Source organism: Phyllobates terribilis, unplaced genomic scaffold (genome assembly GCF_046119375.1).
Source record: "Phyllobates terribilis strain yellow unplaced genomic scaffold, ASM4611937v1 Scaffold_2__4_contigs__length_985480577, whole genome shotgun sequence".
Taxonomy (NCBI): Eukaryota; Metazoa; Chordata; class Amphibia; order Anura; family Dendrobatidae; genus Phyllobates; species Phyllobates terribilis.
In genome coordinates, this window is record NW_027362762.1 from 236,381,594 (window position 1) to 236,453,682 (window position 72,089).

Consider the following 72,089-nt stretch of genomic DNA (forward strand, 5'->3'; position numbering starts at 1 on the left):
ATGTTTGTAATATGCTGTACTGCATGGCTCTAGTAAGGGGCATTGCAAGTTGCTCCATCCTAATTTTTGGCAGCTTTTGCTGGGAAAGCATAAGCAAATACTATGGGAGACCCACTCCCCAATAATGGGACTTATGTTTGTAATATGCTGTACTGCATGGCTCTTGTAAGGGGCATTGCACGTTGCTCCGTCCTAATTTTTGGCAGCTTTTGCTGGGAAAGCATAAGCAAATAGCATGGGACACCCTCTCCCCAATAATGGGACTTATGTTTGTAATAGGCCGTACTGCATGGCTCTTGTAAGGGGCATTGCAAGTTGCTCCGTCCTAATTTTTGGCAGCTTTTGCTGGGAAAGCATAAGCAAATACCATGGGACACCCACTCCCCAATAATGGGACTTATGTTTTTAATATGCTGTACTGCATGGCTCTAGTAAGGGGCATTGCTAGTTGCTCCGTCCTAATTTTTGGCAGCTTTTGCTTGCAAGCCATAAGCAAATACTATGGGACACCCACTCCCCAATAATGGGACTTATGTTTGTAATATGCTGTACTGCATGGCTCTTGTAAGGGGCATTGTAAGTTGCTCCGTCCTAATTTTTGGCAGCTTTTGCTGGCAAGGCATAAGCAAATACGATGGGACACCCACTCCCCAATAATGGGACTTATGTTTGTAATATGCTGTACTGGATGGTTCTTGTATGGGGCATTGCAAGTTGCTCCATCCTAATTTTTGGCAGCTTTTGCTGGGAAAGCATAAGCAAATACTATGGGACACCCACTCCCCAATAATCGAACTTATGTTTGTAATATGCTGTACTGCATGGCTCTTGTAAGGTGCATTGCAAGTTGCTCCGTCCTTATTTTTGGCAGCTTTGCTGGGAAAGCATAAGCAAATACCATGGGACACCCACTCCCCAATAATGGGACTTATGTTTGTAATATGCTGTACTGCATGGCTCTTGTAAGGGGCATAGCAAGTTGCTCCGTCCTAATTTTTGGCAGCTTTTGCTGGGAAAGCATAAGCAAATACTATGGGAGACCCACTCTCCAATAATGGGTCTTATGTTTGTAATATGCTGTACTGCATGGCTCTAGTAAGGGGCATTGCAAGTTGCTCCATCCTAATTTTTGGCAGCTTTTGCTGGGAAAGCATAAGCAAATACTATGGGAGACCCACTCCGCAATAATGGGACTTATGTTTGTAATATGCTGTACTGCATGGCTCTTGTAAGGGGCGTTGCAAGTTGCTCCGTCCTAATTTTTGGCAGCTTTTGCTAGGAAAGCATAAGAAAATACTATGGGAGACCCACTCCCCAATAATAGGACTTATGTTTGTAATATGCTGTACTGCATGGCTCTTGTAAGGTGCATTGCAAGTTGCTCCGTCCTTATTTTTGGCAGCTTTTGCTGGGAAAGCATAAGCAAATACCATGGGACACCCACTCCCCAATAATGGGACTTATGTTTGTAATATGCTGTACTGCATGGCTCTTGTAAGGGGCATTGCAAGTTGCTCCGTCCTAATTTTTGGCAGCTTTTGCTGGCAAGGCATAAGCAAATACGATGGGACACCCACTTCCCAATAATGGGACTTATGTTTGTAATATGCTGTACTGCATGGCTCTTGTAAGGGGCATTGCAAGATGCTCCATCCTAATTTTTGGCAGCTTTTGCTGGAAAAGCATAAGCAAATACTATGGGACACCCACTCCCCAATAATGGGACTTATGTTTGTAATATGCTGTACTGCATGGCTCTTGTAAGGGGCATAGCAAGTTGCTCCGTCCTAATTTTTGGCAGCTTTTGCTGGGAAAGCATAACCAAATACTATGGGAGACCCACACTCCAATAATGGGTCTTATGCTTGTAATATGCTGTACTGCATGGCTCTAGTAAGGGGCATTGCAAGTTGCTCCGTCCTAATTTTTGGCAGCTTTTGCTGGGAAAGCAAAAGCAAATACTATGGGAGACCCACTCCCCAATAATGGGACTTATGTTTGTAATATGCTGTACTGCATGGCTCTTGTAAGGGGCATTGCAAGTTGCTGCGTCCTAATTTTTGGCAGCTTTTGCTTGCAAGGCATAAGCAAATACTATGGGACACCCACTCCCCAATAATGGGACTTATGTTTGTAATATGCTGTACTGCATGGCTCTTGTAAGGGGCATTGCAAGTTGCTCCGTCCTAATTTTTGGCAGCTTTTGCTAGGAAAGCATAAGCAAATACCATGGGACACCCACTCCCCAATAATAGGACTTATGTTTGTAATATGCTGTCCTGCATGGCTCTTGTAAGGGGCATTGCAAGTTGCTCCGTCCTAATTTTTGGCAGCTTTGGCTGGGAAAGCATAAGCAAATACCATGGGACACCCACTCCCCAATAATGGGACTTATGTTTGTAATATGCTGTACTGCATGGCTCTTGTAAGGGGCATTGCAAGTTGCTCCGTCCTAATTTTTGGCAGCTTTTGCTTGCAAGGCATAAGCAAATACTATGGGACACCCACTCCCCAATAATGGGACTTATGTTTGTAATATGCTGTACTGCATGGCTCTTGTAAGGGGCATTGCAAGTTTCTCCGTCCTAATTTTTGGCAGCTTTTGCTAGGAAAGCATAAGCAAATACTATGGGAGACCCACTCCCCAATAATAGGACTTATGTTTGTAATATGCTGTACTGCATGGCTCTTGTAAGGGGCATTGCAAGTTGCTCCGACCTAATTTTTGACAGCTTTTGCTGGGAAAGCATAAGCAAATACCATGGGACACCCACTCCGCAATACTGGGACTTATGTTTGTAATATGCTGTACTGCATGGCTCTTGTAAGGGGCATTGCAAGTTGCTCCATCCTAATTTTTGGCAGCTTTTGCTTGCAAGGCATAAGCAAATACTATGGGACACCCACTCCCCAATAATGGGACTTATGTTTGTAAAATGCTGTACTGCATGGCTCTTGTAAGGGGCATTGCAAGTTTCTCCGTCCTAATTTTTGGCAGCTTTTGCTAGGAAAGCATAAGCAAATACTATGGGAGACCCACTCTCCAATAATGGGACTTATGTTTGTAATATGCTGTACTGCATGGCTCTAGTAAGGGGCATTGCAAGTTGCTCCGTCCTAATTTTTGGCAGCTTTTGCTGGGAAAGCATAAGCAAATACTATGGGAGACCCACTCCCCAATAATGGGACTTATGTTTGTAATATGCTGTACTGCATGGCTCTTGTAAGGGGCATTGCACGTTGCTCCGTCCTAATTTTTGGCAGCTTTTGCTGAGAAAGCATAAGCAAATAGCATGGGACACCCTCTCCCCAATAATGGGACTTATGTTTGTAATAGGCCGTACTGCTTGGCTCTTGTAAGGGGCATTGCAAGTTGCTCCGTCCTAATTTTTGGCAGCTTTTGCTGGGAAAGCATAAGCAAATACCATGGGACACCCACTCCCCAATAATGGGACTTATGTTTTTAATATGCTGTACTGCATGGCTCTAGTAAGGGGCATTGCTAGTTGCTCCGTCCTAATTTTTGGCAGCTTTTGCTTGCAAGCCATAAGCAAATACTATGGGACACCCACTCCCCAATAATGGGACTTATGTTTGTAATATGCTGTACTGCATGGCTCTTGTAAGGGGCATTGTAAGTTGCTCCGTCCTAATTTTTGGCAGCTTTTGCTGTCAAGGCATAAGCAAATACGATGGGACACCCACTCCCCAATAATGGGACTTATGTTTGTAATATGCTGTACTGGATGGTTCTTGTATGGGGCATTGCAAGTTGCTCCATCCTAATTTTTGGCAGCTTTTGCTGGGAAAGCATAAGCAAATACTATGGGACACCCACTCCCCAATAATCGGACTTATGTTTGTAATATGCTGTACTGCATGGCTCTTGTAAGGTGCATTGCAAGTTGCTCCGTCCTTATTTTTGGCAGCTTTTGCTGGGAAAGCATAAGCAAATACCATGGGACACCCACTCCCCAATAATGGGACTTATGTTTGGAATATGCTGTACTGCATGGCTCTTGTAAGGGGCATAGCAAGTTGCTCCGTACTAATTTTTGGCAGCTTTTGCTGGGAAAGCATAAGCAAATACTATGGGAGACCCACTCTCCAATAATGGGTCTTATGTTTGTAATATGCTGTACTGCATGGCTCTAGTAAGGGGCATTGCAAGTTGCTCCGTCCTAATTTTTGGCAGCTTTTGCTGGGAAAGCATAAGCAAATACTATGGGAGACCCACTCCCCAATAATGGGACTTATGTTTGTAATATGCTGTACTGCATGGCTCTTGTAAGGGGCATTGCAAGTTGCTCCGTCCTAATTTTTGGCAGCTTTTGCTAGGAAAGCATAAGAAAATAATATGGGAGACCCACTCCCCAATAATAGGACTTATGTTTGTAATATGCTGTACTGCATGGCTCTTGTAAGGGGCATTGCAAGTTGCTCCGTCCTAATTTTTGGCAGCTTTTGCTGGGAAAGCATAAGCAAATACCATGGGACACCCACTCCCCAAAAATGGGACTTATGTTTGTAATATGCTGTACTGCATGGCTCTTGTAAGGGGCATTGCAAGTTGCTCCATCCTAATTTTTGGCAGCTTTTGCTTGCAAGGCATAAGCAAATACTATGGGACACCCACTCCCCAATAATGGGACTTATGTTTGTAATATGCTGTACTGCATGGCTCTTGTAAGGGGCATTGCAAGTTGCTCCGTCCTAATTTTTGGCAGCTTTTGCTAGGAAAGCATAAGCAAATACTATGGGAGACCCACTCCCCAATAATAGGACTTATGTTTGTAATATGCTGTACTGCATGGCTCTTGTAAGGGGCATTGCAAGTTGCTCCGTACTAATTTTTGGCAGCTTTTGCTGGCAAGGCATAAGCAAATTCTATGGGACACCCACTCCCCAATAATGGGACTTATGTTTGTAATATGCTGTACTGCATGGCTCTTGTAAGGGGCATTGCAAGTTGCTCCATCCTAATTTTTGGCAGCTTTTGCTGGGAAAGCATAAGCAAATACTATGGGACACCCACTCCCCAATAATCGGACTTATATTTGTAATATGCTGTATTGCATGGCTCTTGTAAGGTGCGTTGCAAGTTGCTCCGTCCTAATTTTTGGCAGCTTTTGCTTGCAAGGCATAAGCAAATACTATGGGACACCCACTCCCCAATAATGGGACTTATGTTTGTAAAATGCTGTACTGCATGGCTCTTGTAAGGGGCATTGCAAGTTTCTCCGTCCTAATTTTTGGCAGCTTTTGCTAGGAAAGCATAAGCAAATACTATGGGAGACCCACTCCCCAATAATAGGACTTATGTTTGTAATATGCTGTACTGCATGGCTCTTGTAAGGGGCATTGCAAGTTGCTCCGACCTAATTTTTGACAGCTTTTGCTGGGAAAGCATAAGCAAATACCATGGCACACCCACTCCGCAATACTGGGACTTATGTTTGTAATATGCTGTACTGCATGGCTCTTGTAAGGGGCATTGCAAGTTGCTCCGTCCTAATTTTTGGCAGCTTTTGCTGGCAAGGCATAAGCAAATTCTATGGGACACCCACTCCCCAATAATGGGACTTATGTTTGTAATATGCTGTACTGCATGGCTCTTGTAAGGGGCATTGCAAGTTGCTCCATCCTAATTTTTGGCAGCTTTTGCTGGGAAAGCATAAGCAAATACTATGGGAAACCCACTCCCCAATAATCGGACTTATGTTTGTAATATGCTGTATTGCATGGCTCTTGTAAGGTGCGTTGCAAGTTGCTCCGTCCTAATTTTTGGCAGCTTTTGCTGGGAAAGCATAAGCAAATACCATGGGACACCCACTCCCCAATAATGGGACTTATGTTTGTAATATGCTGTACTGCATGGCTCTTGTAAGGGGCATTGCAAGTTGCTCCGTCCTAATTTTTGGCAGCTTTTTCTGGCAAGGCATAAGCAAATTCTATGGGACACCCACTCCCCAATAATGGGACTTATGTTTGTAATATGCTGTACTGCATGGCTCTTGTAAGGGGCATTGCAAGTTGCTCCATCCTAATTTTTGGCAGCTTTTGCTGGGAAAGCATAAGCAAATACTATGGGACACCCACTCCCCAATAATCGGACTTATGTCTGTAATATGCTGTATTGCATGGCTCTTGTAAGGTGCGTTGCAAGTTGCTCCGTCCTAATTTTTGGCAGCTTTTGCTTGCAAGGCATAAGCAAAAACTATGGGACACCCGCTCCCCAATAATGGGACTTATGTTTGTAAAATGCTGTACTGCATGGCTCTTGTAAGGGGCATTGCAAGTTTCTCCGTCCTAATTTTTGGCAGCTTTTGCTAGGAAAGCATAAGCAAATACTATGGGAGACCCACTCCCCAATAATAGGACTTATGTTTGTAATATGCTGTACTGCATGGCTCTTGTAAGGGGCATTGCAAGTTGCTCCGACCTAATTTTTGACAGCTTTTGCTGGGAATGCATAAGCAAATACCATGGGACACCCACTCCGCAATACTGGGACTTATGTTTGTAATATGCTGTACTGCATGGCTCTTGTAAGGGGCATTGCAAGTTGCTCCGTCCTAATTTTTGGCAGCTTTTGCTGGCAAGGCATAAGCAAATTCTATGGGACACCCACTCCCCAATAATGGGACTTATGTTTGTAATATGCTGTACTGCATGGCTCTTGTAAGGGGCATTGCAAGTTGCTCCATCCTAATTTTTGGCAGCTTTTGCTTGCAAGGCATAAGCAAATACTATGGGACACCCACTCCCCAATAATGGGACTTATGTTTGTAAAATGCTGTACTGCATGGCTCTTGTAAGGGGCATTGCAAGTTTCTCCGTCCTAATTTTTGGCAGCTTTTGCTAGGAAAGCATAAGCAAATACTATGGGAGACCCACTCTCCAATAATGGGACTTATGTTTGTAATATGCTGTACTGCATGGCTCTAGTAAGGGGTATTGCAAGTTGCTCCATCCTAATTTTTTTTCAGCTTTTGCTGGGAAAGCATAAGCAAATACTATGGGAGACCCACTCCCCAATAATGGGACTTATGTTTGTAATATGCTGTACTGCATGGCTCTTGTAAGGGGCATTGCACGTTGCTCCGTCCTAATTTTTGGCAGCTTTTGCTGGGAAAGCATAAGCAAATAGCATGGGACACCCTCTCCCCAATAATGGGACTTATGTTTGTAATAGGCCGTACTGCTTGGCTCTTGTAAGGGGCATTGCAAGTTGCTCCGTCCTAATTTTTGGCAGCTTTTGCTGGGAAAGCATAAGCAAATACCATGGGACACCCACTCCCCAATAATGGGACTTATGTTTTTAATATGCTGTACTGCATGGCTCTAGTAAGGGGCATTGCTAGTTGCTCCGTCCTAATTTTTGGCAGCTTTTGCTTGCAAGCCATAAGCAAATACTATGGGACACCCACTCCCCAATAATGGGACTTATGTTTGTAATATGCTGTACTGCATGGCTCTTGTAAGGGGCATTGTAAGTTGCTCCGTCCTAATTTTTGGCAGCTTTTGCTGTCAAGGCATAAGCAAATACGATGGGACACCCACTCCCCAATAATGGAACTTATGTTTGTAATATGCTGTACTGGATGGTTCTTGTATGGGGCATTGCAAGTTGCTCCATCCTAATTTTTGGCAGCTTTTGCTGGGAAAGCATAAGCAAATACTATGGGACACCCACTCCCCAATAATCGGACTTATGTTTGTAATATGCTGTACTGCATGGCTCTTGTAAGGTGCATTGCAAGTTGCTCCGTCCTTATTTTTGGCAGCTTTTGCTGGGAAAGCATAAGCAAATACCATGGGACACCCACTCCCCAATAATGGGACTTATGTTTGTAATATGCTGTACTGCATGGCTCTTGTAAGGGGCATAGCAAGTTGCTCCGTCCTAATTTTTGGCAGCTTTTGCTGGGAAAGCATAAGCAAATAATATGGGAGACCCACTCTCCAATAATGGGTCTTATGTTTGTAATATGCTGTACTGCATGGCTCTAGTAAGGGGCATTGCAAGTTGCTCCGTCCTAATTTTTGGCAGCTTTTGCTGGGAAAGCATAAGCAAATACTATGGGAGACCCACTCCCCAATAATGGGACTTATGTTTGTAATATGCTGTACTGCATGGCTCTTGTAAGGGGCATTGCAAGTTGCTCCGTCCTAATTTTTGGCAGCTTTTGCTAGGAAAGCATAAGAAAATACTATGGGAGACCCACTCCCCAATAATAGGACTTATGTTTGTAATATGCTGTACTGCATGGCTCTTGTAAGGGGCATTGCAAGTTGCTCCGTCCTAATTTTTGGCAGCTTTTGCTGGGAAAGCATAAGCAAATACCATGGGACACCCAATCCCCAAAAATGGGACTTATGTTTGTAATATGCTGTACTGCATGGCTCTTGTAAGGGGCATTGCAAGTTGCTCCATCCTAATTTTTGGCAGCTTTTGCTTGCAAGGCATAAGCAAATACTATGGGACACCCACTCCCCAATAATGGGACTTATGTTTGTAATATGCTGTACTGCATGGCTCTTGTAAGGGGCATTGCAAGTTGCTCCGTCCTAATTTTTGGCAGCTTTTGCTAGGAAAGCATAAGCAAATACTATGGGAGACCCACTCCCCAATAATAGGACTTATGTTTGTAATATGCTGTACTGCATGGCTCTTGTAAGGGGCATTGCAAGTTGCTCCGACCTAATTTTTGACAGCTTTTGTTGGGAAAGCATAAGCAAATAACATGGGACAACCACTCCGCAATACTGGGACTTATGTTTGTAATATGTTGTACTGCATGGCTCTTGTAAGGGGCATTGCAAGTTGCTCCGTCCTAATTTTTGGCAGCTTTTGCTGGCAAGGCATAAGCAAATTCTATGGGACACCCACTCCCCAATAATGGGACTTATGTTTGTAATATGCTGTACTGCATGGCTCTTGTAAGGGGCATTGCAAGTTGCTCCATCCTAATTTTTGGCAGCTTTTGCTGGGAAAGCATAAGCAAATACTATGGGACACCCACTCCCCAATAATCGGACTTATATTTGTAATATGCTGTATTGCATGGCTCTTGTAAGGTGCGTTGCAAGTTGCTCCGTCCTAATTTTTGGCAGCTTTTGCTTGCAAGGCATAAGCAAATACTATGGGACACCCACTCCCCAATAATGGGACTTATGTTTGTAAAATGCTGTACTGCATGGCTCTTGTAAGGGGCATTGCAAGTTTCTCCGTCCTAATTTTTGGCAGCTTTTGCTAGGAAAGCATAAGCAAATACTATGGGAGACCCACTCCCCAATAATAGGACTTATGTTTGTAATATGCTGTACTGCATGGCTCTTGTAAGGGGCATTGCAAGTTGCTCCGACCTAATTTTTGACAGCTTTTGCTGGGAAAGCATAAGCAAATACCATGGGACACCCACTCCGCAATACTGGGACTTATGTTTGTAATATGCTGTACTGCATGGCTCTTGTAAGGGGCATTGCAAGTTGCTCCGTCCTAATTTTTGGCAGCTTTTGCTGGCAAGGCATAAGCAAATTCTATGGGACACCCACTCCCCAATAATGGGACTTATGTTTGTAATATGCTGTACTGCATGGCTCTTGTAAGGGGCATTGCAAGTTGCTCCATCCTAATTTTTCCCAGCTTTTGCTGGGAAAGCATAAGCAAATACTATGGGAAACCCACTCCCCAATAATCGGACTTATGTTTGTAATATGCTGTATTGCATGGCTCTTGTAAGGTGCGTTGCAAGTTGCTCCGTCCTAATTTTTGGCAGCTTTTGCTGGGAAAGCATAAGCAAATACCATGGGACACCCACTCCCCAATAATGGGACTTATGTTTGTAATATGCTGTACTGCATGGCTCTTGTAAGGGGCATTGCAAGTTGCTCCGTCCTAATTTTTGGCAGCTTTTTCTGGCAAGGCATAAGCAAATTCTATGGGACACCCACTCCCCAATAATGGGACTTATGTTTGTAATATGCTGTACTGCATGGCTCTTGTAAGGGGCATTGCAAGTTGCTCCATCCTAATTTTTGGCAGCTTTTGCTGGGAAAGCATAAGCAAATACTATGGGACACCCACTCCCCAATAATCGGACTTATGTTTGTAATATGCTGTATTGCATGGCTCTTGTAAGGTGCGTTGCAAGTTGCTCCGTCCTAATTTTTGGCAGCTTTTGCTTGCAAGGCATAAGCAAATACTATGGGACACCAACTCCCCAATAATGGGACTTATGTTTGTAAAATGCTGTACTGCATGGCTCTTGTAAGGGGCATTGCAAGTTTCTCCGTCCTAATTTTTGGCAGCTTTTGCTAGGAAAGCATAAGCAAACACTATGGGAGACCCACTCCCCAATAATAGGACTTATGTTTGTAATATGCTGTACTGCATGGCTCTTGTAAGGGGCATTGCAAGTTGCTCCGACCTAATTTTTGACAGCTTTTGCTGGGAATGCATAAGCAAATACCATGGGACACCCACTCCGCAATACTGGGACTTATGTTTGTAATATGCTGTACTGCATGGCTCTTGTAAGGGGCATTGCAAGTTGCTCCGTCCTAATTTTTGGCAGCTTTTGCTGGCAAGGCATAAGCAAATTCTATGGGACACCCACTCCCCAATAATGGGACTTATGTTTGTAATATGCTGTACTGCATGGCTCTTGTAAGGGGCATTGCATGTTGCTCCATCCTAATTTTTGGCAGCTTTTGCTGGGAAAGCATAAGCAAATACTATGGGACACCCACTCCCCAATAATCGGACTTATGTTTGTAATATGCTGTATTGCATGGCTCTTGTAAGGTGCGTTGCAAGTTGCTCCGTCCTAATTTTTGGCAGCTTTTGCTGGGAAAGCATAAGCAAATACCATGGGACACCCACTCCCCAATAATGGGACTTATGTTTGTAATATGCTGTACTGCATGGCTCTTGTAAGGGGCATTGCAAGTTGCTCCGTCCTAATTTTTGGCAGCTTTTGCTGGCAAGGCATAAGCAAATTCTATGGGACACCCACTCCCCAATAATGGGACTTATGTTTGTAATATGCTGTACTGCATGGCTCTTGTAAGGGGCATTGCAAGTTGCTCCATCCTAATTTTTGGCAGCTTTTGCTGGGAAAGCATAAGCAAATACTATGGGACACCCACTCCCCAATAATCGGACTTATGTTTGTAATATGCTGTATTGCATGGCTCTTGTAAGTGGCTTTGCAAGTTGCTACGTACTAATCTTTGGCAGCTTTTGCTGGGAAAGCATAAGCAAATACTATGGGAGACCCACTCCCCAATAATGGGACTTATGTTTGTAATATGCTGTACTGCATGGCTCTTGTAAGGGGCATTGCAAGTTGCTCCGTCCTAATTTCTGGCAGCTTTTGCTTGCAAGGCATAAGCAAATACTATGGGACACCCACTCCCCAATAATGGGACTTATGTTTGTAATATGCTGTACTGCATGGCTCTTGTAAGGGGCATTGCAAGTTGCCCCGTCCTAATTTTTGGCAGCTTTTGCTTGCAAGGCATAACCAAATACTATGGGACATCCACTCCCCAATAATGGGACTTATGTTTGTAATATGCTGTACTGCATGGCTCTTGTAAGGGGCATTGCAAGTTGCTCCATCCTAATATTTGGCAGCTTTTGCTGGGAAAGCATAAGCAAATACTATGGGACACCCACTCCCCAATAATCGGACTTATGTTTGTAACATGCTGTATTGCATGGCTCTTGTAAGGTGCATTGCAAGTTGCTCCGTCCTAATTTTTGTCAGCTTTTGCTGGGAAAGCATAAGCAAATACCATGGGACACCCACTCCCCAATAATGGGACTTATGTTTGTAATATGCTGTACTGCATGGCTCTTGTAAGGGGCATTGCAAGTTGCTCCGTCCTAATTTTTGGCAGCTTTTGCTGGGAAAGCATAAGCAAATACTATGGGAGACCCACTCCCCAATAATGGGACTTATGTTTGTAATATGCTATACTGCATGGCTCTTGTAAGGGGCATTGCAAGTTGCTCCGTCCTAATTTTTGGCAGCTTTTGCTTGCAAGGCATAATCAAATACTATGGTAGACCCACTTTCCAATAATGGGACTTATGTTTGTAATATGCTGTACTGCATGGTTCTTGTAAGGGACATTGCAAGTTGCTCTGTCCTAATTTTTGGCAGCTTTTGCTTGCAAGGCATAAGCAAATACTATGGGACACCCACTCCCCAATAATGGGACTTATGTTTGTAATATGCTGTACTGCATGGCTCTTGTAAGGGGCATTGCAAGTTGCTCCGTCCTAATTCTTGGCAGCTTTTGCTTGCAAGGCATAAGCAAATACTATGGGACATCCACTCCCCAATAATGGGACTTATGTTTGTAATATGCTGTACTGCATGGCTCTTGTAAGGGGCATTGCAAGTTGCTCCGTCCTAATTTTTGGCAGCTTTTGCTTGCAAGGCATAAGCAAATACTATGGGATACCCACTTCTCAATAATGGGACTAATGTTTGTAATATGCTGTACTGCATGTCTCTTGTAAGGGGCATTGCAAGTTGCTCCATCCTAATATTTGGCAGCTTTTGCTGGGAAAACATAAGCAAATACTATGGGACACCCACTCTCCAATAATGGGACTTATGTTTGTAATATGCTGTACTGCATGGCTCTAGTAAGGGGCATTGCAAGTTGCTCCATCCTAATTTTTGGCAGCTTTTGCTGGGAAAGCATAAGCAAATACTATGGGAGACCCACTCCCCAATAATGGGACTTATGTTTGTAATATGCTGTACTGCATGGCTCTTGTAAGGGGCATTGCACGTTGGTCCGTCCTAATTTTTGGCAGCTTTTGCTGGGAAAGCATAAGCAAATACCATGGAACACCCTCTCCCCAATAATGGGACTTATGTTTGTAATATGCCGTACTGCATGGCTCTTGTAAGGGGCATTGCAAGTTGCTCCATCCTAATTTTGGGCAGCTTTTGCTGGGAAAGCATAAGCAAATACTATGGGACACCCACTCCCCAATAATGGGACTTATGTTTTTAATATGCTGTACTGCATGGCTCTAGTAAGGGGCATTGCAAGTTGCTCCGTCCTAATTTTTGGCAGCTTTTGCTTGCAAGGCATAATCAAATACTATGGGACACCCACTCCCCAATAATGGGACTTATGTTTGTAATATGCTGTACTGCATGGCTCTTGTAAGGGGCATTGCAAGTTGCTCCATCCTAATTTTTGGCAGCTTTTGCAGGGAAAGCATAAGCAAATACCATGGGACACCCATTCCCCAATAATGGGACTTATGTTTGTAATATGCTGTACTGCTTGGCTCTTGTAAGGGGCATTGCAAGTTGCTCCGTCCTAATTTTTGGCAGCTTTTGCTGGCAAGGCATAAGCAAATACGATGGGACACCCACTCCCCAATAATGGGACTTATGTTTGTAATATGCTGTACTGCATGGCTCTTGTAAGGGGCATTGCAAGTTGCTCCATCCTAATTTTTGGCAGCTTTTGCTGGGAAAGCATAAGCAAATACTATGGGAGACCCACTCTCCAATAATGGGACTTATGTTTGTAATATGCTGTACTGCATGGCTCTAGTAAGGGGCATTGCAAGTTGCTCCATCCTAATTTTTGGCAGCTTTTGCTGGGAAAGCATAAGCAGATACTATGGGAGACCCACTCCCCAATAATGGGACTTATGTTTGTAATATGCTGTACTGCATGGCTCTTGTAAGGGGCATTGCAAGTTGCTGCGTCCTAATTTTTGGCAGCTTTTGCTTGCAAGGCATAAGCAAATACTATGGGACACCCACTCCCCAATAATGGGACTTATGTTTGTAATATGCTGTACTGCATGGCTCTTGTAAGGGGCATTGCAAGTTGCTCCGTCCTAATTTTTGGCAGCTTTTGCTAGGAAAGCATAAGCAAATACTATGGGAGACCCACTCCCCAATATTAGAACTTATGTTTGTAATATGCTGTACTGCATGGCTCTTGTAAGGGGCATTGCAAGTTGATCCGTCCTAATTTTTGGCAGCTTTTGCTGGGAAAGCATAAGCAAATACCATGGGACACACACTCCCCAAAAATGGGACTTATGTTTGTAATATGCTGTACTGCATGGCTCTTGTAAGGGGCATTGCAAGTTGCTCCGTCCTAATTTTTGGCAGCTTTTGCTTGCAAGGCATAAGCAAATACTATGGGACACCCACTCCCCAATAATGGGACTTATGTTTGTAATATGCTGTACTGCATGGCTCTTGTAAGGGGCATTGCAAGTTGCTCCGTCCTAATTTTTGGCAGCTTTTTCTAGGAAAGCATAAGCAAATACGATGGGACACCCACTCCCCAATAATGGGACTTATGTTTGTAATATGCTGCACTGCATGGCTCTTGTAAGGGGCATTGTAAGATGCTCCATCCTAATTTTTGGCAGCTTTTGCTGGAAAAGCATAAGCAAATACTATGGGACACCCACTCCCCAATAATGGGACTTATGTTTGTAATATGCTGTACTGCATGGCTCTTGTAAGGGGCATTGCAAGTTGCTCCGTCCTAATTTTTGGCAGCTTTTGCTGGGAAAGCATAAGCAAATACCATGGGACACCCACTCCCCAATAAAGGGACTTATGTTTGTAATATGCTGTACTGCATGGCTCTTGTAAGGGGCATTGCAAGTTGCTCCATCCTAATTTTTGGCAGCTTTTGCTGGGAAAGCATAAGCAAATTCTATGGGACACCCACTCCCCAATAATCGGACTTATGTTTGTAATATGCTGTACTGCATGGCTCTTGTAAGGTGCATTGCAAGTTGCTCCGTCCTAATTTTTGGCAGCTTTTGCTGGCAAGGCATAAGCAAATTGTATGGGACACCCACTCCCCAATAAAGGGACTTATGTTTGTAATATGCTGTACTGCATGGCTCTTGTAAGGGGCATTGCAAGTTGCTCCATCCTAATTTTTGGCAGCTTTTGCTGGGAAAGCATAAGCAAATTCTATGGGACACCCACTCCCCAATAATCGGACTTATGTTTGTAATATGCTGTACTGCATGGCTCTTGTAAGGTGCATTTCAAGTTGCTCCGTCCTAATTTTTGGCAGCTTTTGCTGGGAAAGCATAAGCAAATACTATGGGACACCAACTCCCCAATAATGGGACTTATGTTTGTAATATGCTGTACTGCATGTCTCTAGTAAGGGGTATTGCAAGTTGCTCCGTCCTAATTTTTGGCAGCTTTTGCTTGCAAGGCATAAGCAAATACTATGGGAGACCCACTCCCCAATAATCGGACTTATGTTTGTAATATGCTGTACTGCATGGCTCTTGTAAGGGGCATTGCAAGTTGCACCGTCCTCATTTTTGGCAGCTTTTGCTAGGAAAGCATAAGCAAATACTATGGGAGACCCACTCCCCAATAATAGGACTTATGTTTGTAATATGCTGTACTGCATGGCTCTTGTAAGGGGCAATGCAAGTTGCTCCGTCCTAATTTTTGGCAGCTTTTGCTGGGAAAGCATAAGCAAATACAATGGGACACCCACTCCCCAATAATGGGACTTATGTTTGTAATATGCTGTACTGCATGGCTCTTGTAAGGGGCATTGCAAGTTGCTCCATCCTAATTTTTGGCAGCTTTTGCTGGGAAAGCATAAGCAAATTCTATGGGACACCCACTCCCCAATAATCGGACTTATGTTTGTAATATGCTGTACTGCATGGCTCTTGTAAGGGGCATTGCAAGTTGCTCCGTCCTAATTTTTGGCAGCTTTTGCTGGGAAAGCATAAGCAAATACTATGGGACACCCACTCCCCAATAATGGGACTTATGTTTGTAATATGCTGTACTGCATGGCTCTTGTAAGGGGCATAGCAAGTTGCTCCGTCCTAATTTTTGGCAGCTTTTGCTGGGAAAGCATAAGCAAATACTATGGGAGACCCACTCTCCAATAATGATACTTATGTTTGTAATATGCTGTACTGCATGTCTCTAGTAAGGGGTATTGCAAGTTGCTCCGTACTAATTTTTGGCAGCTTTTGCTGGGAAAGCATAAGCAAATACCATGGGACACCCACTCCCCAATAATGGGACTTATGTTTGTAATATGCTGTACTGCATGGCTCTTGTAAGGGGCATTGCAAGTTGCTCCGTCCTAATTTTTGGCAGCTTTTGCTGGGAAAGCATAAGCAAATACCATGGGACACCCACTCCCTAATAATGGGACTTATGTTTGTAATATGCTGTACTGCATGGCTCTTGTAAGGGGCATTGCAAGTTGCTCCGTCCTAATTTTTGGCAGCTTTTGCTGGCAAGGCATAAGCAAATTCTATGGGACACCCACTCCCCAATAATGGGACTTATGTTTGTAATATGCTGTACTGCATGGCTCTTGTAAGGGGCATTGCAAGTTGCTCCATCCTAATTTTTGGCAGCTTTTGCTGGGAAAGCATAAGCAAATACTATGGGACACCCACTCCCCAATAAAGGGACTTATGTTTGTAATATGCTGTACTGCATGGCTCTTGTAAGGTGCATTGCAAGTTGCTCCATCCTAATTTTTGGCAGCTTTTGCTGGGAAAGCATAAGCAAATACCATGGGACACCCACTCCCCAATAATGGGACTTATGTTTGTAATATGCTGTACTGCATGGCTCTTGTAAGGGGCATTGCAAGTTGCTTCCTCCTAATTTTTGGCAACTTTTGCTGGCAAGGCATAAGCAAATTCTATGGGACACCCACTCCCCAATAATGGGACTTATGTTTGTAATATGCTGTACTGCATGGCTCTTGTAAGGGGCATTGCAAGTTGCTCCATCCTAATTTTTGGCAGCTTTTGCTGGGAAAGCATAAGCAAATACTATGGGAGACCCACTCTCCAATAATGGGACTTATGTTTGTAATATGCTGTACTGCATGGCTCTAGTAACGGGCATTGCAAGTTGTTCCGTCCTAATTTTTGGCAGCTTTTGCTGGGAAAGCATAAGCAAATACTATGGGAGACCCACTCCCCAATAATGGGACTAATGTTTGTAATATGCTGTACTGCATGGCTCTTGTAAGGGGCATTGCAAGTTGCTCCGCCCTAATTTTTGACAGCTTTTGATAGGAAAGCATAAGCAAATACCATGGGACACCCACTCCACAATAATGGGACTTATGTTTGTAATATGCTGTACTGCATGGCTCTTGTAAGGGGCATTGCAAGTTGCTCTGTCCTAATTTTTGGCAGCTTTTGCTGGCAAGGCATAAGCAAATTGTATGGGACACCCACTCCCCAATAATGGGACTTATGTTTGTAATATGCTGTACTGCATGGCTCTTGTAAGGGGCATTGCAAGTTGCTCCATCCTAATTTTTGGCAGCTTTTGCTGGGAAAGCATAAGCAAATTCTATGGGACACCCACTCCCCAATAATCGGACTTATGTTTGTAATATGCTGTACTGCATGGCTCTTGTAAGGGGCATAGCAAGTTGCTCCGTCCTAATTTTTGGCAGCTTTTGCTGGGAAAGCATAAGCAAATACTATGGGAGACCCACTCCCCAATAATGGGACTTATGTTTGTAATATGCTGTACTGCATGGCTCTTGTAAGGGGCATTGCAAGTTGCTCCGTCCTAATTTTTGGCAGCTTTTGCTGGGAAAGCATAAGCAAATACCATGGGACTCCCACTCCCCAATAATGGGACTTATGTTTGTAATATGCTGTACTGCTTGGCTCTTGTAAGGGGCATTGCAAGTTGCTCCGTCCTAATTTTTGGCAGCTTTTGCTGGCAAGGCATAAGCAAATACGATGGGACACCCACTCCCCAATAATGGGACTTATGTTTGTAATATGCTGTACTGCATGGCTCTTGTAAGGGGCATTGCAAGTTGCTCCATCCTAATTTTTGGCAGCTTTTGCTGGGAAAGCATAAGCAGATACTATGGGAGACCCACTCCCCAATAATGGGACTTATGTTTGTAATATTCTGTACTGCATGGCTCTTGTAAGGGGCATTGCAAGTTGCTGCGTCCTAATTTTTGGCAGCTTTTGCTTGCAAGGCATAAGCAAATACTATGGGACACCCACTCCCCAATAATGGGACTTATGTTTGTAATATGCTGTACTGCATGGCTCTTGTAAGGGGCATTGCAAGTTGCTCCGTCCTAATTTTTGGCAGCTTTTGCTAGGAAAGCATAAGCAAATACTATGGGAGACCCACTCCCCAATATTAGGACTTATGTTTGTAATATGCTGTACTGCATGGCTCTTGTAAGGGGCATTGCAAGTTGCTCCGTCCTAATTTTTGGCAGCTTTTGCTGGGAAAGCATAAGCAAATACCATGGGACACACACTCCCCAAAAATGGGACTTATGTTTGTAATATGCTGTACTGCATGGCTCTTGTAAGGGGCATTGCAAGTTGCTCCGTCCTAATTTTTGGCAGCTTTTGCTTGCAAGGCATAAGCAAATACTATGGGACACCCACTCCCCAATAATGGGACTTATGTTTGTAATATGCTGTACTGCATGGCTCTTGTAAGGGGCATTGCAAGTTGCTCCGTCCTAATTTTTGGCAGCTTTTTCTAGGAAAGCATAAGCAAATACGATGGGACACCCACTCCCCAATAATGGGACTTATGTTTGTAATATGCTGCACTGCATGGCTCTTGTAAGGGGCATTGCAAGATGCTCCATCCTAATTTTTGGCAGCTTTTGCTGGAAAAGCATATGCAAATACTATGGGACACCCACTCCCCAATAATGGGACTTATGTTTGTAATATGCTGTACTGCATGGCTCTTGTAAGGGGCATTGCAAGTTGCTCCGTCCTAATTTTTGGCAGCTTTTGCTGGGAAAGCATAAGCAAATACCATGGGACACCCACTCCCCAATAAAGGGGCTTATGTTTGTAATATGCTGTACTGCATGGCTCTTGTAAGGGGCATTGCAAGTTGCTCCATCCTAATTTTTGGCAGCTTTTGCTGGGAAAGCATAAGCAAATTCTATGGGACACCCACTCCCCAATAATCGGACTTATGTTTGTAATATGCTGTACTGCATGGCTCTTGTAAGGTGCATTTCAAGTTGCTCCGTCCTAATTTTTGGCAGCTTTTGCTGGGAAAGCATAAGCAAATAAAATGGGACACCAACTCCCCAATAATGGGACTTATGTTTGTAATATGCTGTACTGCATGTGTCTAGTAAGGGGTATTGCAAGTTGCTCCGTCCTAATTTTTGGCAGCTTTTGCTTGCAAGGCATAAGCAAATACTATGGGAGACCCACTCCCCAATAATGGGACTTATGTTTGTAATATGCTGTACTGCATGGCTCTTGTAAGGGGCATTGCAAGTTGCTCCGTCCTCACTTTTGGCAGCTTTTGCTAGGAAAGCATAAGCAAATACTATGGGAGACCCACTCCCCAATAATAGGACTTATGTTTGTAATATGCTGTACTGCATGGCTCTTGTAAGGGGCAATGCAAGTTGCTCCGTCCTAATTTTTGGCAGCTTTTGCTGGGAAAGCATAAGCAAATACGATGGGACACCCACTCCCCAATAATGGGACTTATGTTTGTAATATGCTGTACTGCATGGCTCTTGTAAGGGGCATTGCAAGTTGCTCCATCCTAATTTTTGGCAGCTTTTGCTGGGAAAGCATAAGCAAATTCTATGGGACACCCACTCCCCAATAATCGGACTTATGTTTGTAATATGCTGTACTGCATGGCTCTTGTAAGGTGCATTGCAAGTTGCTCCGTCCTAATTTTTGGCAGCTTTTGCTGGCAAGGCATAAGCAAATTGTATGGGACACCCACTCCCCAATAATGGGACTTATGTTTGTAATATGCTGTACTGCATGGCTCTTGTAAGGGGCATTGCAAGTTGCTCCATCCTAATTTTTGGCAGCTTTTGCTGGGAAAGCATAAGCAAATACTATGGGACACCCACTCCCCAATAAAGGGACTTATGTTTGTAATATGGTGTACTGCATGGCTCTTTTAAGGGGCATTGCAAGTTGCTCCATCCTAATTTTTGGCAGCTTTTGCTGGGAAAGCATAAGCAAATTCTATGGGACACCCACTCCCCAATAATCGGACTTATGTTTGTAATATGCTGTACTGCATGGCTCTTGTAAGGTGCATTTCAAGTTGCTCCGTCCTAATTTTTGGCAGCTTTTGCTGGGAAAGCATAAGCAAATACTATGGGACACCAACTCCCCAATAATGGGACTTATGTTTGTAATATGCTGTACTGCATGTCTCTAGTAAGGAGTATTGCAAGTTGCTCCGTCCTAATTTTTGGCAGCTTTTGCTTGCAAGGCATAAGCAAATACTATGGGAGACCCACTCCCCAATAATTGGACTTATGTTTGTAATATGCTGTACTGCATGGCTCTTGTAAGGGGCATTGCAAGTTGCTCCGTCCTCATTTTTGGCAGCTTTTGCTAGGAAAGCATAAGCAAAAACTATGGGAGACCCACTACCCAATAATAGGACTTATGTTTGTAATATGCTGTACTGCATGGCTCTTGTAAGGGGCAATGCAAGTTGCTCCGTCCTAATTTTTGGCAGCTTTTGCTAGGAAAGCATAAGCAAATACAATGGGACACCCACTCCCCAATAATGGGACTTATGTTTGTAATATGCTGTACTGCATGGCTCTTGTAAGGGGCATTGCAAGTTGCTCCATCCTAATTTTTGGCAGCTTTTGCTGGGAAAGCATAAGCAAATTCTATGGGACACCCACTCCCCAATAATCGGACTTATGTTTGTAATATGCTGTACTGCATGGCTCTTGTAAGGTGCATTGCAAGTTGCTCCGTCCTAATTTTTGGCAGCTTTTGCTGGCAAGGCATAAGCAAATTGTATGGGACACCCACTCCCCAATAATGGGACTTATGTTTGTAATATGCTGTACTGCATGGCTCTTGTAAGGGGCATTGCAAGTTGCTCCATCCTAATTTTTGGCAGCTTTTGCTGGGAAAGCATAAGCAAATACTATGGGACACCCACTCCCCAATAATGGGACTTATGTTTGTAATATGCTGTACTGCATGGCTCTTGTAAGGGGCATAGCAAGTTGCTCCGTCCTAATTTTTGGCAGCTTTTGCTGGGAAAGCATAAGCAAATACTATGGGAGACCCACTCTCCAATAATGATACTTATGTTTGTAATATGCTGTACTGCATGTCTCTAGTAAGGGGTATTGCAAGTTGCTCCGTACTAATTTTTGGCAGCTTTTGCTGGGAAAGCATAAGCAAATACCATGGGACACCCACTCCCCAATAATGGGACTTATGTTTGTAATATGCTGTACTGCATGGCTCTTGTAAGGGGCATTGCAAGTTGCTCCGTCCTAATTTTTGGCAGCTTTTGCTGGGAAAGCATAAGCAAATACCATGGGACACCCACTCCCCAATAATGGGACTTATGTTTGTAATATGCTGTACTGCATGGCTCTTGTAAGGGGCATTGCAAGTTGCTCCGTCCTAATTTTTGGCAGCTTTTGCTGGCAAGGCATAAGCAAATTCTATGGGACACCCACTCCCCAATAATGGGACTTATGTTTGTAATATGCTGTACTGCATGGCTCTTGTAAGGGGCATTGCAAGTTGCTCCATCCTAATTTTTGGCAGCTTTTGCTGGGAAAGCATAAGCAAATACTATGGGACACCCACTCCCCAATAATCGGACTTATGTTTGTAATATGCTGTACTGCATGGCTCTTGTAAGGTGCATTTCAAGTTGCTCCGTCCTAATTTTTGGCAGCTTTTGCTGGGAAAGCATAAGCAAATAATATGGGACACCAACTCCCCAATAATGGGACTTATGTTTGTAATATGCTGTACTGCATGTCTCTAGTAAGGGGTATTGCAAGTTGCTCCGTCCTAATTTTTGGCAGCTTTTGCTTGCAAGGCATAAGCAAATACTATGGGAGACCCACTCCCAAATAATGGGACTTATGTTTGTAATATGCTGTACTGCATGGCTCTTGTAAGGGGCATTGCAAGTTGCTCTGTCCTCACTTTTGGCAGCTTTTGCTAGGAAAGCATAAGCAAATACTATGGGAGACCCACTCCCCAATAATAGGACTTATGTTTGTAATATGCTGTACTGCATGGCTCTTGTAAGGGGCAATGCAAGTTGCTCCGTCCTAATTTTTGGCAGCTTTTGCTGGGAAAGCATAAGCAAATACAATGGGACACCCACTCCCCAATAATGGGACTTATGTTTGTAATATGCTGTACTGCATGTCTCTTGTAAGGGGCATTGCAAGTTGCTCCATCCTAATTTTTGGCAGCTTTTGCTGGGAAAGCATAAGCAAATTCTATGGGACACCCACTCCCCAATAATCGGACTTATGTTTGTAATATGCTGTACTGCATGGCTCTTGTAAGGGGCATTGCAAGTTGCTCCGTCCTAATTTTTGGCAGCTTTTGCTGGCAAGGCATTAGCAAATTGTATGGGACACCCACTCCCCAATAATGGGACTTATGTTTGTAATATGCTGTACTGCATGGCTCTTGTAAGGGGCATTGCAAGTTGCTCCATCCTAATTTTTGGCAGCTTTTGCTGGGAAAGCATAAGCAAATACTATGGGACACCCACTCCCCAATAAAGGGACTTATGTTTGTAATATGCTGTACTGCATGGCTCTTGTAAGGGGCATTGCAAGTTGCTCCATCCTAATTTTTGGCAGCTTTTGCTGGGAAAGCATAAGCAAATTCTATGGGACACCCACTCCCCAATAATCGGACTTATGTTTGTAATATGCTGTACTGCATGGCTCTTGTAAGGTGCATTTCAAGTTGCTCCGTCCTAATTTTTGGCAGCTTTTGCTGGGAAAGCATAAGCAAATACTATGGGACACCAACTCCCCAATAATGGGACTTATGTTTGTAATATGCTGTACTGCATGTCTCTAGTAAGGGGTATTGCAAGTTGCTCCGTCCTAATTTTTGGCAGCTTTTGCTTGCAAGGCATAAGCAAATACTATGGGAGACCCACTCCCCAATAATGGGACTTATGTTTGTAATATGCTGTACTGCATGGCTCTTGTAAGGGGCATTGCAAGTTGCTCCGTCCTCATTTTTGGCAGCTTTTGCTAGGAAAGCATAAGCAAATACTATGGGAGACCCACTCCCCAATAATAGGACTTATGTTTGTAATATGCTGTACTGCATGGCTCTTGTAAGGGGCAATGCAAGTTGCTCCGTCCTAATTTTTGGCAGCTTTTGCTGGGAAAGCATAAGCAAATACAATGGGACACCCACTCCCCAATAATGGGACTTATGTTTGTAATATGCTGTACTGCATGGCTCTTGTAAGGGGCATTGCAATTTGCTCCATCCTAATTTTTGGCAGCTTTTGCTGGGAAAGCATAAGCAAATTCTATGGGACACCCACTCCCCAATAATCGGACTTATGTTTGTAATATGCTGTACTGCATGGCTCTTGTAAGGTGCATTGCAAGTTGCTCCGTCCTAATTTTTGGCAGCTTTTGCTGGCAAGGCATAAGCAAATTGTATGGGACACCCACTCCCCAATAATGGGACTTATGTTTGTAATATGCTGTACTGCATGGCTCTTGTAAGGGGCATTGCAAGTTGCTCCATCCTAATTTTTGGCAGCTTTTGCTGGGAAAGCATAAGCAAATACTATGGGACACCCACTCCCCAATAATGGGACTTATGTTTGTAATATGCTGTACTGCATGGCTCTTGTAAGGGGCATAGCAAGTTGCTCCGTCCTAATTTTTGGCAGCTTTTGCTGGGAAAGCATAAGCAAATACTATGGGAGACCCACTCTCCAATAATGATACTTATGTTTGTAATATGCTGTACTGCATGTCTCTAGTAAGGGGTATTGCAAGTTGCTCCGTACTAATTTTTGGCAGCTTTTGCTGGGAAAGCATAAGCAAATACCATGGGACACCCACTCCCCAATAATGGGACTTATGTTTGTAATATGCTGTACTGCATGGCTCTTGTAAGGGGCATTGCAAGTTGCTCCGTCCTAATTTTTGGCAGCTTTTGCTGGGAAAGCATAAGCAAATACCATGGGACACCCACTCCCCAATAATGGGACTTATGTTTGTAATATGCTGTACTGCATGGCTCTTGTAAGGGGCATTGCAAGTTGCTCCGTCCTAATTTTTAGCAGCTTTTGCTGGCAAGGCATAAGCAAATTCTATGGGACACCCTCTCCCCAATAATGGGACTTATGTTTGTAATATGCTGTACTGCATGGCTCTTGTAAGGGGCATTGCAAGTTGCTCCATCCTAATTTTTGGCAGCTTTTGCTGGGAAAGCATAAGCAAATACTATGGGACACCCACTCCCCAATAATCGGACTTATGTTTGTAATATGCTGTACTGCATGGCTCTTGTAAGGTGCATTGCAAGTTGCTCCGTCCTAATTTTTGGCAGCTTTTGCTGGGAAAGCATAAGCAAATACCATGGGACACCCACTCCCCAATAATGGGACTTATGTTTGTAATATGCTGTACTGCATGGCTCTTGTAAGGGGCATTGCAAGTTGCTCCGTCCTAATTTTTGGCAACTTTTGCTGGCAAGGCATAAGCAAATTCTATGGGACACCCACTCCCCAATAATGGGACTTATGTTTGTAATATGCTGTACTGCATGGCTCTTGTAAGGGGCATTGCAAGTTGCTCCATCCTAATTTTTGGCAGCTTTTGCTGGGAAAGCATAGGCAAATACTATGGGAGACCCACTCTCCGATAATGGGACTTATGTTTGTAATATGCTGTACTGCATGGCTCTAGTAACGGGCATTGCAAGTTGCTCCGTCCTAATTTTTGGCAGCTTTTGCTTGCAAGGCATAAGCAAATACTATGGGAGACCCACTCCCCAATAATTGGACTTATGTTTGTAATATGCTGTACTGCATGGCTCTTGTAAGGGGCATTGCAAGTTGCTCCGTCCTCATTTTTGGCAGCTTTTGCTAGGAAAGCATAAGCAAATACTATGGGAGACCCACTCCCCAATAATAGGACTTATGTTTGTAATATGCTGTACTGCATGGCTCTTGTAAGGGGCAATGCAAGTTGCTCCGTCCTAATTTTTGGCAGCTTTTGCTGGGAAAGCATAAGCAAATACAATGGGACACCCACTCCCCAATAATGGGACTTATGTTTGTAATATGCTGTACTGCATGGCTCTTGTAAGGGGCATTGCAAGTTGCTCCATCCTAATTTTTGGCAGCTTTTACTGGGAAAGCATAAGCAAATTCTATGGGACACCCACTCCCCAATAATCGGACTTATGTTTGTAATATGCTGTACTGCATGGCTCTTGTAAGGTGCATTGCAAGTTGCTCCGTCCTAATTTTTGGCAGCTTTTGCTGGCAAGGCATAAGCAAATTGTATGGGACACCCACTCCCCAATAATGGGACTTATGTTTGTAATATGCTGTACTGCATGGCTCTTGTAAGGGGCATTGCAAGTTGCTCCATCCTAATTTTTGGCAGCTTTTGCTGGGAAAGCATAAGCAAATACTCTGGGACACCCACTCCCCAATAATGGGACTTATGTTTGTAATATGCTGTACTGCATGGCTCTTGTAAGGGGCATAGCAAGTTGCTCCGTCCTAATTTTTGGCAGCTTTTGCTGGGAAAGCATAAGCAAATACTATGGGAGACCCACTCTCTAATAATGATACTTATGTTTGTAATATGCTGTACTGCATGTCTCTAGTAAGGGGTATTGCAAGTTGCTCCGTACTAATTTTTGGCAGCTTTTGCTGGGAAAGCATAAGCAAATACCATGGGACACCCACTCCCCAATAATGGGACTTATGTTTGTAATATGCTGTACTGCATGGCTCTTGTAAGGGGCATTGCAAGTTGCTCCGTCCTAATTTTTGGCAGCTTTTGCTGGGAAAGCTTAAGCAAATACCATGGGACACCCACTCCCCAATAATGGGACTTATGTTTGTAATATGCTGTACTGCATGGCTCTTGTAAGGGGCATTGCAAGTTGCTCCGTCCTAATTTTTGGCAGCTTTTGCTGGCAAGGAATAAGCAAATTCTATGGGACACCCACTCCCCAATAATGGGACTTATGTTTGTAATATGCTGTACTGCATGGCTCTTGTAAGGGGCATTGCAAGTTGCTCCATCCTAATTTTTGGCAGCTTTTGCTGGGAAAGCATAAGCAAATACTATGGGACACCCACTCCCCAATAATCGGACTTATGTTTGTAATATGCTGTACTGCATGGCTCTTGTAAGGGGCATTGCAAGTTGCTCCATCCTAATTTTTGGCAGCTTTTGCTGGGAAAGCATAAGCAAATACTATGGGACACCCACTCCCCAATAAAGGGGCTTATGTTTGTAATATGCTGTACTGCATGGCTCTTGTAAGGGGCATTGCAAGTTGCTCCATCCTAATTTTTGGCAGCTTTTGCTGGGAAAGCATAAGCAAATTCTATGGGACACCCACTCCCCAATAATCGGACTTATGTTTGTAATATGCTGTACTGCATGGCTCTTGTAAGGTGCATTTCAAGTTGCTCCGTCCTAATTTTTGGCAGCTTTTGCTGGGAAAGCATAAGCAAATAATATGGGACACCAACTCCCCAATAATGGGACTTATGTTTGTAATATGCTGTACTGCATGTCTCTAGTAAGGGGTATTGCAAGTTGCTCCGTCCTAATTTTTGGCAGCTTTTGCTTGCAAGGCATAAGCAAATACTATGGGAGACCCACTCCCAAATGATGGGACTTATGTTTGTAATATGCTGTACTGCATGGCTCTTGTAAGGGGCATTGCAAGTTGCTCCGTCCTCACTTTTGGCAGCTTTTGCTAGGAAAGCATAAGCAAATACTATGGGAGACCCACTCCCCAATAATAGGACTTATGTTTGTAATATGCTGTACTGCATGGCTCTTGTAAGGGGCAATGCAAGTTGCTCCGTCCTAATTTTTGGCAGCTTTTGCTGGGAAAGCATAAGCAAATACAATGGGACACCCACTCCCCAATAATGGGACTTATGTTTGTAATATGCTGTACTGCATGGCTCTTGTAAGGGGCATTGCAAGTTGCTCCATCCTAATTTTTGGCAGCTTTTGCTGGGAAAGCATAAGCAAATTGTATGGGACACCCACTCCCCAATAATCGGACTTATGTTTGTAATATGCTGTACTGCATGGCTCTTGTAAGGTGCATTGCAAGTTGCTCCGTCCTAATTTTTGGCAGCTTTTGCTGGCAAGGCATAAGCAAATTGTATTGGACACCCACTCCCCAATAATGGGACTTATGTTTGTAATATGCTGTACTGCATGGCTCTTGTAAGGGGCATTGCAAGTTGCTCCATCCTAATTTTTGGCAGCTTTTGCTGGGAAAGCATAAGCAAATACTATGGGACACCCACTCCCCAATAATGGGACTTATGTTTGTAATATGCTGTACTGCATGGCTCTTGTAAGGGGCATAGCAAGTTGCTCCGTCCTAATTTTTGGCAGCTTTTGCTGGGAAAGCATAAGCAAATACTATGGGAGACCCACTCTCCAATAATGATACATATGTTTGTAATATGCTGTACTGCATGTCTCTAGTAAGGGGTATTGCAAGTTGCTCCGTACTAATTTTTGGCAGCTTTTGCTGGGAAAGCATGAGCAAATACCATGGGACACCCACTCCCCAATAATGGGACTTATGTTTGTAATATGCTGTACTGCATGGCTCTTGTAAGGGGCATTGCAAGTTGCTCCGTCCTAATTTTTGGCAGCTTTTGCTGGGAAAGCATAAGCAAATACCATGGGACACCCACTCCCCAATAATGGGACTTATGTTTGTAATATGCTGTACTGCATGGCTCTTGTAAGGGGCATTGCAAGTTGCTCCGTCCTAATTTTTGGCAGCTTTTGCTGCAAGGCATAAGCAAATTCTATGGGACACCCTCTCCCCAATAATGGGACTTATGTTTGTAATATGCTGTACTGCATGGCTCTTGTAAGGGGCATTGCAAGTTGCTCCATCCTAATTTTTGGCAGCTTTTGCTGGGAAAGCATAAGCAAATACTATGGGACACCCACTCCCCAATAATCGGACTTATGTTTGTAATATGCTGTACTGCATGGCTCTTGTAAGGTGCATTGCAAGTTGCTCCGTCCTAATTTTTGGCAGCTTTTGCTGGGAAAGCATAAGCAAATACCATGGGACACCCACTCCCCAATAATGGGACTTATGTTTGTAATATGCTGTACTGCATGGCTCTTGTAAGGGGCATTGCAAGTTGCTCCGTCCTAATTTTTGGCAACTTTTGCTGGCAAGGCATAAGCAAATTCTATGGGACACCCACTCCCCAATAATGGGACTTATGTTTGTAATATGCTGTACTGCATGGCTCTTGTAAGGGGCATTGCAAGTTGCTCCATCCTAATTTTTGGCAGCTTTTGCTGGGAAAGCATAGGCAAATACTATGGGAGACCCACTCTCCGATAATGGGACTTATGTTTGTAATATGCTGTACTGCATGGCTCTAGTAACGGGCATTGCAAGTTGTTCTGTCCTAATTTTTGGCAGCTTTTGCTGGGAAAGCATAAGCAAATACTATGGGAGACCCACTCCCCAATAATGGGACTAATGTTTGTAATATGCTGTACTGCATGGCTCTTGTAAGGGGCATTGCAAGTTGCTCCGCCCTAATTTTTGACAGCTTTTGATAGGAAAGCATAAGCAAATACCATGGGACACCCACTCCACAATAATGGGACTTATGTTTGTAATATGCTGTACTGCATGGCTCTTGTAAGGGTCAATGCAAGTTGCTCCGTCCTAATTTTTGGCAGCTTTTGCTGGGAAAGCATAAGCAAATACCATGGGACACCCACTCCCCAATAATGGGACTTATGTTTGTAATATGCTGTACTGCATGGCTTTTGTAAGGGGCATTGCAAGTTGCTCCGTCCTAATTTTTGGCAGCTTTTGCTGGCAAGGCATAAGCAAATTGTATGGGTCACCCACTCCCCAATAATGGGACTTATGTTTGTAATATGCTGTACTGCATGGCTCTTGTAAGGGGCATTGCAAGTTGCTCCATCCTAATTTTTGGCAGCTTTTGCTGGGAAAGCATAAGCAAATTCTATGGGACACCCACTCCCCAATAATCGGACTTATGTTTGTAATATGCTGTACTGCATGGCTCTTGTAAGGTGCATTGCAAGTTGCTCCGTCCTAATTTTTGGCAGCTTTTGCTGGGAAAGCATAAGCAAATACTATGTTACACCAACTCCCCAATAATGGGACTTATGTTTGTAATATGCTGTACTGCATGGCTCTTGTAAGGGGCATAGCAAGTTGCTCCGTCCTAATTTTTGGCAGCTTTTGCTGGTAAAGCATAAGCAAATACTATGGGAGACCCACTCTCCAATAATGGGACTTATGTTTGTAATATGCTGTACTGCATGTCTCTAGTAAGGGGTATTGCAAGTTGCTCTGTAGTAATTTTTGGCAGCTTTTGCTGGGAAAGCATAAGCAAATACTATGGGAGACCCACTCCCCAATAATGGGACTTATGTTTGTAATATGCTGTACTGCATGGCTCTTGTAAGGGGCATTGCAAGTTGCTCCGTCCTAATTTTTGGCAGCTTTTGCTGGGAAAGCATAAGCAAATACCATGGGACTCCCACTCCCCAATAATGGGACTTATGTTTGTAATATGCTGTACTGCATGGCTCTTGTAAGGGGCATTGCAAGTTGCTCCGTCCTAATTTTTTGCAGCTTTTGCTGGGAAAGCATACGCAAATACTATGGGAGACCCAATCCCCAATAATGGGACTTATGTTTGTAATATATTGTACTGCATGGCTCTTGTACGGGGCATTGTAAGTTGCTCCGTCCTAATTTTTGGCAGCTTTTGCTGGCAAGGCATAAGCAAATTCTATGGGACACCCACTCCCCAATAACGGGACGTATATTTGTAATATGCTGTACTGCATGGCTCTTGTAAGGGGCATTGCAAGTTGCTCCATCCTAATTTTTGGCAGCTTTTGCTGGCAAGGCATAAGCAAATTCTATGGGACACCCACTCCCCAATAATGGGACTTGTGTTTGTAATATGCTGTATTGCATGGCTCTTGTAAGGGGCATTGCAAGTTGCTCCATCCTAATTTTTGGCAGCTTTTGCTGGGAAAGCATAAGCAAATTCTATGGGACACCCACTCCCCAATAATGGGACATATGTTTGTAATATGCTGTACTGCATGGCTCTAGTAAGGGGTATTGCAAGTGGCTCCGTCCTAATTTTTGGCAGCTTTTGCTGGGAAAGCATAAGCAAATACTATGGGAGACCCACTCCCCAATAATGGGACTTATGTTTGTAATATGCTGTACTGCATGGCTATTGTAAGGGGCATTGCAAGTTGCTCCGTCCTCATTTTTGGCAGCTTTTGCTAGGAAAACATAAGCAAATACTATGGGAGACCCACTCCCCAATAATAGGACTTATATTTGTACTATGCTGTACTGCATGGCTCTTGTAAGGGGCAATGCAAGTTGCTCCGTAGTAATTTTTGGCAGCTTTTGCTGGGAAAGCATAAGCAAATACCATGGGACACCCACTCCCCAATAATGGGACTTATGTTTGTAATATGCTGTACTGCATGGCTCTTGTAAGGGGCATTGCAAGTTGCTCCATCCTAATTTTTGGCAGCTTTTGCTGGCAAGGCATAAGCAAATTGTATGGGACACCCACTCCTCAATAATGGGACTTATGTTTGTAATATGCTGTACTGCATGGCTCTTGTAAGGGGCATTGCAAGTTGCTCCATCCTAATTTTTGGCAGCTTTTGCTGGGAAAGCATAAGCAAATTCTATGGGACACCCACTCCCCAATAATCGGACTTATGTTTGTAATATGCTGTACTGCATGGCTCTTGTAAGGTGCATTGCAAGTTGCTCCGTCCTAATTTTTGGCAGCTTTTGCTGGGAAAGCATAAGCAAATACTATGGGACACCCACTCCCCAATAATGGGACTTATGTTTGTAATATGCTGTACTGCATGGCTCTTGTAAGGGGCATAGCAAGTTGCTCCGTCCTAATTTCTGGCAGCTTTTGCTGGGAAAGCATAAGCAAATACTATGGGAGACCCACTCCCCAATAATGGGACTTTTGTTTGTAATATGCTGTACTGCATGGCTCTTGTAAGGGGCATTGCAAGTTGCTCCGTCCTAATTTTTGGCAGCTTTTGCTGGGAAAGCATAAGCAAATACCATGGGACACCCACTCCCCAATAATGGGACTTATGTTTGTAATATGCTGTACTGCATGGCTCTTGTAAGGGGCATTGCAAGTTGCTCCGTCCTAATTTTTTGCAGCTTTTGCTGGGAAAGCATAAGCAAATACTATGGGAGACCCACTCCCCAATGATGGGACTTATGTTTGTAATATGCTGTACTGCATGGCTCTTGTAAGGGGCATTGCAATTTGCTCCGTCCTAATTTTTGGCAGCTTTTGCTTGCAAGGCATAAGCAAATTCTATGGGACACCCACTCCCCAATAACGGGACGTATGTTTGTAATATGCTGTACTGCATGGCTCTTGTAAGGGGCATTGCAAGTTGCTCCGTCCTAATTTTTGGCATCTTTTGCTGGCAAGGCATAAGCAAATTCTATGGGACACCCACTCCCCAATAATGGGACTTATGTTTGTAATATGCTGTACTGCATGGCTCTTGTAAGGGGCATTGCAAGTTGCTCCATCCTAATTTTTGGCAGCTTTTGCTGGGAAAGCATAAGCAAATTCTATGGGACACCCACTCCCCAATAATGGGACGTATGTTTGTAATATGCTGTACTGCATGGCTCTTGTAAGGTGCATTGCAAGTTGCTCCGTCCTAATTTTTGGCAGCTTTTGCTGGGAAAGCATAAGCAAATACTATGGGACACCCACTCCCCAATAATGGGACTTATGTTTGTAATATGCTGTACTGCATGGCTCTTGTGAGGGGCATAGCAAGTTGCTCCGTCCTAATTTTTGGCAGCTTTTGCTGGGAAAGCATAAGCAAATACTATGGGAGACCCACTCTCCAATAATGGGACTTATGTTTGTAATATGCTGTACTGCATGGCTCTAGTAAGGGGTATTGCAAGTTGCTCCGTCCTAATTTTTGGCAGCTTTTGCTGGGAAAGCATAAGCAAATACCATGGGACACCCACTCCCCAATAATGGGACTTATGTTTGTAATATGCTGTACTGCATGGCTCTTGTAAGGGGCATTGCAAGTTGCTCCATCCTAATTTTTGGCAGCTTTTGCTGGGAAAGCATAAGCAAATTCTATGGGACACCCACTCCCCAATAATCGGACTTATGTTTGTAATATGCTGTACTGCATGGCTCTTGTAAGGTGCATTGCAAGTTGCTCCGTCCTAATTTTTGGCAGCTTTTGCTGGGAAAGCATAAGCAAATACTATGTTACACCAACTCCCCAATAATGGGACTTATGTTTGTAATATGCTGTACTGCATGGCTCTTGTAAGGGGCATAGCAAGTTGCTCCGTCCTAATTTTTGGCAGCTTTTGCTGGTAAAGCATAAGCAAATACTATGGGAGACCCACTCTCCAATAATGGGACTTATGTTTGTAATATGCTGTACTGCATGTCTCTAGTAAGGGGTATAGCAAGTTGCTCTGTACTAATTTTTGGCAGCTTTTGCTGGGAAAGCATAAGCAAATACTATAGGAGACCCACTCCCCAATAATGGGACTTATGTTTGTAATATGCTGTACTGCATGGCTCTTGTAAGGGGCATTGCAAGTTGCTCCGTCCTAATTTTTGGCAGCTTTTGCTGGGAAAGCATAAGCAAATACCATGGGACTCCCACTCCCCAATAATGGGACTTATGTTTGTAATATGCTGTACTGCATGGCTCTTGTAAGGGGCATTGCAAGTTGCTCCGTCCTAATTTTTGGCAGCTATTGCTGGGAAAGCATAAGCAAATACCATGGGACACCCACTCCCCAATAATGGGACTTATGTTTGTAATATGCTGTACTGCATGGCTCTTGTAAGGGGCATTGCAAGTTGCTCCGTCCTAATTTTTAGCAGCTTTTGCTGGGAAAGCATCCGCAAATACTATGGGAGACCCAATCCCCAATAATGGGACTTATGTTTGTAATATATTGTACTGCATGGCTCTTGTACGGGGCATTGTAAGTTGCTCCGTCCTAATTTTTGGCAGCTTTTGCTGGCAAGGCATAAGCAAATTCTATGGGACACCCACTCCCCAATAACGGGACGTATATTTGTAATATGCTGTACTGCATGGCTCTTGTAAGGGGCATTGCAAGTTGCTCCATCCTAATTTTTGGCAGCTTTTGCTGGCAAGGCATAAGCAAATTCTATGGGACACCCACTCCCCAATAATGGGACTTGTGTTTGTAATATGCTGTATTGCATGGCTCTTGTAAGGGGCATTGCAAGTTGCTCCATCCTAATTTTTGGCAGCTTTTGCTGGGAAAGCATAAGCAAATTCTCTGGGACACCCACTCCCCAATAATGGGACGTATGTTTGTAATATGCTGTACTGCATGGCTCTTGTAAGGTGCATTGCAAGTTGCTCCGTCCTAATTTTTGGCAGCTTTTGCTGGGAAAGCATAAGCAAATACTATGGGACACCCACTCCCCAATAATGGGACGTATGTTTGTAATATGCTGTACTGCATGGCTCTAGTAAGGGGTATTGCAAGTGGCTCCGTCCTAATTTTTGGCAGCTTTTGCTGGGAAAGCATAAGCAAATACTATGGGAGACCCACTCCCCAATAATGGGACTTATGTTTGTAATATGCTGTACTGCATGGCTATTGTAAGGGGCATTGCAAGTTGCTCCGTCCTCATTTTTGGCAGCTTTTGCTAGGAAAGCATAAGCAAATACTATGGGAGACCCACTCCCCAATAATAGGACTTATATTTGTACTATGCTGTACTGCATGGCTCTTGTAAGGGGCAATGCAAGTTGCTCCGTAGTAATTTTTGGCAGCTTTTGCTGGGAAAGCATAAGCAAATACAATGGGACACCCACTCCCCAATAATGGGACTTATGTTTGTAATATGCTGTACTGCATGGCTCTTGTAAGGGGCATTGCAAGTTGCTCCATCCTAATTTTTGGCAGCTTTTGCTGGCAAGGCATAAGCAAATTGTATGGGACACCCACTCCTCAATAATGGGACTTATGTTTGTAATATGCTGTACTGCATGGCTCTTGTAAGGGGCATTGCAAGTTGCTCCATCCTAATTTTTGGCAGCTTTTGCTGGGAAAGCATAAGCAAATTCTATGGGACACCCACTCCCCAATAATCGGACTTATGTTTGTAATATGCTGTACTGCATGGCTCTTGTAAGGTGCATTGCAAGTTGCTCCGTCCTAATTTTTGGCAGCTTTTGCTGGGAAAGCATAAGCAAATACTATGGGACACCCACTCCCCAATAATGGGACTTATGTTTGTAATATGCTGTACTGCATGGCTCTTGTAAGGGGCATAGCAAGTTGCTCCGTCCTAATTTCTGGCAGCTTTTGCTGGGAAAGCATAAGCAAATACTATGGGAGACCCACTCCCCAATAATGGGACTTTTGTTTGTAATATGCTGTACTGCATGGCTCTTGTAAGGGGCATTGCAAGTTGCTCCGTCCTAATTTTTGGCAGCTTTTGCTGGGAAAGCGTAAGCAAATACCATGGGACACCCACTCCCCAATAATGGGACTTATGTTTGTAATATGCTGTACTGCATGGCTCTTGTAAGGGGCATTGCAAGTTGCTCCGTCCTAATTTTTTGCAGCTTTTGCTGGGAAAGCATAAGCAAATACTATGGGAGACCCACTCCCCAATGATGGGACTTATGTTTGTAATATGCTGTACTGCATGGCTCTTGTAAGGGGCATTGCAATTTGCTCCGTCCTAATTTTTGGCAGCTTTTGCTTGCAAGGCATAAGCAAATTCTATGGGACACCCACTCCCCAATAACGGGACGTATGTTTCTAATATGCTGTACTGCATGGCTCTTGTAAGGGGCATTGCAAGTTGCTCCGTCCTAATTTTTGGCATCTTTTGCTGGCAAGGCATAAGCAAATTTTATGGGACACCCACTCCCCAATAATGGGACTTATGTTTGTAATATGCTGTACTGCATGGCTCTTGTAAGGGGCATTGCAAGTTGCTCCATCCTAATTTTTGGCAGCTTTTGCTGGGAAAGCATAAGCAAATTCTATGGGACACCCACTCCCCAATAATGGGACGTATGTTTGTAATATGCTGTACTGCATGGCTCTTGTAAGGTGCATTGCAAGTTGCTCCGTCCTAATTTTTGGCAGCTTTTGCTGGGAAAGCATAAGCAAATACTATGGGACACCCACTCCCCAATAATGGGACTTATGTTTGTAATATGCTGTACTGCATGGCTCTTGTGAGGGGCATAGCAAGTTGCTCCGTCCTAATTTTTGGCAGCTTTTGCTGGGAAAGCATAAGCAAATACTATGGGAGACCCACTCTCCAATAATGGGACTTATGTTTGTAATATGCTGTACTGCATGGCTCTAGTAAGGGGTATTGCAAGTTGCTCCGTCCTAATTTTTGGCAGCTTTTGCTGGGAAAGCATAAGCAAATACCATGGGACACCCACTCCCCAATAATGGGACTTATGTTTGTAATATGCTGTACTGCATGGCTCTTGTAAGGGGCATTGCAAGTTGCTCCGTCCTAATTTTTGGCAGCTTTTGCTGGCAAGGCATAAGCAAATTGTATGGGACACCCACTCCCCAATAATGGGACTTATGTTTGTAATATGCTGTACTGCATGGCTCTTGTAAGGGGCATTGCAAGTTGCTCCATCCTAATTTTTGGCAGCTTTTGCTGGGAAAGCATAAGCAAATTCTATGGGACACCCACTCCCCAATAATCGGACTTATTTTTGTAATATGCTGTACTGCATGGCTCTTGTAAGGTGCATTGCAAGTTGCTCCGTCCTAATTTTTGGCAGCTTTTGCTGGGAAAGCATAAGCAAATACTATGGGACACCAACTCCCCAATAATGGGACTTATGTTTGTAATATGCTGTGCTGCATGGCTCTTGTAAGGGGCATAGCAAGTTGCTCCGTCCTAATTTTTGGCAGCTTTTGCTGGTAAAGCATAAGCAAATACTATGGGAGACCCACTCTCCAATAATGGGACTTATGTTTGTAATATGCTGTACTGCATGTCTCTAGTAAGGGGTATTGCAAGTTGCTCCGTCCTAATTTTTGGCAGCTTATGCTTGCAAGGCATAAGCAAATACTATGGGAGACCCACTCCCCAATAATGGGACTTATGTTTGTAATATGCTGTACTGCATGGCTCTTGTAAGGGGCATTGCAAGTTGCTCCGTCCTCATTTTTGGCAGCTTTTGCTAGGAAAGCATAATCAAATACTATGGGAGACCCACTCCCCAATAATAGGACTTATGTTTGTAATATGCTGTACTGCATGTCTCTTGTAAGGGGCAATGCAAGTTGCTCCGTCCTAATTTTTGGCAGCTTTTGCTGGGAAAGCATAAGCAAATACCATGGGACACCCACTCCCCAATAATGGGACTTATGTTTGTAATATGCTGTACTGCAGGGCTCTTGTAAGGGGCATTGCAAGTTGCTCCGTCCTAATTTTTGGCAGCTTTTGCTGGCAAGGCATAAGCAAATTGTATGGGACACCCACTCCCCAATAATGGGACTTATGTATGTAATATGCTGTACTGCATGGCTCTTGTAAGGGGCATTGCAAGTTGCTCCATCCTAATTTTTGGCAGCTTTTGCTGGGAAAGCATAAGCAAATTCTATGGGACACCCACTCCCCAATAATCGGACTTATGTTTGTAATATGCTGTACTGCATGGCTCTTGTAAGGTGCATTGCAAGTTGCTCCGTCCTAATTTTTGGCAGCTTTTGCTGGGAAAGCATAAGCAAATACTATGGGACACCCACTCCCCAATAATGGGACTTATGTTTGTAATATGCTGGACTGCATGGCTCTTGTAAGGGGCATAGCAAGTTACTCCGTCCTAATTTTTGGCAGCTTTTGCTGGGAAAGCATAAGCAAATACTATGGGAGACCCACTCTCCAATAATGGGACTTATGTTTGTAATATGCTGTACTGCATGGCTCTTGTAAGGGGCATTGCAAGTTGCTCCGTCCTAATTTTTGGCAGCTTTTCCTGGGAAAGCATAAGCAAATACCATGGGACACCCACTCCCCAATAATGGGACTTATGTTTGTAATATGCTGTACTGCATGGCTCTTGTAAGGGGCATTGCAAGTTGCTCCGTCCTAATTTTTGGCAGCTTTTGCTGGCAAGGCATAAGCAAATTCTATGGGACACCCACTCCCCAATAACGGGACGCATGTTTGTAATATGCTGTACTGCATGGCTCTTGTAAGGGGCATTGCAAGTTGCTCCGTCCTAATTTTTGGCAGCTTTTGCTGGCAAGGCATAAGCAAATTCTATGGGACACCCACTCCCCAATAATGGGACTTATGTTTGTAATATGCTGTATTGCATGGCTCTTGTAAGGGGCATTGCAAGTTGCTCCATCCTAATTTTTGGCAGCTTTTGCTGGGAAAGCATAAGCAAATTCTACGGGACACCCACTCCCCAATAATGGGACGTATGTTTGTAATATGCTGTACTGCATGGCTCTAGTAAGGGGTATTGCAAGTGGCTCCGTCCTAATTTTTGGCAGCTTTTGCTGGGAAAGCATAAGCAAATACTATGGGAGACCCACTCCCCAATAATGGGACTCATGTTTGTAATATATTGTACTGCATGGCTCTTGTAAGGGGCATTGTAAGTTGCTCCGTCCTAATTTTTGGCAGCTTTTGCTGGCAAGGCATAAGCAAATTCTATGGGACACCCACTCCCCAATAACGGGACGTATGTTTGTAATATGCTGTACTGCATGGCTCTTGTAAGGGGCATTGCAAGTTGCTCCGTCCTAATTTTTGGCAGCTTTTGCTGGCAAGGCATAAGCAAATTCTATGGGACACCCACTCCCCAATAATGGGACTTATGTTTGTAATATGCTGTATTGCATGGCTCTTGTAAGGGGCATTGCAAGTTGCTCCATCCTAATTTTTGGCAGCTTTTGCTGGGAAACATAAGCAAATTCTATGGGACACCCACTCCCCAATAATGGGACGTATGTTTGTAATATGCTGTACTGCATGGCTCTAGTAAGGGGTATTGCAAGTGGCTCCGTCCTAATTTTTGGCAGCTTTTGCTGGGAAAGCATAAGCAAATACTATGGGAGACCCACTCCCCAATAATGGGACTTATGTTTGTAATATGCTGTACTGCATGGCTCTTGTAAGGGGCATTGCAAGTTGCTCCGTCCTCATTTTTGGCAGCTTTTGCTAGGAAAGCATAAGCAAATACTATGGGAGACCCACTCCCCAATAATGGGACTTATGTTTGTAATATATTGTACTGCATGGCTCTTGTAAGGGGCATTGCAAGTTGCTCCGTCCTAATTTTTGGCAGCTTTTGCTGGCAAGGCATAAGCAAATTCTATGGGACACCCACTCCCCAATAACGGGACGTATGTTTGTAATATGCTGTACTGCATGGCTCTTGTAAGGGGCTTTGCAAGTTGCTCCGTCCTAATTTTTGGCATCTTTTGCTGGCAAGGCATAAGCAAATTCTATGGGACACCCACTCCCCAATAATGGGACTTATGTTTGTAATATGCTGTACTGCATGGCTCTTGTAAGGGGCATTGCAAGTTGCTCCATCCTAATTTTTGGCAGCTTTTGCTGAGAAAGCATAAGCAAATTCTATGGGACACCCACTCCCCAATGATGGGACGTATGTTTGTAATATGCTGTACTGCATGGCTCTTGTAAGGTGCATTGCAAGTTGCTCCGTCCAAATTTTTGGCAGCTTTTGCTGGGAAAGCATAAGCAAATACTATGGGACACCCACTCCCCAATAATGGGACTTATGTTTGTAATATGCTGTACTGCATGGCTCTTGTGAGGGGCATAGCAAGTTGCTCCGTCCTAATTTTTGGCAGCTTTTGCTGGGAAAGCATAAGCAAATACCATGGGACACCCACTCCCCAATAATGGGACTTATGTTTGTTATATGCTGTACTGCATGGCTCTTGTAAGGGGCATTGCAAGTTGCTCCGTCCTAATTTTTGGCAGCTTTTGCTGGGAAAGCATAAGCAAATACCATGGGACACCCACTCCCAAATAATGGGACTTATGTTTGTAATATGCTGTACTGCATGGCTCTTGTAAGGGGCATTGCAAGTTGCTCCGTCCTAATTTTTTGCAGCTTTTGCTGGGAAAGCATAAGCAAATACTATGGGAGACCCACTCCCCAATAATGGGACTTATGTTTGTAATATGCTGTACTGCATTGCTCTTGTAAGGGGCATTGCAATTTGCTCCGTCCTAATTTTTGGCAGCTTTTGCTTGCAAGGCATAAGCAAATACTATGGGAGACCCACTCCCCAATAATGGGACTTATGTTTGTAATATATTGTACTGCATGGCTCTTGTAAGGAGCATTGCAAGTTGCTCCGTCCTAATTTTTAGCAGCTTTTGCTGGCAAGTCATAAGCAAATTCTATGGGACACCCACTCCCCAATAATGGGACGTATGTTTGTAATATGCTGTACTGCATGGCTCTTGTAAGGGGCATTGCAAGTTGCTCCGTCCTAATTTTTGGCAGATTTTGCTGGGAAAGCATAAGCAAATACTATGGGAGACCCACTCCAAAATAATAGGACTTATGTTTGTAATATGCTGTGCTGCATGGCTCTTGTAAGGGGCATTGCAAGTTGCTCCGTCCTAATTTTTGGCAGCTTTTGCTGGGAAAGCATAAGCAAATACCATGGGACACCCACTCCCCAATAATGGGACTTATGTTTGTAATATGCTGTACTGCATGGCTCTTGTAAGGGGCATTGCAAGTTGCTCTGTCCTAATTTTTGGCAGCTTTTGCTGGCAAGGCATAGGCAAATACTATGGGACACCCACTCCCCAATAATTGGACTTATGTTTGTAATATGCTGTACTGCATGGCTCTTGTAAGGGGCATTGCAAGTTGCTCCGTCCTAATTTTTGCAGCTTTTGCTGGGAAAGCATAAGCAAATACTATGGGACACCCACTCCCCAATAATGGGACATATGTTTGTAATATGCTGTACTGCATGTGACGCACCCCCTGGGCCGTGTGTACACGTGTGTGGGATACCCGGTGCCGGGTCTCTGGGGTCTGTAGTCTCCGTGGCGGTGACCCTGTTCCGTGCTCAGGCTGGTCAAACCAGTGGCAGTCTTTCTTAGGTTTTGAGGTTAATTGTCCGACTGCGCCACCCGTGGATTGCAGTCAGGGAGTACCACCGCTGCGAGGCAGACCGCTGAGTCTGTTGTTGTGTGGCAGCATAGAATGGTATAACTCCCCTCGGGAGGAGTATAGCCTCAGGGCAGTGAGTGTGGATGATGGGGGTGATGGTGCTCGAGCGCAGCAGGAGCGACTCAGAGTCTTTGCAGTGCAGTTCAGGGTCTTTACTGATGATTATAAGGTAGACCCTCCCAGGAGTACTGGCTAGCATAAGAGGCCTGGTCAGTCTGTGAGCAAGCAGGAGTTCCCCTGGCCAGGTGGAGTTGTAGGCCTCCCCGTCTGTCTGCACTCTTCCTGGCTACCTTGCTGTAAGCGGGTAGAAGTAGCCCACGTCCCTGAGTGTACCGTGTAGTGCTCACCCATATGGCTGGTGACTTGGGGCCTTCTGTTAGCCTCTGCTCCACGACGGCAGTGCTGGTCCCTTGCTTGTGACTGAGCCTCCGGGCTTCTATGGCCAGAGGACCTGAAATTCCCTGCCGGCTGGTTTCTGCTGCTGGATATATAAGTCCTCACAGCTTCGGACTCCTGTGTCCGGTTCCTATTGTCTTCTCCCAGGGCGAGTTCTGCTCAGCTTCCAGCCCCTGGTCTTTAGCTCCTAGCTCCTACAGAGCTCCTTGCTGTTACTTTTCCTTGCTCTCACTCTGACTCTGACTGTTCTCTGACTCACTCAACCCCGCCCCAGATCCAGTTTATAAGGGCAGAATTCTCCCCTCCCAGGACTGGGGCAGGAGGATGTTGCATGTTTAAGGGATCTTGACCAGGAAACCTCCCACTTGATCTCCGACGTAATATCTCTATTACTGTGGTGACCAGACCACTGGGGTGCCACACATGGCTCTTGTAAGGGGCATTGCAGTTCCTTATAATTTTTGGAAAGCCTTCCATTCACTGCTTAGGCCAACAGTGCACGGGAGACCCAGTTGCTATAAATCGAAAAAAAGGTTTAGTTAACGCCCTCTGACCTCCATGTCATTTCCAAGGGGCATTGGAGTGGCTCTAAATTTTTGGTAGGCATTGCACTCACTGTATGCCCTATAACTGTGTAGCCAAACCGCTCCTTTTGTTACAGAAACATATCCTACAAGACATATCTGGATGACTGGCCTGATATTGATGTGAATGGTCTCTGTTCCTCCTGCTCTTTCTCCTTTGCCACCACCTCATCCATCATTTATCACCTGAAGCTTTGTTTTAAAGGGAGTCTTAGAACTGGGATAGTAGCAGGAAAACATCCAGCAATCCTCGGAGGAGGTAGGATATGTGCCAAAACGCAGACCACCTCAGGCCTAGCCGCTACTACATACATGCGCTTGCATTCCAAGAAACCAAGCAGATGCTAACTTCTATCATCATCATCATGCTCCTCACCTAGGCACTCTCAACTCCCCGATGGAGAAGCCAGGGCCCACCGGAGGAGTCTGGTTCTCTGGTGGGCTCGTCCAATGCTGCCCTAAAGCAGGCCAGGCTAAGAAAAGTGTGGGGGAAGGTGACTGGAGAAATCAGGGCAGCTGGGGACCGAGTATGGACATCTGGCTGCCACCTGGCGGCTGGGGACCGAGCGTGGACACCCGGCCGCCGGGCGGCTGCGGACAGAGTATGGATACCTCGTTGCCGAAGCAACAATTAGGTAGTGGCCAGTTTCGGCCTCCTCCAAACTAAAAGGCCCCATTTCAAGTAAAAGCTAGCAGTATGGTATTGCAGCCAGCGGGTGGGTGGGTGGTTGCCTGCATATTTTCGCTTGCATTGCAAGGAATGGGGGAGGTACAATTGAACACTGCCTGGGACAAGGACTTGCACGGGGATAGTTGCAAGTCTGCATCTTCTGATGCGGCAAGGATCACTTCTGATGGGCACACTTTTAGACAGTGACCTGGGGGTCAGAGATGCTTCCAGGGGTCTTCCCCATGCTGATCCCTTGTCTTTTTAGCACTGCATGCATGTGTCACACAGCACATGGCCAGATAAGGTTGTAAAATGTTAAAATGACATTTCCCGGTGAACGCATTTGTCACGGTTGAAAGCAATACAAAAGTGCAAAAACGCATGAAAAATGCTACTTGTGAACATAGCCCAAAGTGTGGAGGAGTATTTTTGTTTTTGGTTATTTATTTTACCTTATACACAAGTTTTTAACCAGGAAAGGAAATTCATTAACCTATTTCACAGGAAAACCGTTTCAGTTTCGTTTTTGAACGTTTTATTGCGAGCCCGCAAAAGTGGCTTAATACCTCTGACCATGTTGTTGACAGCAGTGACCTGGGGGTCAGAAATGCTTACAGAGGCGATCCCCATGCTGCCCCCATGTCTTTTGAGCACTGTCACTATCGTTTTGGGCACTTTTTAGGCTTTCTACAGACTGCCGGGGGTGCTGCCGCAAAAATGCTCGGGTCTCTCCTAGACTAACATTGGGCTCATTGCTCGGGTCGAGCACCCGAGGATCACGGTAAGCTCGGCCCGAGCTTCGAGCACCCGAGCATTTTAGTGATCGCTCAACACTATCAGTCGTCATCTTGGTGAGGACACGGAAGTCTTGCCCGTTACCAGTCTGGCACCCATGGCTGACTTTATGTTACGCTGCCTTAACCGTGACCCTCGCATTGTCAAAATGTTGGGTGACAGTCATTACTGGTTAATGACACTTTTAGACCCCCTCTACAAGGAGAACTTTCACTCTCTTATTCCTGAGTTGGAGAGGTCTACAAAAATGGGGCAGTACCAGAAGGCCCTTGCTGCAGAACTATTAAAAAAATTCCCATCTGAACACGGTAGCGGCAGAGGTCACAGTTCGCTGCCCAACTAAGGCATACAGGCGAGAGAGACGCAACTCCAATCCAGCAGAGGCAGGGGAACACTGTCAATGTTCTAGGACAGTTTTCTGAGACCTGCCCAGCTTACAGGCCCTGAGGCGCAGGGTACTCTCACAAGGAGTGGAAAGTTTCAAAAGATGGTGAGGTAGTACCAGCGTCCTCCGTGATTCCTCTGTGCCTTTTAATTATTGGGTATCCAAGCTGGACACTTGGAATGAACTCACTCTGTATGCCTTGGAGGTCCTGGCCTGCCCTGCCGCTAGCGTGTTATCGGAGCGTGTTTTTAGTGCCGCTGGGGGAATTATAACTGATAAGCGCACTCGCCTGTCAACTGACAATGCTGACAAGCTGACCCTTATCAAAATGAACAAGTGCTGGATTGGGCCAGACTTCTCTTCACCTCCAAATGACAGCAGAGTAACATAAAGTCAAATCCACTGTGTTATTTCGGGAGGTGTATTCCCATGCATCGCTTCACACCCACACATGGGTATACGCTTCCTCATTTCGGCTGTTTTTTGCTCTTCTCCTTATCCTCAGCCTCCACGACCACTATACCACCAGGGTGAGCGTGGTCCATGTTGCCAGCATTGCAAGTTCCTCTGTCCTCATTTTTGGCAGCTTTTGCTTGGAAGGCATAGGCAAAGACTATGGGAGACCCACTCCCCAATAATGGGAATAATGTTTTTAATATGCTGTACTGCATGGCTCTTGTAAGGGACATTGCAAGTTCCCCCTTCCTAATTTTTGGCAGCTTTTGCTTGGAAGGCATAGGCAAAGACTATGGGAGACCAACTCCCCAATAATGGGAATAATGTTTTTAATATGCTGTACTGCATGGCTCTTGTAAGGGGCATTAAAATCGTCTTGTTAAGCTACTGTGACCTCCACGTCTCTTCCAAGGGTCGTTAATATTGTCTTTTATTCCACTGCGACCTCCACTGCTCTTCCAAGGGGCATTAAAAGCATCTTGTTAAGCTACTGTGACCTCCACGTCTCTTCCACAGGGTGTTGATATTGTCTTTTTATTCCACTGTAACCTCCACCACTCTTCCAAGGGGCATTGATATTGTCTTTTTATTCCACTGCGACCTCCACCACTCTTGCAAGGGGCATTAAAACCATCTTGTTAAGCTACTGTGACCTCCACGTCTCTTCCACGGGGCATTGATATTGTCTTTTTATTCCACTGTAACCTCCACCACTCTTCCAAGGGGCATTAAAACAGTCTTGTTAAACCACTCTGAACTTGACGTCTCTTCCAAGGGGCATTAAAACCATCTTGTTAAGCTACTGTGACCTCCACATCTCTTCCAAGGGGCATTAAAACTGTCTTGTTAGACCACTCTGAACTCCACGTCTCTTCTAAGGGGCATTAAAACCGTCTTGTTAAACCACTCTGAACTCCACAGCTTTTCCAAGGGGCATTGACATGTTGTTTTTAATTACCTCTAACCTCCACGACTCTTGCAACGGGCATTGCATTTCCTCCTAATTTTTGTCAGCTTTTGCTTTTCAATGCATAGGCGAACACTAAGGGAGACCCACTCCCCAATAATGGGTAGAAGGTTTTTAATACGCTGTAATCCATGTCTGTTTCAAGGGGCATTGCAGTGCCTAATAATTTTTGGAAAGCCTTCCATTCCCTGCTTAGGCCAACAGTGTACAGGAGACCCAGTTGCTATAAAATAAAAAAACGGTTTAGTTAAAGCCCTCTGACCTCCATGTCACTTCCAAGGGGCATTGGAGTGCCTCGAAATTTTGGTAGGCATTGCATTCACTGTATGCCTTATAACTGTGTAGCTGAACCGCTCCTTTTGGTACAGAAACATATCCTACAAGACATGTGTGGTTAGCAGGCCTGATATTGATGTGAATGGTTCCTGTTCCTCCTGCTCTTTCTCCTTTGCCACCACCTCATTCATCATTCATCACCTGAAGCTTTGTTTTAACGGGAGTCATAGAACTGGGATAGTAGCAGGAAAACATCCAGCAATCCTTGAAGGAGGTAGAATATGCGCCAAAACGCTGACCAGCTCAGGCCTAGCTACTACTACATACATGCGCTTGCATTCCAAGGAACAGAAAGTTAAGGAGGTGGATGGCCTCATGATCATGAATAATTTACTCATTGTGTAGGAGGCCGACCACTGCTGCTGTCTACCTTCTGAACTTTGTGGTGAAGCCTGATTGACCCAGGACCCGCAATCCTCTATGTCTGGAGGACGTGTTGCATCCCAGTGTCCAACTGTGTCCCGGCTTCCACAATATTAACCCAGTGCGAAGGCGTCAGTGAGATGGACCATTCCTGGCCACATTCACTTGTCCACGTGTTTGTGGTTAGGCTGTCCTTCCCACTAAATGCACTGGGGAGGGCACAGGTAATGTTTTGGTATGCGCACTTGTGTATAAGGGGCACTGGGACAAATAGGGGTGGTCGGGGACCGTTTATGAACACCCGGCCACCCCCACGTGGCTGGGGACTGAGTATGAACACCCGGCCGCCCCCTGGCGGCTGGGGACCAAGCGTGGACACCCGGCCGCCGGGTGGCTGGGGACTGAGAATGAATACCAGGCTACCGACGCAGCCATGACGTGGTGGCCAGATTCCACCTCCACATGCCTAAAAGGCCCAATTTCAAGTGCAAGCAAGCTAGCAGTTTGGTATTGCAGCCTGGGGGTGGGTGGGTGGCAGGCTGCATACTTGCGCTTGTATTGCAAGTTATGGGGGAGGTACAATTGAACTCTGCCCTGGGACAAGGACTTGCACGGGGATAGTTGCAAGTCTGCATCTTCTGATGCGGCAAGGATCACTTCTGATGGGCACACTTTTAGGCAGTGACCTGGGTGTCAGAGATGCTTTGAGGGGTCTTCCCCATGCTGTTCCCATGTCTTTTTAGCACTGTATGCATGTGTCACACAGCACATGGCCAGATAAGGTTGTAAGATGTTAAAATGACATTTCCCGGTGAATGCATTTGTCACGGTTGAAAGCAATACAAACAAGCAAAAACGCATAAAAATGCTACTTGTGAACATAGCCCAAGGTGTCGAGGAGTATTTTTGTTTTTGGTTATTTATTTTACCTTATACACAAGTCTTTACCCTGGAAAGGATGTTCCTTAACCCCTTTCCGACCTGGTCAGTAATAGTACGCACCAGGTCGGGAAGGCCAGTTCAGCGGGGGCTCCGGCGGTGAGCCCGCACTGAAGCGAGCACATGTCAGCTGATTATTGGAATCGCAATCCACCCGCGGCTGTTAACATGTTAAATCTCTGACAGTGGCATTTAACTCGCGCTTCCGGGAGTCCTAAGCCCCGCCCATCAGTGACCCCGTCACGTGATCGCGGGTCACCAATGGGTGGGCATGACAACTCAGGGTCTGCAGCAGACGCCTGTGGTTGTCATGTCTCAATTGCTATGAGCGCCACCTATTGGTCAGCGCTCATAGGAAGTGAGCATTTCTCCTGCATGCAAGCGATCTGCTCATCGCTTGTATGCAGTAGAAGCAATGAGACAACTGCTGCTTCTAGTCTCCTCTGGAGACTATAGAAGCAAGCAGAAAGTGTAAAAAAAAAGTTTTTTAAAAAATAAAAAAAATAAAAAATATATAAAAGTTTAAGTCACCCCCCTTTCGCCCCATTCAAAATAAAATATATATAAATAAAAAAAAACACATACACATATTTGGTATCGCCGCGTTCAGAATCGCCCGATCTATCAATATAAAAGAAGAATTAATACAATCAGTAAACGGCGTAACGAGAAAAAAATTTTAAACGCCAGAATTAAGTTTTTTGGTCGCTACAACTTTGCAATAAAATGCAATAACGGGCGATCAAAACATCAGATCTACCCCAAAATGGTATCAATAAAAACGTCAGCCCGGCACGCAAAAAATAAGCCCTCACCTGGCCCCAGATCCTGAAAAATGGAGAAGTTAAGGGTCTCGGAAAATGGCTCATTTTTTTTGTTTTTTTTAGCAAGATTTGGATTTTTTTTTCACCACTTAAATAAAAAAGAACCTATACATGTTTGGTGTCTATGAACTCGCAATGACCTGGAAAATAATGATGGCAGGTCAGTTTTAGCAATCTGTGAACATGGTAAAAAAAGGACCCAAAAAACAACTGTGGAATTGCAATTTTTTTGCAGTTTCACTGCACTTGGAATTTTTTTCCCATTTTCCAGCACACGATATGGTAAAACCAGTGATAGTGTTTAAAGGTACAACTCGTCCCGCAAAAAATAAGCCCTCACATGTCCATATTGAATGAAAATTAAAAAAGTTCTGGCTCTGGGAAGAAGGGGAGCAAAAAAGGAACACACAAAAACAGAAAGACCCATGGTCGTTAAGGGGTGGACATATTTCACAGGAAAGCACTTTCACTTTCGTTTTTGAACGTTTTATTGTGAGCCTGTAAAAGTGGCTTAATAGATCTGACCACGTTGTTGACAGCAGTGACCTGGGGGTCAGAAATGCTTCCAGGGGCGATCCCCATGCTGTCCCCATGTCATTTGAGCACTGTCACTATTGTTTTGGGCACTTTTTAGGCTTTCTACAGACTGCCGGGGGAGCCGCCGCAAAAATGCTCGGGTGTCCCATAGACTAACATTGGGCTCATTGCTCAGGTCGAGCACCCGAGTATCACGGCGAGCTCGGCCCGAGCTTCGAGCACCCGAGCATTTTAGTGCTCGCTCAACACTAATAGAGATGCCACTGCCACTGTTCCTCCGGTGGTGGAGGACGGGGAATATGAAATTTCCCGCATCCTTAATTCTAGACGGTATAGAGGGAGTTTGCATTATCTCGTCGCTTGGAAGGGTTTCGGTCCCGAGCATAACACATGGGTAAAGGCAGATGATGTTTCTGCTTCCAGACTTGTCAGAGCGTTTCACAAGGGGTTTACTGATAAGCCTGGGCCTAGGGGATCCGGAGGATCCTCATAGAAGAGGGGGTACTGTTAGAACTCTCCGGTTAAGTTTTTTCTATTATACTGGTCACATGACCGTTTTTGCCTATTTAATCCTGCTCCGCCCTTCTGGCCTTGCTGGACTTCATTGTAATTTCTACTCTTAAGCTAGCCAGGTGCTTTGTTACCTTTCTCAGTCAGTTTAGCTAGGTCTTTTGACCTCTATGTTCTATGCTGTTCGTTTGTCTTTTTACTGCTACAATTTCTGCTAGGAGATGTCCATCTTTATCCCAGTCCCTAGATCTTGTAGGGATCCCTCCCTCACATCTCTAGGTCTTCGTTCAGACTAGCTGAGGACTTTAGCAGGTCTGATCGCAGTATCAGGTTCCCCGTTACATCGTAGGGATCTAGCTTAGTTCTATTGTAGGGACAGATCTGCTGTCTTTCCTTAGTGCTTGTAGCAGATCATAACAGGAGGTTAGTATAGATGGACTAATAGAACAAGTCCCACACACTGCTACAAGCCCAAATATTTTTTCAGAGCTAGATGCAGGTAAAAATTATTTTGAATTTGCAAGCTGGTGGTGGATAGTATAGATGGACTAATAGAACAAGTCCCACACACTGCTACAAGCCCAAACATTTTTTCAGAGCTAGATGCAGGTAAAAATTATTTTGAATTTGCAACCTGGTGGAGGTTAGTATAGATGGACTAATAGAACAAGTCCCACACACTGCTACAAGCCCAAATATTTTTTCAGTGATAAATGCAGATAAAAATTATTTTGAATTTGCAACCTGGTGGTGGTTAGTATAGATGGACTAATAGAATAAGTCCCACACACTGCTAAAGCTCAAATATTTTTTCAGAGCTAGATGCAGATAAAAATTATTTTGAATTTGCAACCTGGTGGTGGTTAGTATAGATGGACTAATAGAACAAGTCCCACACACTGCTACAAGCCCAAACATTTTTTCAGAGCTAGATGCAGGTAAAAATTATTTTGAATTTGCAACCTAGTGGAGGTTAGTATAGATGGACTAATAGAAAAAGTCCCACACACTGCTACAAGCCCAAATATTTTTTCAGTGCTAGATGCAGATAAAAATTATTTTGAATTTGCAACCTGGTGGAGGTTAGTATAGATGGACTAAAGGAACAAGTCCCACACACTGCTACACGCCCAAATATTTTTTCAGAGCTATATGCAGATAAAAATTATTTTGAATTTGCAACCTGGTGGAGGTTAGTATAGATGGACTAATAGAACAAGTCCCACACACTGCTACAAGCCCAAATATTTTTTCAGTGATAAATGCAGATAAAAATTATTTTGAATTTGCAACCTGGTGGTGGTTAGTATAGATGGACTAATAGAATAAGTCCCACACACTGCTAAAGCTCAAATATTTTTTCAGAGCTAGATGCAGATAAAAATTATTTTGAATTTGCAACCTGGTGGTGGTTAGTATAGATGGACTAATAGAACAAGTCCCACACACTGCTACAAGCCCAAACATTTTTTCAGAGCTAGATGCAGGTAAAAATTATTTTGAATTTGCAACCTAGTGGAGGTTAGTATAGATGGACTAATAGAAAAAGTCCCACACACTGCTACAAGCCCAAATATTTTTTCAGTGCTAGATGCAGATAAAAATTATTTTGAATTTGCAACCTGGTGGAGGTTAGTATAGATGGACTAAAGGAACAAGTCCCACACACTGCTACACGCCCAAATATTTTTTCAGAGCTATATGCAGATAAAAATTATTTTGAATTTGCAACCTGTTGGAGGTTAGTATAGATGGACTAATAGAACAAGTCCCACACACTGCTGCAAGCCCAAATATTTTTTCAGAGCTAGATGCAGGTAAAAATTATTTTGAATTTGCAACCTGGTGGAGGTTAGTATAGATGGACTAATAGAACAAATCCCACACACTGCTACAAGCCCAAATATTTTTTCAGAGCTAGATGCAGATAAAAATTATTTTGAATTTGCAACCTGGTGGAGGTTAGTATAGATGGACTAAGAGAACAAGTCCCACACACTGTTGCAAGCCCAAATATTTTTTCAGAGCTAGATGCAGATAAAAATTATTTTGAATTTGCAACCTGGTGGAGGTTAGTATAGATGGACTAATAGAACAAGTCCCACACACTGCTACAAGCACAAATATTTTTTCAGAGCTAGATGCAGATAAAAATTATTTTGAATTTGCAACCTGGTGGAGGCTAGTATAGATGGACTAATAGAACAAGTCCCACACACGGCTACAAGCCCAAATATTTTTTCAGAGCTAGATGCAGATAAAAAATATTTTGAATTTGCAACCTGGTGGTGGTTAGTATAGATGGACTAATAGTACAAGTCCCACAATCTGCTACACGCCCAAATATTTTTTCAGAGCTAGATGCAGATAAAAATTATTTTGAATTTGCAACCTGGTGGAGATTAGTCTAGATGGGCTAATAGAACAAGTCCCACACACTGCTACAAGCCCAAATATTTTTTCAGAGCTAGATGCAGATAAAAATTATTTTGAATTTGCAACCTGGTGGTGGTTAGTATAGATGGACTAATAGAACAAGTCCCACACACTGCTACAAGCCCAAATATTTTTTCAGAGCTAGATGCAGGTAAAAGTTATTTTGAATTTGCAACCTGGTGGTGGTTAGTATAGATGGACTAATAGAACAAGTCCCACACACTGCTACAAGCCAAACATTTTTTCAGAGCTAGATGCAGGTAAAAATTATTTTGAATTTGCAACCTGGTGGAGGTTAGTTTAGATGGACTAATAGAACAAGTCCCACACACTGCTACAAGCCCAAATATTTTTTCAGTGCTAAATGCAGATAAAAATTATTTTGAATTTGCAAGCTGGTGGTGGTTAGTATAGATGGACTAATAGAACAAGTCCCACACACTGCTAAAAGCTCAAATATTTTTTCAGAGCTAGATGCAGATAAAAATTATTTTGAATTTGCAACCTGGTGGTGGTTAGTATAGATGAACTAATAGAACAAGTCCCACACACTGCTACACGCCCAAACATTTTTTCAGAGCTAGATGCAGGTAAAAATTATTTTGAATTTGCAACCTTGTGGAGGTTAGTATAGATGGACTAATAGAACAAGTCCCACACACTGCTACAAGCCCAAATATTTTTTCATTGCTAGATGCAGATAAAAATTATTTTGAATTTGCAACCTGGTGGAGGTTAGTATAGATGGACTAAAGGAACAAGTCCCACACACTGCTACACGCCCAAATATTTTTTCAGAGCTATATGCAGATAAAAATTATTTTGAATTTGCAACCTGGTGGAGGTTAGTATAGATGGACTAATAGAACAAGTCCCACACACTGCTACAAGCCCAAATATTTTTTCAGAGCTAGATGCAGATAAAAATTATTTTGAATTTGCAACCTGGTGGTGGTTAGTATAGATGGACTAATAGAACAAGTCCCACACACTGCTTCAAGCCCAAATATTTTTTCAGAGCTAGATGCAGGTAAAAATTATTTTGAATTTGCAACCTGGTGGTGGTTAGTATAGATGGACTAATAGAACAAGTCCCACACACTGCTACAAGCCCAAACATTTTTTCAGAGCTAGATGCAGGTAAAAATTATTTTGAATTTGCAACCTGGTGGAGGTTAGTTTAGATGGACTAATAGAACAAGTCCCACACACTGCTACAAGCCCAAATATTTTTTCAGTGCTAAATGCAGATAAAAATTATTTTGAATTTGCAACCTGGTGGTGGTTAGTATAGATGGACTAATAGAACAAGTCCCACACACTGCTAAAAGCTCAAATATTTTTTCAGAGCTAGATGCAGATAAAAATTATTTTGAATTTGCAACCTGGTGGTGGTTAGTATAGATGAACTAATAGAACAAGTCCCACACACTGCTACAAGCCCAAACATTTTTTCAGAGCTATATGCAGGTAAAAATTATTTTGAATTTGCAACCTGGTGGAGGCTAGTATAGATGGACTAATAGAACAAGTCCCACACACTGCTACAAGCCCAAATATTTTTTCAGAGCTAGATGCAGATAAAAATTATTTTGAATTTGCAACCTGGTGGTGGTTAGTATAGATGGACTAATAGAACAAGTCCCACACACTGCTACAAGCCCAAATATTTTTTCAGAGCTAGATGCAGGTAAAAATTATTTTGAATTTGCAAACTGGTGGTGGTTAGTATAGATGGACTAATAGAACAAGTCCCACACACTGCTACAAGCCAAACATTTTTTCAGAGCTAGATGCAGGTAAAAATAATTTTGAATTTGCAACCTGGTGGAGGTTAGTTTAGATGGACTAATAGAACAAGTCCCACACACTGCTACAAGCCCAAATATTTTTTCAGTGCTAAATGCAGATAAAAATTATTTTGAATTTGCAACCTGGTGGTGGTTAGTATAGATGGACTAATAGAACAAGTCCCACACACTGCTAAAAGCTCAAATATTTTTTCAGAGCTAGATGCAGATACAAATTATTTTGAATTTGCAACCTGGTGGTGGTTAGTATAGATGAACTAATAGAACAAGTCCCACACACTGCTACAAGCCCAAACATTTTTTCAGAGCTAGATGCAGGTAAAAATTATTTTGAATTTGCAACCTTGTGGAGGTTAGTATAGATGGACTAATAGAACAAGTCCCACACACTGCTACAAGCCCAAATATTTTTTCAGTGCTAGATGCAGATAAAAATTATTTTGAATTTGCAACCTGGTGGAGGTTAGTATAGATGGACTAAAGGAACAAGTCCCACACACTGCTACACGCCCAAATATTTTTTCAGAGCTATATGCAGATAAAAATTATTTTGAATTTGCAACCTGGTGGAGGTTAGTATAGATGGACTAATAGAACAAGTCCCACACACTGCTACAAGCCCAAATATTTTTTCAGAGCTAGATGCAGATAAAAATTATTTTGAATTTGCAACCTGGTGGAGATTAGTCTAGATGGGCTAATAGAACAAGTCCCACACACTGCTACAAGCCCAAATATTTTTTCAGAGCTAGATGCAGATAAAAATTATTTTGAATTTGCAACCTGGTGGAGGTTAGTTTAGATGGACTAATAGAACAAGTCCCACACACTGCTACAAGCCCAAATATTTTTTCAGTGCTAAATGCAGATAAAAATTATTTTGAATTTGCAACCTGGTGGTGGTTAGTATAGATGGACTAATAGAACAAGTCCCACACACTGCTAAAAGCTCAAATATTTTTTCAGAGCTAGATGCAGATAAAAATTATTTTGAATTTGCAACCTGGTGGTGGTTAGTATAGATGAACTAATAGAACAAGTCCCACACACTGCTACAAGCCCAAACATTTTTTCAGAGCTAGATGCAGGTAAAAATTATTTTGAATTTGCAACCTTGTGGAGGTTAGTATAGATGGACTAATAGAACAAGTCCCACACACTGCTACAAGCCCAAATATTTTTTCAGTTCTAGATGCAGATAAAAATTATTTTGAATTTGCAACCTGGTGGAGGTTAGTATAGATGGACTAAAGGAACAAGTCCCACACACTGCTACACGCCCAAATATTTTTTCAGAGCTATATGCAGATTAAAATTATTTTGAATTTGCAACCTGGTGGAGGTTAGTATAGATGGACTAATAGAACAAGTCCCACACACTGCTACAAGCCCAAATATTTTTTCAGAGCTAGATGCTGATAAAAATGATTTTGAATTTGCAACCTGGTGGAGGTTAGTATAGATGGACCAATAGAACAAGTCCCACACACTGCTACAAGCCCAAATATTTTTTCAGAGCTAGATGCAGATAAAAATTATTTTGAATTTGCAACTAGGTTGAGGTTAGTATAGATGGGCTAATAGAACAAGTCCCACACACTGCTACACGCTCAAATATTTTTTCAGAGCTAGATGCAGATAAAAATTATTTTGAATTTGCAACCTGGTGGTGGTTAGTATAGATGGACTAATAGAACAAGTCCCACACACTGCTACACGGTCAAATATTTTTTCAGAGCTAGATGCAGATAAAAATTATTTTGAATTTGCAACCTGGTGGAGGTTAGTATTGATGGACTAATAGAACAAGTCCCACACACTGCTACAAGCCCAAATATTTTTTCAGAGCTATATGCAGATAAAAATGATTTTGAATTTGCAACCTGTTGGAGGTTAGTATAGATGGATTAATAGAACAAGTCCCACACACTGCTACAAGCCCAAATATTTTTTCAGAGCTAGATGCAGGTAAAAATTATTTTGAATTTGCAACCTGGTGGAGGTTAGTATAGATGGACTAATAGAACAAGTCCCACACACTGCTACAAGCCCAAATATTTTTTCAGAGCTAGATGCAGATAAAAATTATTTTGAATTTGCAACCTGGTGGAGGTTAGTATAGATGGACTAAGAGAACAAGTCCCACACACTGTTGCAAGCCCAAATATTTTTTCAGAGCTAGATGCAGATAAAAATTATTTTGAATTTGCAACCTGGTGGAGGTTAGCATAGATGGACTAATAGAACAAGTCCCACACACTGCTACAAGCACAAATCTTTTTTCAGAGCTAGATGCAGATAAAAATTATTTTGAATTTGCAACCTGGTGGAGGTTAGCATAGATGGACTAATAGAACAAGTCCCACACACTGCTACAAGCACAAATATTTTTTCAGAGCTAGATGCAGATAAAAATTATTTTGAATTTGCAACCTGGTGGAGGCTAGTATAGATGGACTAATAGAACAAGTCAAACACACGGCTACAAGCCCAAATATTTTTTCAGAGCTAGATGCAGTTAAAAAATATTTTGAATTTGCAACCTGGTGGTGGTTAGTATAGATGGACTAATAGTACAAGTCCCACACTCTGCTACACGCCCAAATATTTTTTCAGAGCTAGATGCAGATAAAAATTATTTTGAATTTGCAACCTGGTGGAGGTTAGTATTGATGGACTAATAGAATAAGTCCCACACAGTGCTACAAGCCCAAATATTTTTTCAGAGCTAGATGCAGATAAAAATTATTTTGAATTTGCAACCTGGTGGAGGCTAGTATAGATGGACTAATAGAATGATGCTCTGCCCAAAAGGTTTTACTTGGCTAGGTGCAGTAAAAAAATTTGTATTCTATACACAGGTGGTGTTGCTTGCAACACATATAGGCTACTCAACTGACTAACACACACTGCAAGAGGCCAAAAAGGATTTGCTTAGCTAGATTTAGCCAAATGCTGTGAAAAAAACTTGCACAGCACTGGCACAGGCCTGCCTGGCAAAAAGTGATAGGAACAGATGTAACCTAGCCCTCAAAAGGACTGCAATTACAATTAATCTTTACTCCCAACCTATCTATTTAAAAGCACAGACCTGCCTGATAAAAGTCGTAGTAAATGAAGTAACCTAGTCCTCAAAAGGACTGCAATCACAACTATTCCCTACTTCCAAGCTATCTGTAAATTTGTGCGAAAATTGGCTTGAAATTAACACTCAAAGTATAGCGCACACAGCAACAGCGGTGCCATCTGACATGCAGCTGCAACAGTGAGAAAATGGTGGCTACGTGGAAAATGGCTGGGTCTTATAGGGAAAGGACATGTGACATACACTGCCAATGACACATGCCCTTGCTTGTGTGAAAAAAAGCAGTTCGCTCCGTGTGTGCGCTGCTGATAGGCTGACAGATTGCACCTCCCCACTGTAAATGCGGGAAAGAGAAAAAAAAATGGAGATCTTCATTATGCAGAGATCCATACCCTGCCCCACCCCCCGCCCCGCTGTACACTCAAACTGCCTATTAACATTAATTTCCAGCATTACTGAGAAAAAATACAGTTATGATTTTGGTGCACGAACAGTTATCGAACATAACCTCGAACAGCTGAATTTTTTTCAAATCATTCGTGTTCGCCGAACGGCTCGAACACCGCCCAAAACAGCTCGAATTTGAGATTGGCGAACAGTTCGAGTCGAACACCGCTCATCTCTACTCATCAAATGTGGAAGCATTGAAACGTCGCTGATGTTCACCTTGTGGTGTTTTGTCAGCTCCAATGACAACCTTGTAATCGTCATTTGGCATGCATTCAAGTGCAGTCTTGAAAAGTTTAACATATAGATTGTTGTAGTGAAGGAACTGCTGCAAAATAGTTACAATATCAAGGTGAATGTTAGGAATTAAAGAGCATCTCCGCTGAGCCTTTGCTTCTGCATTTTCCATAAAGAAGAGTTGAAGAAATTGAGGTTCTTCTCCTTGTAATGGAAGCAGTGAGCCAATTGAGTGGTAATCCTGTCCTTGAACTTTAAATGTCGGCATAAATTCTGTTCTAAACATTTCTTTTGTTGCACCAAATGATGTCATTTGGAAGCAGGAGTTGTACTTCCTAATGTTGTCCAAGAAATGCTTTGATATTGTACTGGTACCTGTCAGCAGAGACTTTAGGGGATCTAGTGGTGACAGGTGAGGTGGAAGTTTTATCTTGCCATTTGCACAGCATAAACCTGGCGGTTCATCTTTCCATTTCAGGGCACTGCAGTAAATGCAGACCACATCCATTTTTCCTGTCTGAACTTTAGGATTATCCTGATAGTTTAAGTCTGACTGGTAACAAAAGGCAGCATGTTTCAAATCTCCAACCATTTCCTGTGCCCTGGTGGAAGAATTAGCAATTCTCTAAGTGGCAAGTCAGCCTTCTTTCTGCTGAGATGACTCATTGGCCCTTGAGGAAGCAGCTCTTCTTCTCTTATCTGCAAGCCTTGCTTCCCTCTCCTTAGAAAGTTCATTGGCCCTTGAGGAAGCAGTTCTTGCTCTCTTGTCTGCAAGCCTCGCTTCCTTCTCCTCAGAAAGTTCATTGGCCCTTGAGGAAGCAGCTCTTGTTTTCATGTCTGCAAGCCTCGCTTCCCTCTTCTCAGAAAGTTCATTGGTTCTTGAGGAAGCAGCTCTTGTTTTCATGTCTGCAAGCCTCGCTTCCCTCTCCTCAGAAAGTTCATTGGCCATTGAGGAAGCAGCTCTTGTTTTCATGTCTGTAAGCCTTGCTTCCATCTCCTCAGAAAGTTCATTGGCTCTTGAGGAAGCAGCTCTTGTTTTCATGTCTGCAAGACTCGCTTCCCTGTCCTCAGAAAGTTCATTGGCTCTTGAGGAAGCAACTCTTGCTTTCTTGTCTACAAGTCCCGCTTCCCTCTCCTCAGAAAGTTCATTGGCCCTTGAGGAAGCAGCTCTTGTTCTCTTGTCTGCAAGCCTCACTTCCCTCTGCTCTGAAAGTTCATTAGCTCTTGAGGAAGCAGCTGCTGCTCTCATGTGTGTCAGCCTTGTTTCTCGGTCTTCACATTTTTCATTGGCCCGTAATGCAGCTTTTCTTTTTGCATCAGTTGACAGTCGTGCCATGAAATTCCTTTTCTTATGAGACATTATTGTGGTAAAAATAGTCTGTAACTGGCAGCTTCTATATCCTCTCACATAGAAGTAATGTGACTGACATCAGCCTTTCCACCAACACACCCTAACTGACATCTTATTACCTTACACAAGCTTTGTTATACTGAGAATGTCCTTTGTTGCCTATATTAACCAATCACAGCTCAGATTAATTAACTGTAGCAAAATAGAAGCTGAGCTGTGATTGGTTGCTATTGGCAGCCTGATAAATCTTTGTGAGTTGAGTTTTGTTTGTGCTGAGGGTGGTATATGTGTTCAAGCATGTGGTAGTGTGTGGCACATTTTGTGTGTGTGTTCATATCCCCATGTGTAGTGAGTATGAGTATCCTATGTCGGGGCCCCACCTTAGCAACTGTACGGTATATACTCTTTGGCGCCATCGCTCTCATTCTTTAATTCTCCCTTGTTCACATGTGGCAGCTGTCAATTTGCCTCCAACACTTTTCCTTTCACTTTTTCCCCTTTATGTAGATAGGGGCAAGATTGTTTGGTGAATTGGAATGCGCGGGGTTAAAATTTCGCCTCACAACATAGCCTATGACGCTCTCGTGGTCCAGACGTGTGACTGTGCAAAATTTTGTGGCTGTAGCTGCGACGTTGCAGATTCCAATCCTTGACATACACACATACATATATACATACATACATACACACACACACACACACACACACACACACACACACACATTCAGCTTTATATATTAGACGCTTGCCAACTTTCGAGGAAAGCCTAGGCAGTTCCAGGAAAAAAGTATCCATCCCAGAAGATAGGAAAAGGTGGCAAATCTCCTTTGTGCTGCTGTTGCATTCCAATATTACCTAAAAATCAGCAGTTACAGAAGGCTTTTTTTCATGTGATGCAAGGATGTCATCACTCGGAACATCTAAATCCACATTTAGGTGAATGTAAGCGGCATGGGGCCATGAAATGAAAAGTGGGCATGGCTGTGAAAACATTTTTATTAGTTGTGCACTTTACTCACTCATCAATATATTCCTGTACATGTATCTCTACAGGCTGTCAAGTGTTTATAATACAGATATTTATAGCTTAGTTTGACAAATATATTAGCCTATATTTGCCTATATTTTTCCCTTTCAGGAATCACTTTGCATTGTCACAAACCACATTGTTCATTTATGTTAATTGAATTTTATCCCAATGTTGCAGCTACTGTATGTCCTGTATAAGCCCCATATTGCTTTCAAGGGTATTCTTTAATGGACTTGTCTATCACATGGACAACCCATTATTCTCCCGTATCCCCTGAGTAAAAAAAAACTTGTCCTCCCCTACTGCACCAGCACTGTTCCAGTGATGTCAGTGCCAGGTCTCCCGGCACTTGCATGACAGTTTCCACTGACCAGTCTTTACTAGTTCATCAAAGCGGACTTCCACTCTGACTGAATATTGATGAGCAGCAGCTCATCAAGGGCCTCTTTGTTGTGAGCAGTAAGAGACCTGGCGCCGACATCACAGGAACAGTGCTAGTGCAGGAGGTGAGTGTACATTGTTTTTATATTGTTTGTGGCACAAAATTGATTAAGCAGGGATTTTCCAATAGTGGACAACCCCTTAAAGTCACAGGATACAAAATTGGCATGAAGGTATAGGTACTGCTAGGAGGAATGTTTACACCCTTCTAGTATCCTCCATAAAGTCTTCACCATAATTTTATGAAACTTCAAGGGATTAAAAAACCCTACTTTCCCAGTTCATAGCTCTTAACCACTTATAATAGGTATTGAAATTTCCATGTGGCTTCACTTCAAATGTCTTTATCATGAGCACTAAGGTTCTTTTAATACATTCTACGATTTTAAAAGCCCTTATCGTCCACTAAAAACATAAGGATGAAAGCTGATAAATTCTTTTAACAAAACATTACTATAAATGAATATAGATTTGAGGATGGCTTGGTTTAAATAATGAAATGGATGGAAGAAAAGCTTTGATACAGTAAGAATTGATCTGTAAAACTGAAATTTTGAGCTTGTAGGAAGGATAAATTAATGTGCTGATGGTAACATTAACCTTAATATGATTTAACTTTTTTACTATTTTAGAAAGGGTTTGCTTTTTCAAAGCTGAAAGTTACAGTCTATAGCCAATATACCATGGGGACTACTTTGAAAGAAAAGATAAGCAAAATAAATAGTTATATTTAAAATCTACTTTAGGTTAAATACATTGCAACAAGTATTCCTATGAGCATTAAATATAGAAATTCAAATCTAAATATCTTGCTTCTAATGTTAAAAAAGCCAAAAAAAACAAGAATATGGTGTTAGAATATATACATTTGAATTTCTTTTCTGATCCTTTGAGAGGAATAAAGAACTTCACAGTTCTTTGAAAAGAAAAAATAAGCAAAATTAATGGAACGAAGTAGGACAAATCCATATTAAATAAAAGTTAATAGACTTAATAGGCAAGTATGTAAGAAAAAAAGTACATGCAAAAGCACAGATTTATAAATAATAGATAGAATAGAATATTTTAGAAAGGTAAGCCATTAAAACAACTTTGTAAATATTTGTATTCGGCCTCATGTACATATTCATAGTCATTGCTGCCCCAGGTACTCCATGCTGCCAAAAGACTTCCTTGAGGATGTCATATTAACCATAGTTATTGTACCCCAATATGTTTATCAAATACTACTTATATACACTTTGCAACATTAAAATTGCAGCACCAAGGGGAAAAATCATGGACTTATGTAAATTTGAAGGTCAATAGATGTGTTAATGATATGAAAATGATGAAAAAATGGAAATAGAACTTTTGAGATATCTCAATTTATTCAGTATTGCGTATGAGTTCCATTCACAGAAATACCTGCACTTACACGCCTTGGCCTACTATCATTGAGTTTTATATTTGTTGCCTCATGAATTTATTGCCTTGTTTGGGCATACAAATAATTATAATCCATTGCTGTCAATTGCTGATAAATGATGTCCAAGATCTCCTTAATGGGAGACAAGTCTAGAGATGCTTCAGGCCATGATATGACATTTAGGCACTAGTACTGGTCGCTGCTGTTAGAGGTAGATGCTGGCTATGTAACACTGCCAGCATCTTGCCTGTGTAGAGGGGGCTCAGAAGTAGAGCCCGCTCCATACCCCTTGGTTTGCTCTATGATGTACATATCGGTCAAGGCGCATAAGGGGATAATTAAAGAGAAAAGTTTTTATGACTTCATTGCTTCACTGAGGACAGTTGAAGGAGTTTTGGAATTGCAGTTTCAGGAGAACTAAGCTGATTGCATTATCCTATATTATAAAATGATCTACCATATAGCCCCATAGCTACCATATAACCATATACTTGGATACAATTCCTAGTATAACTGAGAAGAACAATGCCACTGTACTGGGAAAAAAAATAAATGGAATTGCAGCTAGAGACAATCAGATCAATCCTTAGAGGATAGAGTTTGAGTTGAATTTTCTGAAATTTGTGGTTTCCCACGAAACACTTTGAGTTTCTATTTGCGGTTTGCAAAATTAAACATGCCTGGCATCATTTCCCACACTGCTGAAGCATCAGAGAGTGGGCTAATATTTTTTTAAGTGGCTTCGTGGGCTTCACCATAATGTCCTGCAGCTACGACATTTAGCTGCTTATCATACCTTGTTCAGTGGTGGTTGTTACCTGGATCATCATAGATCATCAGTTCGCAGTGGAGCACAGTTTGTAGGGCAAAATCATTTTCCATTTCCATAGTCACTGTGTAAGTCTCTCTCTCTTGTAAGCTCTTAGTATCAGCGGGGTCCTGTTTCTCTCTCTCTTATGTATTGTGTAAGCTCTTATTGGCAGTGGGTCCTCTCTTTCCTAAGAGAATGTAAGCTCTTATGGTCAGTAAGGTTCTATATTTATCTATCTATCTATCTATCTATCTATCTATCTATCTATCTCCCATGTGTATTTTCTGAGCTTCCGAAATTTGTGCAAATTTAATGTCAGGGAATAGAATTTTGAGGGAAAATCTGAATTTCAAAAGATCTGTTCATCTCTAGATGCAGCACTACAGCTGTACTGTCTTTTCTTTATTCTTGGTTTGTTGGGGATCTCAAAGTTTTGACACCACCAATCGTGAAGTCATGATATATCCTAACTATATTCCATCACATTATAAAATGGGAAAACCTATTTATGTGTTCTATAATTACAAATATTTAAGTGGTATGGAATTGTAGCATCAGAAAATGAACTACTGTTTAAATTAACTCAGTGTTTGTGTGAAAAAAAATCACTGCCTGCATTATTCTCTTACAAGTTTTGGATGAGGCTTACCCATTAAAGTCTATGGGTACTGTTAAAAACATTGGATCCCATATGGAATATCTGTGCAGCATTACATTTTTATGGACACATTGCCATTATTAACTTTTAACTTTATTAGATCATGTATATTTTAAACTGTTGATGTATAAAGTTGAATGCCACACGAACGTCACACAGATTAATAAAAACAGACACACGGAAGAAAGAATGGATGAAACTCATGAGTTTTCTGGATGAAACCCTTAACCACTTTTGTATCTTGAATTGTTCTTACCCTTCTTACAGGAGCCACATGTGAGCTTATTTTTGTTGAATAAGTTGAAGTTTTAAATAACCTATAAATTTGCACAACTTGAAGGGTTAGACACAGCTCACTGATTTAATGCATGTACAATGTAAGACTTTTCCACCACCTCGTATTATCCAGTTGTTTTTGCATTGCAAATTGATATTTTTATTCATGCTATTTTGTGAAGTTTTGATCACTTATTGTTACATTCTTTGAGGGAGTTAGGGTGATCAGAAAAAAATAATAATTAATATTTTATTTTCAAACTTACCCAAGATGGCTCACCACTGGAATTGCAGCAAGCAAATCACACTGACTTGATTGAGAGTCAGTGCCATTTGAGAGGTAAAACAGCAGTGATCAGAGTTAGCTCTAGTTGCTACTGTTAATGGCAGATGCTGGTTGTATAGAAGTTCAGCTCATGAGTTCATTCCAAAAATCTAGACCCAACATGTGATGAACATGCAAAGTCACAAGTTGGAAAGAAGTTAAACATATTGTAAATTTAAAGCGAACCTGTTAGCAGGATTTTGCTAAGTAAACTATAGGCATTGTCATGTTACGGTTGCTGCTATGATTAATATGATAACTGAGGTGAAGAAATCCTTCTTGTGGTTCTTGTGTAATCAGTGTTTCCAGTTTTGAGTTAATGATATGCCCATGCTCCGGTGCGGGACTGTGGGCAGGGTCTTTCCTTGGTGCTCTAGTCCAGATCATCAAGAAAAGACCCCGGAACATGAGCAAATCATTAACTCAAAACGGCAAACACTGGTTACACAAGAAACACAAGAAGGATTTCTTCACCTCAGGTATCATATTAATCAGTGCAGCAGCCCCAACATGACACTGCCTGTAGTTTTCTTAGCAAAATTCTGCTGACAGATTCGCTTTAAGATAAAACCTCATGAAATTTAATGAGGCAGTCATAGCAATGAATCAAAACCACCAAAACTCCAGATATCATTGGATAATATTAAATGCACTCAGAATTAATACTTTCCTCAATTTATTAACTGCAACACCAAGAATATGATAATGATATACAAATGATAAAACATGAAAACAACATTTTCAAAACATCTAAATTTATTCAGTATTATTCATCAAGAATGAGCACCATATGGATTCATTTCAGGCCAATGATAAAAGCTGTGGGGCAATGCTGCTGTCACTTGCCCTGTTTCTATCATTGGCCACTTGTGATGTCTTGTTTCAGAGAACAAGGTGGAGGGGACAGAAGCAATGTGGAAAGAAGATGTGGTGTGACTTGAGAGAAGCTGTGGTCACTTCTCTATCATCACTACTGAAACAGCACGTCATCAGGGGACAACAGTGATAGAACCTGTGGAAAATTGCTACAGCTTAGTTTCAGTGTGGAAAAGAAGCAGTGGGAGTAACAGCAGCCCTAGTTCCCTGACGACAATTTATTTGAGAATACCCATTGAATGCTTAGAGACTCATTGTAAGTAATAAATAGCAAAACAACCAGAAACGTAGGGTAGAGAGGAAAGAGTAAGGAATTTTGTATTGAAGTATATTGTAAAAGTGGATAGATTATTAAATTAAATAGTTAGATACAGTCATGGCCAAAAGTGTTGGCACCCTTGAAATTGTTCCAGAAAATGGCGTATTCCTCTCAGAAAATTAGTGCAATTACACATATTTTGTTATACACATGTTTATTTCCTTTATGTGTATTTTAAGAACACAAAAAGAGGAGCGAAAAAAAGACAAACTGGACATCATTTTACACAAAATCCCCAAAATAGGCCAGTTAAAATTGTTGCCACCTTTCCAAAATTGAGGATTAACAACTTTGTTTCAAGAATGTGATGCTTGTTCAAACTCACCTGTGGCAAGTAACAAGTTTGAGCAATATGAAAATCAAATCTAAAACCAGATTAAAAAGGGGAGAAGTCGACTCACTTTTTGCATTGTGTGCCTATGTGTGCTGCACTAAAGTTGGAGAGCAGAAAGAGAAGAGAACTGTCTTAGGACAAGTCAAGTCCATCTCCAGAGATCTTCGTACACTCGAGTACTATGGGTTTGAAAAGGACGACATAGTGTTCCAGGAGGACAACAACCTGATGCATTCATTGAGATTGGCAAAGAAATGGTTCAATGACAATGAAGTAGAAGTGCTGGATTGGCCCCCACAGTCCACAGACCACAACCCAATCAAACACTTGTGGGTAGAGTTGAAGAAAAAGCTTTATATATACCCAAGTGAGTTGACCAGTATGCACCAACTTTGGTATCGTGTAAAAGAGACCTGGGATGAGATTTCAGTCGATACATGCTAGAATCTGATTAAGAGCATGCCCAGAAGGATTCGGGCTGTCTTGAAAGTCAAAGGTGGATTTATAAAATACTAACAACATAATAAATATTAAAATTTAGATTTTTAGGAGCAGGATAGTAGCAATGCAGTGACATGAAAAGAATCTGTATAACAAATTACATGCAAAATAGTTGCAAGTCAAATTTATGTATGAGACAGCCAAGATGATTGTCTATAATATGATCGCAGTTTCACATTCGAAGCAGTAGTTGATGGTGATATATGGAGCCTGAAAGTCAAAAGTTCAAAACATTGCTACCCTTTTTCTCATCAGTTTTAAAAGCTAGACTGCAGTTTGCTAAAATGTACATGAGTAAGCCAAAATCCTTCTGGGAAAGTGTCTTGTGGGCAGATGAAACCAAAATAGAGATTTTTGGTAAAGCACCTCATTCTACTGTTTACCAAAAGTGGAATGAGGCCTACAAAGAAAATAACACAGTACCTACAGTCAAATATGGTGAAGGTCCAAAGATTTTTTTGGGGATGTTTTGCTGCCTCTGGCAGTGGGTGCCGTGACTGTGTGCAAAGCATCATGAAATCTGAAGATTACCAAAGGGGTCGCAATGCAGTTCCCAATGTAAGAAAGTTGGGTTTGCGTCCTAAGTCATGGGTCTTTCAGCATAAAACCAATTGAACACCTGTGGAGAGATCTTAAAATTGCTGTTTGAAGAAGGCACCCTTCAAATATTAGAGACCTGGTGCAGTTTGCAAAAGAAGAGTGGCCCAAAATTCCAGTTGAGAGGTGTAAAAAGCTTGTTGATGGTTATAGGAAGCGATTGATGGCAGTTATTTATTCCAAAGGCTTTGCAGCCAAATATTAAGGTGAGGGTGCCAACAATTTTGTCCTGTCCATTTTGGGGGTTTTGTGTGAAATGATTTCCAATTTGCCTTTTTTTCTCTGTTTTTTTGTGTCGTTGAACTACACACAAAAAATAAACATGTGTATAACAAAGCATTTTTATTGGTACATTTCCGGCACCATTTTTTTTAGACAATGTGTCTGGGAATTTTCATATACATTGTCTTCAACTAAATGTGCCGGATAGCGCGGTATGTGCATGCGCTGACTCTGGCATCATTTTATGGAAGTACTACAATGTCAACATAGCAGTGTGCACATGCCAGCTATAGGAATAATGACGATGGGCATGTGCGCACTGCTATGTTGACATTGTAGTACAGTACTTCAATAAGATGATGCCAGAGTCAGTGCGTGCGAATACCGCGCTATCCGGCTCCATTTTATTTATATGCGAATTCGCAGGCACAGTGTCTTAAAAAAAATGGTGCAGGAAATGTACCAATAAAAATGCTCGTCTCCCAGGCGTAGAACGGTGCCATTTTATTGAAGTACTGTACAACAAAATTAAAGGGAACCTGTCACCAGAAATAACACTATTAACCTGCATATATGCAGTTAATCTGCAGGTTAACAGCATTATTATGCTGCCCAGTGCCTGCACGCAGCCGAATGCAGCAGGGAGAAAATTAACTTTATTCTCCAGCATTTGGTTTCAGTCATGGAGGTGGGGAGGTGCCGGTTTGGATACACAGTATTGAGTATAAAGAGCGGCCGCTGTAACTGCGCCCTAAGCCCTGGTTGACACTAGCTCTACATTGAGGCTGGCTGTCAGTCAGGGCCAGGGGCATGGTTACAGTGACCGCTCTGTATTCTCAGAGCAATGACTGAACCGGTGATGCCCCCGACCCCATGACTGAAACCGAATGCTCCCCCATCCTCGTCCCCCAGCCTTTTATATGCTCCTCCATCCTGGCCCCCCATGTTGGAATATGCTCCCTCATCCTCATCCCCCATCATGGTTTCCCCATGCTGGTATATGCTCCCCCATCCTGGGACAAGCTCCCCCATCCTGATCCCCATCCTGGCATATGTTCCCCCATCCTGGATGATGTTCACCCATCCTGGTATATGCTCTGCCATCCAGGTCCCCCATCCTGGTATTTGCTCCGCCATCTTGGTATATGCTCCCCCATCCTGGTATATTCTCCCCATCCTGAACCCCTTCCAGTTATATGCTCCCCCATCCTGGATGATGCTCCCCCATCCTGGTATATGCTTCCCTATCCCGGTCCCCCATCCTGGTATATGCTTGCCTCTCCTGGTCCCCCAGGATAGTATATGCCACCCATTTGGGTTCCCAATCCTTGTCCCCATCCTAGTATATGCTCCACCATCCTGGTCCCTCTTCCTATTATATGCTCCCCCATCCTTGTATATGCTCCCTCATCCTGGTCCTCCATCATGTTATATGCTGCCACATCCTAGTACATGCTCCCTCATCCTCGTCCCCCATCCTGGTATATGCTCCCCCATCCTGGTATATGCTTCCCCATCCTTGTATATGCATCCCCATCCTGGTACATGCTCCTCCATCCTGATCCCCCCTCCTATTGTATGCTCCCCATCCTGCCTGCAGTTCTGTTGTTCCATACTTACATGAATTCAAAAAAAAACTAAACACTCCTACTCATCTTTCTCCCACACCTCTCCAGAAATTGTCTGCGTTATTTAATTAAATTGGTGCAGGAATCAGCATGTGCACATACCGCGCTATCCGGTGCATTTTCGTTGAAGACAATGTGTGCAAATTTGTATTCAACAAAATGGTGCCATAGATAGCACTATGCCCAGGTGCTGACTCTGGCACCACTTTGTCTTCAACAAAATGACGCCAGGTATCGCGCTATGCGCAGGCGCTGACTCCAGCGCCACTTTGTCTTTAACAAAATGGTGCCGGAGATTGCACTATGCGCTGGTGCTGACTCCGACAATGTTGGAGGAGGAGTGTGGCACCATAGTCAGCATAGCGTTATCTCCAATATGCCGTCAGCACCTACGCATACAGCGATCCCCGGCACCGGGCGCCACACTCCTCCATCCTCGTCCTCCTCCCTGTCACCTCTGAATGCTGGATGCATTCTTCTGATCCGGCCACACCGAGCAAGTGCAGTCTGTAGAGGTTTCGGGCACAAAGACGTATCTTTGGTTATATTATAGATAGAAGTGTATGCAGAGCAACTTCAACTCCTATCTCAGTAATGTAATATTCTGTCTTTACTAAATACAGATTTTTCCTCAGAATTGAGCATTTTGATAATGACTGATCAATTCAGGCAGAGAAAGAAGCAAATATCACTGATAATATATTTTACAAAGTTGATTATTTTTCATGTGTACTATTGATTTATTAAATAAAAATTAAAACGATGGTTACTCTTTAAAACATTAATTCTTAGTCATTTTCAATAAAAATAAGCCAAATCATTCCTCAATTTAGACCAGTTGGTTATCGTTAGTGTTGAGCGAACAAGTAGTCACTGCTCGGTACTCGCCCGAGCATCACGCTACTCGGGATGTTCGGCGAGCACCGAGCATTTCCGGGTTACTCGGGCTGGAGCTCGGGTCTCCGCCCTGCATGTTAGGCGCTCTTTACAGAGCCAATGAACATGCAGGGATTGCCAGCCAGTCACTGTAATGCCGCAGCCATGTTGTTTGTGGGCATTACAGTGATTGGCTGGCCGCACAGCGTCACCTCGAGTATTTAAAACCGGGCGCCGCCATCTTGGACACAGTCGCTCCGGATCAGACAGTGTAGGGACAGCGCTGCTGATTTAGGGAGAGATATATCCTGCAAAATAGTTAGTGTAGGGTCTGTAAAGGCTGCCAGATCAAACAAACAGTCCTTCTCAGGACTAATATCCATCCCAGGTATATCAGGCAGGCAGGCAGGCAGGCTGTATAGGAGACGCAGTGGTTATACCAGCAAATGCTGCATTACAGTCCTGTGTGCTGCTCCTGTTGCTGAAATTGCTGGACTTAGCTCCAGGTCCCGGGGGCCAGGAAAAATCCTTTTTTTTTTATCTAAATCCTCTTTTTTTTTTCCTCCTTCACAATGTACAAATACCCATCTTATTAACCTTTTGGTGCCCCCCCCCCAAAAAAAAAAAAGTGTGCCTCTGATTTTTCAGACACAAATATATCTGTTGAAAATAGTCTGGTGTAGGCCAGAGAAATAGAAGTGTGTTTTTGCAGTTCTATGGGCCATTTGTATCTAAAAAAAACAGTTTGAGTGTGTCGCTCACTGTTCAGCCGCAAATATATATATATTTTAAAAAGCCTGGTATACACCAGTAAATTATTACTGTGGTTTTGATGTTCCACGGTAAAACATCTCTATTATCCTGTTTTTGGCATTTTTTGCTGTATAAAAATAATAATAGTGTCTCCCTGATTTTTCATACACAAATATATCTGTTGAAAATAGTCTGGTGTAGGCCAGAGAGACAGAAGTGTGCTTTTGCTGTTCCACGGTAAAAAATCTCTATTATCCTGCTTTTTGCATTTTTTGCTGTAAAAAAGAAAAAAATAGTGTCTCCCAGATTTTTCAGACACAAATATTTCTGTTGAAAATAGTCTGGTGTAGGCCCGAGAAATACAAGTGTGGTTTTGTAGTTCCACGGTACAAACCTCTGTATTATCCACTTTTGGGCCATTTGTATCTAAAAAAAACAGTTTGAGTGTGTCGCTCACTATTCAGCCGCAAATATATATATATTTTAAAAAGCATGGTATACACTAGTAAATTATTACTGTGGTTTTGATGTTCCACGGTAAAACATCTCTATTATCCTGTTTTTGGCATTTTTTGCTGTATAAAAATAATAATAGTGTCTCCCTGATTTTTCATACACAAATATATCTGTTGAAAATAGTCTGGTGTAGGCCAGAGAGACAGAAGTGTGCTTTTGCTGTTCCACGGTAAAAAATCTCTATTATCCTGCTTTTTGCATTTTTTGCTGTAAAAAAAAAAAAAAATAGTGTCTCCCTGATTTTTCAGACACAAATATATCTGTTGAAAATAGTCTGGTGTAAGCCCGAGAAATACAAGTGTGGTTTTGCAGTTCCACGGTACAAACCTCTGTATTATCCACTTTTGGGCCATTTGTATCTAAAAAAAACAGTTTGAGTGTGTCGCTCACTGTTCAGCCGCAAATATATATATATTTAAAAAAGCCTGGTATACACCAGAAAATTATAACTGTGGTTTTGCTGTTCCACGGTAAAAAATCTCTATTATTCAGGTTTCGGTAGTTTTTTCCGTAAAGAAAAACAGTAGTGTCTCCTGACTGTTGTGACACAAAAATATATCTGTTGAAAATAGTCTTGTGTAGGCCCGACATCCCAGTGTGGTTTCGCAGTTCCACGGGTCAAATCGCTGTACTATCCAGTTTTGGGCCTTTGGTATCTAAAAAAAAAAGCAGGTTGAGTGTGTCGCTCACTGTTCAGCTGCAAATATCTCTATTTAAAAAAGTGCGGTATACCCCAGTAAACAATAACTGTGGTTTTCCTCTACCACGGTTCTAATCTACTCTTTATTACCCTTTTTCCATTGATAGTGCAAGTGTAAGCTATTTTACTTCATTTACAATGGGCAAGGCGCGTGGCAAGGGACGTGGAAGTGGACGTTCTGGTGATGGTTCGTGCAGAGGACGGGGCCGTGGCCAAGGTGAAAATGTGCCACAACCAACAGCCACATCTTCTCGCTCCCACTTCTTGACCGAATTACTAGGGAAGCACAGAACAACACCAGTATTGAGAACTGATCAGTGTGAACAGGTTATTAATTGGATAGCAGACAATACTTCCAGTTACCTGGGCACCAACACCTCCGGTCTGTCTTCCACACGGTCAACTCTTAGTAGCCGTGAGTCTCGACCGCATACTCCTCCTCACCCTGATGCTCCTTCCTCCCACCATGCCGAGTGTCGTCAGACAGCAAGTGATCCCACACTCGGACACTCTGAAGAGCTGTTCACTGGTCCATTTCCATATTTGGGCCCCTCGCCTGATAAGCTTGAAGTGGTGGAAGAAGAGATCCTATGTTGCGATGCCCAAATATTTGAACAGCCACGGCCACAGGAAGTCGACGTTGGCAATCTGTCACAAGAGGTGGACGATGACGAGACACAATTGCCAGGAAGTGAGGAGGAGGATCGTGGTGCGCAATTGGAAGAGGAGGAGGTGGTGGATGATCTAGTAACTGACCCAACGTGGAAGGAGGACATGCAGAGTGAGGCCAGCAGCACACAGGGGGAGGGAGGCAGAGTACCCCAACAGGCAGGAAGAAGCAGTGTGGTGGCCGCAGACAGAAGGCAGGCAACCGTTCCCCGTAACACCAACACGAGGGACATTGCCAGTACAAGCGGTAGGTCTTCCAGAGTCTGGAATTTTTTTAAAGACTCTGCTGATAAACCCAAAAAGGCCATATGTTCCACCTGCCATGCCAGCATCAGCAGGGGTGACAAAACTACCAGCCTGACCACCACCAGCATGATCAGGCACATGGCAGCAAAGTACCCGACTTTGTGGGGCAAAACCCAGGGTCCACGACCAGTGTCAGCGGGTGTCACCACTGCTTCTTCCACTGTTGTGCGTGAAATAGAACCCCCTGTTGTGTGTGCAAGGCAATCCCCTGTCCATACTGCATGTAAAGATGCCCCCTCCTCTCAGTCTTCACTTGTTATGGCAGTTTCTCAAGAAACAGCATCAACATCCACGTCCACGTCCCACCGCAGCGTTCAATTGTCCATATCCCAGACCTTTGAACGAAAGTGGAAATTCGCAGCTAGCGCCCCACAGGCCACAGTCCTAAATTCGCACATTTCACGACTGCTTGCATTGGAAATGCTGCCTTTTTGGCTGGTGGAGACGGAATCCTTCCGCAATCTTATGGCGGTGGCCATCCCTCGGTACTCGGTCCCCAGCCGACACTATTTTGCCCGGTGTGCCATCCCCGCACTACACAAGCACGTGTCCCAAAGCATCTGCAGTGCCCTCAACAACGCAGTTACTGGGAGAGTCCACCTGACAACGGACACGTGAACAAGTGCTTGTGGCCAGGGACGGTACATCTCTCTGACGGCACACTGGGTAAACATAGTGGAAGCCGGGACCCAGTCGGACCTTGGGACGGAACACATCCTCCCCACACAGAGGATTGCGGGCCCTATGTCAGTCAGAGTTGCCCCCACAGTTTACAGCTCCTGCGCATCCTCCTCCTCCTCCTCCTCCTCCTCATGTTCAGCCTCCATCCCAGATATCACCACATCAGTTACAAGCTGGAAGCATTGCAGTACTGCCTCCGCCAAACGGCAACAGGCTGTGCTGAAACTCATAAGCTTAGGTGATAAACCTCACACTGCTTGTGAGTTGTGGACAGCTGTGAAAGAGCAGGCAGATCTGTGACTGTGACCGCTGAACCTACATCCCGGCATGGTCGTGTGTGACAATGGCCGTAACCTGGTGGCGGCTCTGAGGCGAGGTGATATCACACGTACCATGCCTGGCTCATGTGCTTAACCTCGTGGCTCAGCGGTTTCTTAAATCGTACCCCGAGTTGCCAGATCTGCTCATCAAAGTACGTCGCCTGTCAGCTCATTTTCGCAAGTCAGCTACAGCTTCCGCCGCCCTTGCTGTGTTGCAGCAGCGTTTGCAGCTTCCGTCACACCGACTGGTGTGTGATGTCCCCACAAGTTGGAACTCTACCCTCCACATGTTGCAAAGGATTTGTGAGCAGAAGAGAGCAGTTG